Source organism: Haliotis cracherodii, unplaced genomic scaffold (assembly GCF_022045235.1).
Source record: "Haliotis cracherodii isolate W230 unplaced genomic scaffold, xgHalCrac1.p SCAF_7, whole genome shotgun sequence".
In the NCBI taxonomy this organism is placed as follows: Eukaryota; Metazoa; Mollusca; class Gastropoda; order Lepetellida; family Haliotidae; genus Haliotis; species Haliotis cracherodii.
Window position 1 is genome coordinate 16,339,469 of NW_027266330.1, and position 60,948 is coordinate 16,400,416.

Here is a 60,948-nt window from a genome sequence, read left to right on the forward strand (position 1 = left end):
GCATGACAATGAATCGGAGAAGATGAAGGAAGTTTTAGATTGGTTTTGTTGTTGAATATAGGTCAAAGCTGTTAAATATTTTGAACACAAATGGAAATATAATGGTATGGGGGATTTTTATACATATGTTATAATATATTGGCCTATAGCCTAACTACGTTCGATACAAAATGAAAATTAAGAAAAACCTTAATTACCTTAAGATTTACCTTGGTAACTAAGTTCAACCTTAGTAAAGGTCGTTTTGTACAACGGCACCCTGAATATAAATGGATCAAACTAGGCCTTCATCACTCTTGGCTATGCATACTATACAACGAATATAATTAATCTATCTGTTTGTTCCAAAACATGTTCTAGAAATCCACCAAAGTTAGATTTTTTGCTCTAAGTACACTACTGCCTAGAAGTTTATTCCCCTTACACGCACAGGCAACGCGTTACGCAACCCGTGTGCACCCCGTTGGTCACTCGTGTGGACCCCGTCCGCCACGCGTGTGATACCCGTGTGCAACGCGTGACACACTCATAACAAGGGGAACAAACTTTTGACCCAAGGAGGACCCGTGTTTACCTGAACTTGGAGGTGGTAACAAGGAGAACTTTGTTTTATTTCCTTACGAAAAATGTTGATACACATTTTATTATATGTACTTGCTGATGTCTCATTTGTAAATGTGATATGAGTACTGTTGTGGCTTCTACATGATGTTTTGTGATGGTGTTAAGAGAATACATGATCCTGTTAAATGTTATTGCTATTCAAATGTTTTTTTTGTGTGATTTGACTTTAGTACGACTTTCAGTGATCATGTTTATGAGGTTTGGCGGAGCATTGTTTTTTTGGACCCTAATTACTTTATGATGGTTTGGTCTCTTTGTCTCAGCTCCATAGCCGTGACGCTGAGAAAGGGCAGCATTTAATTAATGAGAGTAGGTATTATCATGGAGGATACACTTTGGGGAGAGGGTTCTACTAATTATCGTACCACCGGAAGAGACCTGTGGACGTGAGCGCGGGGTTGTGTATAAGATGGCCGTAGCATAATGGCCACCAGGAGAGGTAAACATTGAGTGTTGTTTTCGAGGGCTTGTTGAATAAAATCCCAGCGCTACTGTCAATATGTCTTCTACTTACGATTTACAATATATCTTTTTTCAACGCACATTAATGGTTTACTAGTCATATCTTTTGGAGTATTTGTCAATTGTGTTGAGCTTACAAGCAACAATTTTGGTGACATGTCAAATTAAAACATAATTAAAAGTAAATAATAATATTCAAATCGCATTAAAATACAATGATACATATGTAACCCTAAAGCCTGTGTTCCACATTCAGTGAGTGAGTGAGTGAGTTTGGTTTTACGCCGACTTTTAGCACTATTCCAGCAATATCACGGCGGGGGACACCGGAAATGGGCTTCACACACTGTGCCCATGTCGGGATTCGAACCCGGGTCTGCGGCGTAACGAGCGAACGCTTTAACCACTAGGCTACCCGACCGCCCCCTTCCACATTCAGAGCCAGGAGGAAAAATGATTAAACAAAGGGAAGAAACTTGCCCTTACTTATATGTGGAGAGATCGTCTGAATGTGACTATATATGTAAATGTTACGATACTGAAGTTATCTTCACGAATTATTAAAAAATGGGCACAAGGTTCAAGGAGACGAAAGCTATAGATACAATGCCATATAAGATTTTTTTAGATGATAAAAATTATTTGATAATAAATTCAGTTATTGATATCTAAAAACCGATTTGCTATATTAATAAGAGAAGATGTACCTAATCAGTGAGGGGTCCTTTATCCCCCTTGATACTGTAAAACTCTGATATCTCACATCACAGATGGTCAATACACATTGTTTGCTGAATATTCGAAACCGAGTGAGTGAGTTGGTTTGTACGACATATGGTCTCCATTTGAAATAGCTACAGCGCTCCAGTTTGAAAAAGTGTGAATCTTGTGTGTTTAACGCCAGTTATATGACAGCGGTCTTTACATAAGGGAGTCCGGATCAAACGATCCAGCTGTCACGCCATTGGGGCACGTTGACACGCAAACGCAAAAAAACCCGATCCATTTAATTGCCTCTTACGACTAGCTTGGGTTACTTGGGACCAATTCTAAGCTGGATTACACGCCGATGTACCGCAATGCATATTAACAAACTGACAATGTTCCTTGTAGTGTATTCGTTGTTTTTCACATGAATGTATCCAGGCATTTACATACCTCTACATAATGTTCACGAATATATCTATGCACATAAACGTACACAGAATAAACGTACATATAGCACATATGATTCACTGCAACATGCGTAGGCTTGTCCAGACAAAACAGATTGTGAATAAATGTCATTTTAGGAGAGGCAGGAGGATAAGTAAAGCACATTTGTCATTAAAATTTCCTGAGTAGATTCCCATTGTTGTTTAGCAACCAAAGACAACTGATCATACCGAACACAAGGAATACCAAAAGCAATAAACAGATAATTATGATAAGATTAGGTTGAACAGCCTATCTTTGATTCGAAAAAACATTGGAGGAAAATAAGTGTTAAGTTAGTGCGTAAACCCAGTTTGAACTGGTAAATGGACCACACTGTTTCAATTGGATTTCGATGGATTTATATTGAAAGTGAAATTCTTTGGATCTATTTTAGGCAGAAGTAAGATTTTACAATTTTTTTGGCTGCCAGAAATATATTGTCCTCAGAGTGTTGTGTGATATCTCTTTGTTGTGGATGACGACTGTGCAGGTGATCCACTCATAACAACTGTATTGTTTTATCAATTTTACATTCAAGTCAATTATTTAAGTGTTACTATCAGTGCCTCTGGTATCGTGCCACTACCAGTGCTAATAAAGATTTTTTTATATATTAATAACACGATACATCTCTGTGTTCATATACTTCACATAATTTAGTAAAAATTATATATATATAAGTTCACCGACTGGTTACATATCCTAAAACTGACCTATCAAAAATCTCGCTGCTCTACGCCGGAAAGATGTGTTCTCTGTCCATCATATTGTTGCAGTATTATCCTTCTGTTGTCTTTACCTTATCTACCCATGTTATCCCACTCATGCATGCAATTGTTGTGACTGTAAATCCTCCACTTACTATATATATTCTGTACCATGTTCTCCATTCAGACCACAGGCATCTTCTTAGACTTCTCTAAAGCTTTCGACATGGTATGGCACGATGGGCTAATACAAAAACTTAAAAAAATAGGACTCAAAGGTCAGATAACAAACTACATCCAGGACTTCCTAAACAATCGTAAAATAACCGTGGGTATAGACCAAACTCTATCGGACCAATGTCCCCTAGAAAATGGTACTCCACAGGGCAGTATCCTCAGCCCCACCCTCTTCAATATAATGATAAACGATCTATTCGAGGGCCTATCCCCTAAAGTAAACACATCAAAATTCGCGGATGATGGAGCCATCTGGATCCGCACTAAAAGCATGAACATGGTCCAACATTTACTCCAAAAATCTCTTAATAAAATACAACAATGGGCTGACAAATGGGGCTTCTCCCTTAACTCAGAAAAAACAACAGGAATAGTATTCAAACATAAAAACATGAAACCCGCCTCCCCAATCCTCCAGCTAAACAATCAAACAATCAAATTTCAAAAACAAACCAAATTCTTAGGACTTATTTTCGATGAACATCTCACCTGGGATGCTCACATTCAAAACCTAACAACTAAATGCAGTAAAGACCTAAACACCATAAGATGCCTAACTGGCTCTAACTGGGGAGCATCCAAAGATACCCTCCTCTCTCTCTACATATCACTAATTAGATCAAAACTAGACTACGGCTGCGCCATATACAACACCCTAAACAACTCTCTATCTAAAAAACTTGACTCAATACAATATCAGGCTCTCAAACTAATTACACGCACCCAACATGGCACCTCCTACACCTCACTTCAGGCCTTAACAGGAGAAATGCCACTAAGTCTACGCAGGGAACAGCTAAGCTTAAATTTCTGGGCCGCGTCCCAATCAAACCCTCTCATCCAAAACTTAATAAACCAAAACATCAGCCCCAAAAACCAAGCTCTAGCTCGTAAACACCCCTTACTTACCCCAATATCCCAAAGAATAACAAACTACCTAAATGAACACCAAATTAAAAATCTTAAACAAAACTGCAAACAATCAAATATCTTCACCCCTAAACTTAAAATACCCAAAATAGACACAACACTAGCTAGCCAAATAAATAAACAAACCGACCCAAACATAGCTAAAACTACCACACTAGCATACATACACGAAAATTGGCCAAATTGGTGTCACATTTACACGGACGGATCCTCAAATCCGACCTCCAAACACACAGGTTTCGGAGTCCATACCACACAACCAACTAAAACCACACAATCCTTCCGACTCCCAAACAACCAATCAATATTCACGGCAGAACTAATGGGCATGGCCTCAGCCCTCCATAATCAAGAATCCAAAAAACACAAAAAAATCCTAATACTTACCGACTCCCTAAGTGGACTGCAAGCCCTCCAAAACAAAAATACCAAAAACCGACCTAAATTAATAAATCAAATACTTAAAAGCTCCAACGACCTAACTAAGGCAGGCAAACAAATAACCTTCTTGTGGATACCCGCCCACGTAGGAATATACGGTAATGAAAACGCCGATAAAGCAGCTAAACTATCCCTCAAAATCCCAGAAATAAGCTTAAACTTACCCATCTCAAAATCAGAAATTAAAAGTGTAAACAAGCAAAAAATCACAAAAAAATGGCATAACCTATATCTAAACTCAAATAGCCAAATCAAAAAAGTGCTCAGCAAACCACTAACCAAACCAAAAATTCTCCATCCATCCAAAAAAATCGACAGAGTAATCACTAAACTCCAAACAGGACACACCAACCTAAATAACCACCTAAAAAAATTTAAAAAACACACTACAGGTAACTGCCCACACTGCAAACAACCAGAAACCCCAGAACACGCACTCATCCACTGCACACACTACCTAACACATCGAACCGCATTACAAACCACCCTTAATCTAAACAAGGCTCTAACTCTAGAAGAAATACTAAACCCACAAAATAAACTAGAAAACTTCAAGGCCTTAGGCGTATTCTTAATAAAAACGGAACTAATAAAACGCATCTAAAAACACAATAACCTACCAAATCAAAATCACATAAACAAACAAACATCCACCATACCCAGCTCCCTTAGTTCTCCTCCCCAATCCCATCGGCATCTATTCCAAATCTCAAAATTCCCAAATTCTATATACGCAACCCCTAAAACCCCCCTCTTGGGTTGCACAGACCACCTTCGCCCCTTTCGGAAACACATTAAATGGCCTGGCCGGGCCCGTGTGCGAAATACGCATCAGTCGGAAAGCGCACGTTAAATCTCCAAAGTAAGTAAGTAAGTAAGTCTCCATTCAGTCGCAGTTTGTACTCCAAGCTAGCAACACCTCTCCAGCCTACCAAGCCACCCAAGCCAACCAGCCACCAAGCCAACCTTACCCAGCAAAGCCTCCCAAGCCAGCACAGTTTCACTGATAGCCAGCAGAGGAGGTAATTATCAAAACACACACCCACATTCTCTCTTAAATCTACTCACACCCAAGCCCGCAAATCCACAAAAACACTAAAAATCCTCATAGGTAAACAATAGGATAATCCACAACCCCTAAATAACAATCTCAAAAACCTAAACACATCTCAACAAACCTGCTCAACCAGTACCCACCACCTACTCCCTAAAAACACACTCTCACTACCAACTCACTCCACACAAACCCACTCACCACATCCACTCACCTCACCCCACTAGCCGCAAAACATGTCCGACTCCCGCAACACTACCCAGGCAGACATCCACCAAACAGAATCACCCACACCTTCGGAAGCCCACAACACTTCCGGGAGGACATCCATCCCACTCATACCTGACGGTTTCGGCTCCAAATCACCAGTAGCTTCACCCACCAAAACAGCCGTATCGCCGATCCCCACAACAAACACCAAAAAAAGGAAGCTGGACAGTTCCAACACACAACCACCACCAAACATGTCGCCCGCATCCATCATCACCACATTCGCCCTTTACTTTTGCGCTACAGGCCCCATAAACGTCCTTTCTAAATGTCTCACAGCCAATAAAGTAGGAATCTGGTTCAAACAGCACAAAATTCACTTCGACAAAATTAAAGAGGCTAACAAAGGTTTCCAAATAATTTTCCCAGACCAGGACTCCCTAAACGCAGCCAAAAAAATCACCCAAATCTTCCAATACACAGTAACTCATCAAACCCCAAACTGGCAGCTATTCACTAGGGGCGTAATCAGAGTAAATCCTAAAGAAAACAACGAAGACTTAGACATGTACGCACAAGACGCTAACGATAACCAAGATATGTACCCCCAACCTAAAATAACTAGCACCCGAAGAATAACTTCAAATAGAAACGGTAAAATCTCAAACACACCAATAGTCATAATCAATTTCCAAAAATCAGCTAAATATCCAGAAGCACCTAAATTTATCTCCTTCGGAGCAACCACTAAATTAGAAGTCAAACCATACATAAAACAAGTTAAACAATGCTCTAACTGTCTCCAATACAACCACACAGCCAATGAATGTAAATTCCAAAAAACTAAATGCAGGAAATGCGCCCAAACTGACTGCCCAGGGACATGCACACCCTGGTGCATACACTGTAAAAGCATACAACATTCCTCACTATCCAACCACTGCCCTCATAGACACACCCTCACACAACAGGCCAACAAACACATCAATATCGACACGGCCAAACTCCAAACAAAAAGACAAGCACAGCATACAAAACAACCTCTGCTACCCACACCACAACCAAACAACACCCCACACTTAAACTCGGCATGGGATGGCATCCTGCAAAGAGTACATCCAGCACCCAAAACACACATCCACCACACGTCCATCCCACAACCCTCCACTAGCACATTTACAACATCCACACCTGCACGCAAAACAAGCAACAATACGCCCGCCACAACCCAACCCGGCACCATATAAACCACAGCCGCTATGGCAACAACAACCGATCCCAAGCAATCACAACCCGAAAACCTAGACAGTAAGGAAACCACATCCAGACCACAAACACAAGCACGCACGCAAACCACCCCCATGGAATGTGAGGAAACTAAACTTAACAACACAGAAGAATATGAATGCACAACCGAGGAAGACATAAACGAAATAACTCTCTCAACCCCCCAAAAAACCAAAACCTTTAAACACAGGCCTCAGCAAATGTCAAACAACAAACTAAACAACTTAACCATCCTTCTCGCATACATGCTAAAGGAAATAAACCCAAACGCTAGCACTAAAGCTTTCTATACCGTAGCAAATAAGCTTAAACTGACAACCCTTACCTTCGAATTCTTCAGCATAGGCCTCGAATTAGTTAGCCCTACCTCAACCAAGTAAAAACCCCTAGCCTAAATCAAAACCTAACCTCCAAACACTAAAAGCCCAAATAATGGAAGGCCTAAACATATTTCAGTGGAATGCCTATGGACTAAATTCCCACGGCCACGAACTAAAAGCAAAATTTAAACAAGATAAGGGTCCGCACATTGCCTGTATCCAAGAAACCAAATTCTCAAAAAAATCTAAATTTACTCTACCAAACTACAACTCAGTTAGAACAGACCGAGCCAAACCTAAAACCGCTAGAGCCGCAGGAGGATTAATAATACTAATCAGAGAAGACATTAACTATGAAGAAATCAAAATAAACACACCAAACCTAGAAGCAAACGGCATCCAAATAACTCTCAAAAACCAAAAAATAAACATCATTAACGTATACCACTGGGCAGAACAAAAAATTCAAGCTGAGGACCTAAACAAATTACTGCAAATAAGCAATAAATCAACTATATTCCTAGGAGACTTTAACGCTCACCACCCCACCTGGAGCATAGATGAAAAAATAGATAATCATGGCAAACTAATCTCTGAATGGATAGAAACAAATAACCTTGTACTCCTAAACAATAACCAACCAACTAGATACGATAAGAAAAACCATAAAATGTCGGCTATCGACCTAACCATATGCACCCCAGATCTGGCCCAAAGTACTCAATGGGAAGTTCACGACGCCCCACTAGGTAGTGACCACTTCCCTATAAACATTACCATAGGCAATACAAACGTTCCTACCCAAACAGAAAACCTAGAACCAAAATTCAACTATAACCAAGCTAACTGGGACAAATTTCAGGATATCTGCAACCAAGCCAACCTAACCAAACTAGAAAATAAGGACCCAGAAATCTACTGCAAAAACCTAACAGACTACATAATTAACGCAGCCAAAGCATCAATACCTTATAAAACAAATAACGTAGGCAAACCCTCGGTACCATGGTGGAACGAGGAAATAGAACAAACTAGACGCAAACGTAAAACAGCCTTCAATAGAGCCAAACGCGACCATAACCATATAACGGTAGCTCACGAACTAAACCACAAGGTCCAAAAACTAGTCAAAATAGCTAAAACCAAAGATTGGAAATTATTTTGTGAAGGAGTAAATAATCGCACAGATGCCAGAACAGTCCGGCGAAAAATCCACGCCATTAGAGGCTTAAAACGTCACAAAAAAACACCCAACATAAACATGGACTGGCCGTCAAGGTCTCCCGACCTCAATCCCATCGAACACGTCTCAGATGCTCTTGGCAGAAGTCCGCGCACTCTCCAGAACTAACCACAGAATTTGCAAGAGCTTTGTCACCATTTTGCAGCAACAATGTCGTCGTCTTCCCAATCATGTGTTCACAAGCATCACAAGGTCCATGCGGAGGCGTTGTGTGGCAGTTGTCAACTCACATGGTGGCCATACACGCTACTGAACATGTGTGCCATCAGATTCTCGTGCTTGGGACTTATGATTTAAACTGTTGATGATATTACCGAATACCGTAGGTGCTTGGAACAAATTATGGTTACCACCGTTAATTAAAATCCTTCTTTGGACATTAATGATTAAAAATTTCCTTCTCTGATACATTTGTCCGTTATATATCATATATGGGATTACTTTTTAAAATGTGAAGTTTTTTATTTGACTCAGTATAGCAATAGATGACACATTGGTTATGCTATTTTTTCCTACCGTCAAATGTTTTGTAATGTATACCTGCCGTCAAAGCTGTTGTAACTAACGAAACGGAACGGAACGGAACAGATGCTGTTAGGAACAAACATTGGAACCATTATGTCGAGAACGATAATGTATGTAGAAATACTTTTGAAGTTTGTGCTGCACATTCCGTTCTTTTATGTACATCTAAGCTACTGCGACGGAGTAAATTATTATTTCCGCGTCGATGAGTTGATATCATATAAACTGTAAATTGGGAACGAATACCAAGTGCAATCCTGTAGCAATTGTATGATCAAAGAATTTGATATAAGTGACATATTAAATAATACCACATGTAAGGCCAGTTGTCAAAACCACGCATCCGTACTATCAACTTTTGACTTGACTCTAACATCTGACATGCCCATTTCACCTTCGTACTGGATTCCAAAGCTCTACAAAAACCGTAAAAAGAGAGCAACAATGCCAGGTCCAGCAAATGTGCAACCTGATCCATGTCTCAGAGTGACAAATCCCTTTCCTAAATAATAAGAAATGTCAGCTGAAAGCAGTTTCCTTTGTACGATTACGACTACAGTAAAGTACGGTTATAACGAGCTCAAAGGGATTACAAATTTTAGTTCGTTTTAACCGTAGTTCGTTATAAGCATATATACAGCATAACTACAGCAAATAGTCGGGACCAAAAAAGTAGTTCGTTATAAGCGTGTTCGTTATAGCCGTAGTTTAATGTATATCATAAGGATCTGGTTTTGAAACACCATCACATAGTGACGATACCAGGTGTATGACCTGGTAGACTGGGTGTCATCATACCAGCCAGCGTTAGTCTTTGACTGATTGTGGCGTAAAACACGCTCACGTACTTGTATGGAGTTTACATTTCACAACTTTTGAGGTACAATCGAGCATGCTCTTTCTACCAAGATTTCCAAGAGCGTCTCGCATTTTCTCCTCAAGACTCATCGAACAAATGGAGTCGAGAAACCTAAACTAAAGATGTAAGTGCCTATAACATTAGGTAAGCATCGCTATCACCTCATACGATTGCTCGAAACAGTCAGTTACACTATCCAGTTCTGATCGGGTCAACTACAAAACACGTCACCTTTACAAGAATATTACAAACGCTGTGTTACAGTGTGTTGAGCCTATGATTGGGGATCGAATCCATGCTTCCAGGTTGGCAGCACCATCACCGTGCACGTTGGTTTCACCAAAGAGGTAAGCGTCTGATGTTGAGGATTGTTGGTAGTTATGTTAGACAGGTAAAAATAAATAGCTGACATACATTTGAACAGTTTAAAATAGTATTAGCTGTGTGAAGCTATTGGCTCTGAAGGTTACACACAACCAAATGTTTTCCCATAGTCTTCTATAGTTATATATTTTTTTAAAATAACTAAGCATTCAACAGCTATTACCTGTACGTGTGTGCACAGTTTGGCCTTAGAGCAGCAATAAAAAAAATAAAAAATAACCAGCTTAGTCAGCTCCTTTTCCAAGTACCGGAAGCTAAACACAACACCCCCAGTTTCGCACCAAATGTCAACCACTTAAAAATAGCTGTGGTCACATTCAGCATAAGTCATCATGTTGAAAAAGACAGTACTAAATATAGAAAAACATGGTCAGTTTTACTAACTGGATGAATGTACATTTGAAAGACATAAAAATCTTACAGAATATCCTCCAATCACAGCCTGCAGATATCTCTCGATCTGTACTGTACTGTCCAAACTGGTACTGATTTGGTGTAGTAGAACCTGAAGGTCCAAATTTAACAACATTATTTGAAATTATCTTATACACATATCGCAGTACCATTCCTATTTGTATTGTTACCAGATATATCAAACAGAAAAAAGACAATTTTGGGCGTTTCTTAAGAGGTTCTTTAATATAACAAAGGAAAGTACCTCACCGACGAGGAACTAAAACTATACAAAACTATACATCAGACGTGACAAAACGTCCTTCCAAATGTAATGTTTGGTTTCATGAAATAAGGCAACTGGCAGCAATGATACAGTTATATTGCACAGGCCCCGAAAATATAGGACCGACGGGACATGTGGGTGTAGTGTCAGTTTGCAGTCACTTTAAACACAATATGGCTTTGATTATAGTCACGCTGCATGGATGGAGCTGAAGCGACCACAATGAACATCGCGTGTGTCCTGTTTTAAGTCACGTCTATTTATAGGAAGGTACACATACGTACCATCGGCTCTGAAGAACTGGAACCTTTTCTCAGCAGGTAACATGACACTCTGCCAGTTCCTGTTCTTCCCTCGTTGTGTACACTGCGCGCCCACCTTCGTCTTAGACGTCTTGTCAACGTGCTACCCGGGAAAGATCTATGGGCCCATCTACCGTGGTAGCAGTCATCTCGTTACAGCGAAGCGGGCGGCAACATCTACGACGGCAGATGCTGATGACGTCACAGTCATGACACTATTAATTAAATGCAGAATACGTAAGTAACGAGTGCAATTAAAGATGTCAAGCGAGGGTGTTTTGACCGGATCCAATCAGTATACCAACTGGTTGGCACTTTCTCTCTGACCTGCCGATAAATAGTCAATGCCGACTTCTGGATTCGTATGCGTTGACGAATATTGTGATGTTTTCCAATTTGCAACATGTGATCCTATTACATGTGCATTTCCTTTGTCGGTGAACAAAGAAAAGGTTGTTTGTATCCACGAATCCACATTCATATAATTTGTGAGTTTGGTAGAGCTTCGTTTGCTTGTCAATCTAAATTTGTGTACACATTCTCAACATACATATTACATGTTGAATACTATAGTCTAAATAATATGATGACGTCAAGTGTATAAGTAAAGTACCGTCTGTGATTATCGTTCGTATAATAGAGGGAGTGGTATAAATCTTGTAATGCTGAGCCCAGAGTATCTCCTGTTGATCCGACACCGTCATGGCACAGTAACAGCTGTCCTGTGTCATCCACCACTCGTTGAGGGTGCATAAAATAGAAATACATTGTGAAATTCATTCATTAGGACTTTAAAACAAGAAATGCGTCGTCCATGGTAGTGAATTATGACATTAAAACAACAATAGCGTCTATGGCAGTGAATTACGGCATTTAAACAACATAAGTGTCGTCCATGGCAGTGAATTATGGCATTTAAACAACAACAGCGTCTATGGCAGTGAATCATGGCATTTAAACAACGAAAGCGTCGTACATGACAGTGAATTATGACATTTAATCAACGAAAGCGTCGTCCATGGCAGTGAATTATAATATTTAAACAACGAAAGCGTCGTCCATGGCAGTGAATTATGGTATTAAAGCAACAATAGCGTCTATGGCAGTGAATCATGGCATTTAAACAACGAAAGCGTCGTACATGACAGTGAATTATGACATTTAATCAACGAAAGCGTCGTCCATGGCAGTGAATTATAATATTTACACAACGAAAGCGTTGTCCATGGCAGTGAATTATGGTATTAAAGCAACAATAGCGTCGTCCAAATTTATTGTCGCATCGGCATTATTCCAGCCATATTGCGACGAGACCAAGTTAATATATTTACAATTTAGTTTTTTATGCAAAGATATATTTAAAAGCAATTTCTGTAACATATTTGAGCATAACAATATCGTGTATATAGTTTTAAAACACGGGCTACAGGCCACCAGTAAACAAAGTTAGGCCACCTCGCTGGGGATCATGGGAACTTACTCTCTTCTTCCTCTGCTTCCTGCATGATGCACCAGCAGGATTTGCGTCATCACTTTAGCTGCTGGTGACTGTGAATAATACTAGCCGATATTAAAAAATACTAAGCAATGAGTTGGCTTAAAAACACTGGTTGATAATAGTTACATCGATTATGATAGGATTACGTGTCACACAGGGGGACAATATTGTTAATGCTTGACGGTGAACCTTTCATCACAAAGGGAAACACTTAGGAGGTTCGTTCTCATCTGTCGTAAGCAGATATTCGTGGGTAAACCGACTGTGGCCAATACGACATCATCATGTCTTGACTGACAACCCAAGTAGGTATGACTAGTACTGTTGGTTTTAATTCGTGAAGTTTATTTCTTCCTACCTGGGTGTCCCACCTGTTTTGCATGAGATCCCGAGTTGACTTTTAATAGTTGGTTTGAAATCACTGTACGGGATAAGTAGAGGATATAAAATAAAATGGTTTGTCAAAAGCTGCTTGAGCTGCTTCACCTGTTTTGCCTCTATGACCTCCAGCAAAAGGCGATGTCACTTTGGCCAGCAGAAAGATCATTGAAATGTCTAGGATTATAGGTTGATTTGAGGAGACACTTTCAAGTGCCCGAAGGCATGACAATGAATCGGAGAAGATGAAGGAAGTTTTAGATTGGTTTTGTTGTTGAATATAGGTCAAAGCTGTTAAATATTTTGAACACAAATAGAAATATAATGGTATGGGGGATTTTTATACATATATTATAATATATTGGCCTATAGCCTAACTACGTTCGATACAAAATGAAAATTAAGAATAACCTTAATTACCTTAAGATTTACCTTGGTAACTAAGTTCAACCTTAGTAAAGGTCGTTTTGTACAACGGCACCCTGAATATAAATGGATCAAACTAGGCCTTCATCACTCTTGGCTATGCATACTTTACAACGAATATAATTAACCTATCTGTTTGTTCCAAAACATGTTCTAGAAATCCACCAAAGTTAGATTTTTTGCTCTAAGTACACTACTGCCTAGAAGTTTATTCCCCTTACACGCATGGGCAACGCGTTACGCAACCCGTGTGCACCCCGTTGGTCACTCGTGTGGACCCCGTCCGCCACGCGTGTGATACCCGTGTGCAACGCGTGACACACTCATAACAAGGGGAACAAACTTTTGACCCAAGGAGGACCCGTGTTTACCTGAACTTGGAGGTGTTAACAAGGAGAACTTTGCTTTATTTCCTTACGAAAAATGTTGATACACATTTTATTATATGTACTTGCTGATGTCTCATTTTTAGATGTGATATGAGTACTGTTGTGGCTTCTACATGATGTTTTGTGATGGTGTTAAGAGAATACATGATCCTGTTAAATGTTATTGCTATTCAAATGTTTTTTTAGTGTGATTTGACTTTAGTACGACTTTCAGTGATCATGTTTATGAGGTTTGGCGGAGCATTGTTTTTTTGGACCCTAATTACTTTATGATGGTTTGGTCTCTTTGTCTCAGCTCCATAGCCGTGACGCTGAGAAAGGGCAGCATTTAATTAATGAGAGTAGGTATTATCATGGAGGATACACTTTGGGGAGAGGGTTCTACTAATTATCGTACCACCGGAAGAGACCTGTGGACGTGAGCGCGGGGTTGTGTATAAGATGGCCGTAGCATAATGGCCACCAGGAGAGGTAAACATTGAGTGTTGTTTTCGAGGGCTTGTTGAATAAAATCCCAGCGCTACTGTCAATATGTCTTCTACTTACGATTTACAATATATCTTTTTTCAACGTACATTAATGGTTTACTAGTCATATCTTTTGGAGTATTTGTCAATTGTGTTGAGCTTACAAGCAAAAATTTTGGTGACGTGTCAAATTAAAACATGAAGTAAGTACGATAGTAAATAATAATATTCAAATCGCATTAAAATACAATGATACGTATGTAACCCTAAAGACTGTGTTCCACATTCAGTGAGTGAGTGAGTGAGTTTGGTTTTACGCCGACTTTTAGCACTGCTCCAGCAATATCACGGCGGGGGACACCGGAAATGGGCTTCACACACTGTGCCCATGTCGGGATTCGAACCCGGGTCTGCGGCGTAACGAGCGAACGCTTTAACCACTAGGCTACCCGACCGCCCCCTTCCACATTCAGAGCCAGGAGGAAAAATGATTAAACAAAGGGAAGAAACTTGCCCTTACTTATATGTGGAGACATCATCTAAATGTGACTATATATGTAAATGTTACGATACTGAAGTTATCTTCACGAATTATTAAAAAATGGGCACAAGGTTCAAGGAGACGAAAGCTATAGATACAATGCCATATAAGATTTTTTTAGATGATAAAAATTATTTGATAATAAATTCAGTTATTGATATCTAAAAACCGATTTGCTATATTAATAAGAGAAGATGTACCTAATCAGTGAGGGGTCCTTTATCCCCCTTGATACTGTAAAACTCTGATATCTCACATCACAGATGGTCAATACACATTGTTTGCTGAATATTCGAAACCGAGTGAGTGAGTTGGTTTGTACGACATATGGTCTCCATTTGAAATAGCTACAGCGCTCCAGTTTGAAAAAGTGTGAATCTTGTGTGTTTAACGCCAGTTATATGACAGCGGTCTTTACATAAGGGAGTCCGGATCAAACGATCTAGCTGTCACGCCATTGGGGCACGTTGACACGCAAACGCAAAAAAACCCGATCCATTTAATTGCCTCTTACGACTAGCTTGGGTTACTTGGGACCAATTCTAAGCTGGATTACACGCCGATGTACCGCAATGCATATTAACAAACTGACAATGTTCCTTGTAGTGTATTCGTTGTTTTTCACATGAATGTATCCAGGCATTTACATACCTCTACATAATGTTCACGAATATATCTATGCACATAAACGTACACAGAATAAACGTACATATAGCACATATGATTCACTGCAACATGCGTAGGCTTGTCCAGACAAAACAGATTGTGAATAAATGTCATTTTAGGAGAGGCAGGAGGATAAGTAAAGCACATTTGTCATTAAAATTTCCTGAGTAGATTCCCATTGTTGTTTAGCAACCAAAGACAACTGATCATACCGAACACAAGGAATACCAAAAGCAATAAACAGATAATTATGATAAGATTAGGTTGAACAGCCTATCTTTGATTCGAAAAAACATTGGAGGAAAATAAGTGTTAAGTTAGTGCGTAAACCCAGTTTGAACTGGTAAATGGACCACACTGTTTCAATTGGATTTCGATGGATTTATATTGAAAGTGAAATTCTTTGGATCTATTTTAGGCAGAAGTAAGATTTTACAATTTTTTTGGCTGCCAGAAATATATTGTCCTCAGAGTGTTGTGTGATATCTCTTTGTTGTGGATGACGACTGTGCAGGTGATCCACTCATAACAACTGTATTGTTTTATCAATTTTACATTCAAGTCAATTATTTAAGTGTTACTATCAGTGCCTCTGGTATCGTGCCACTACCAGTGCTAATAAAGATTTTTTTATATATTAATAACACGATACATCTCTGTGTTCATATACTTCACATAATTTAGTAAAAATTATATATATATAAGTTCACCGACTGGTTACATATCCTAAAACTGACCTATCAAAAATCTCGCTGCTCTACGCCGGAAAGATGTGTTCTCTGTCCATCATATTGTTGCAGTATTATCCTTCTGTTGTCTTTACCTTATCTACCCATGTTATCCCACTCATGCATGCAATTGTTGTGACTGTAAATCCTCCACTTACTATATATATTCTGTACCATGTTCTCAATTCAGTCCTGCTTGACAACGGTATAAGGATCTATACCGAAACGTATACAGCAATTAAAGAAGTTGTTATCCAAAAATTGTGTCTACGTTGTAAGAAGATAAGCTTAAAACAAACCCTGTAATCATCAGTTAATGCCATTGTGCTTTGAGCAGACCTATAGCATCATATTTATTGAGAAAATATGGTTAATATATAAGCTGCTGTTTTAATGTTATATGAGCTTATGCTGAACTGAGATTATTTGGCATAGTTTATGATGTACCAACTTTTGGGATCGCGAATGTACACATAATGTGTTCTGTGTAGAAAAGGTGACAGTATCGTGCCTCACTCTTGGCACCTGTCATGTGCAAAGGCACGTGAAGTTTTCACCCGAGCAAACATGTTAATCTATGGTACAAGTCAAACAAGGAACACGACTTTGGTCACTGATGCATCAATCTTGGAAACAACTTTCGCTCTAGAAAATGATCTATTGTACCTAAAAAGTTGTCAAATGTAGACAGCATACCCATCACCTACACGTTTCCCAATATACTGAAACTGAAACATGGTAATATACAGTATTTACTGTCACGACTTTGGATTGAAACACCAAAAGTCAAACAAATTATCTGGTCACATGTGCACAATGAGTATGAACAACTAATATGTATAGCTGATTACCAGAAACTAAATATTGTCAAATGTTCTGCATGATTGATTCTAGTGAGTTTTAACATATAAATACTATTAAATTTGTAATCAGATTAAAACCACATGACACCACGTGCGGGCATGTTTATTTTCTATGCTAATAATTTGAGAAAGGAAATGTTAAAAATTGGCTGTAGAACCGTTGCAACATGTCATGGGGCGATTATGTTTCTAGGTTTGGCAGCACCATACCCGTGCTCGTGGGTTTCACCGAAGTGGTAAACGTCTGAGACCTGCATCACTTCGGGCTTTCCTCCCATGATATAACTGGAATACTGTTAAAAGCGGCGTTAAACCCAACTCACTGACTCACTCATGGGGAGATGGTCGGTACTTCGTGAATAAATGATGATGCCATTTGGTCATTGTGAATTTTCTGCTACATTAAAATAACGCAAAACAACTGAAAAAAGGACGCTTGACAGGGCATGACATTTGACTGAAAATGCTCCGGGCATGTTAGAGAGGCTATTGTTATGACTTGTTTCTTGTTGATCAAATACCATACGTTTCCCATCCATTTAGACATAACAGTTGATGTTTAATCAATTGTTATGCCTAAATGGATATGAAACGTATGATATTTGATCAACAAGAAACCTGTAGATTTATGTACTACTTTTGAATATAAACAGTTTTATGTTCATGTTAGCATGCAGAATGGGCAATGGGTGAGTGAGTGAGTGAGTGAGTGAGTTAATGCTTTACGTCACATCGGCAATATTTAAGCCATATCGTGACGAGAAAGTAACATATATTTTAACAAAATTAAAACCTGTCATCGATGGACAGTAAAATTAATATAATATCACAGATTAATATTTAAAACTAGCATACAACTATAAAAAAAATGTCATCATAAATAAAGGTACAATATAAAAAAGGGCTATAGATCGCCAGCAGCTGAAAGTAGATCACCATGCTAGGGTCCATGGGGACTTACAGTACTTTTGCTACCTGTATGGACCCCAGCCGGATTTACATCATCCCATCCGCTGTTGTCGATTAATGACAAATTTAGCTAGGTTAAATGAACATATATACTTCGATTAAAATTGTGGTGGAAAAAATTTACTTTGAAAGACGTGGTCTGACATCATTTTACACTACTTCAACCCCCTTTAAGGATAAAGCCAATCTCAGTTAATAAGTTTTCCTCTACCAATTCTAAAATATTTATTTATTTACAAAACATAAATTCAAAATTTATTTAATAATTCCATTTCTTTAAAAAAAAAAAAAAATTATATGAGAACTTACTTGATGAAAAAGATCCTTAAGCGATGAAACTTTGAAATATTTATCCCTTGCGATGGAAAAATCAATGCAGTCAAGCAGGACATGCTTGACCGTGATTCTTTTTCGTCACAAGGAATGCAGAATGGAGGATCCTCACCTTTTAACAAATACTCATGAGTATATCTAGAATGGCCAATACGACATCGCCTTAATACGACCTCTTCAAATCTGGACTGACAACCCAAGTAGGTATAACTGATATTTGCTTTATTTCATGTAATTTATTTATACCCACTTGGGTGTCCCACTTCTTCTGCATTAGATCTCTGATGAAACATCTAATAACAGGTTTATAATCAGTGTATGGGATAAGAAGTGGTGTCAAAGATTTGTTGAGTGCTGCTTTAGCAGCAGCAGCAGCAGCAGCAGCCATTGTATTACCAACGATCCCAACATGGCTGGGTAACCAACAAAAGGCGATGTCTTATTGGCCAGTTGCAAGATTATTGTGTAATTCAATGATTTCAAGTAAATTTAGATGCTGACACGACAAATTTTTTTATTGCTTGAAGACAGGACAATGAGTCTGAAAAAAAGATAAATTCCTTATGTTTGGACAGGCTATTTACTGCGCCGTTAAAATATTGCGAATACCACACCAAGGACAATACTGCGACGAGATATTTTTGCGAGTTGCCATGTTGAAATGACCTCTCGATTACTAAACAATAGACAGCATCTCTCTAAAGTTAGTTAATCTGAGTTGGCCGGAAAGTTTACCGGGTGGGATTGCGACCAATTATCAAATACGATAATTGACTCAACTCAGTGTCATGACTGAGTTTGAATGCAAACAAAATTGTGGACAAAATTGCAAAGGACACTGACGCAATCAAGCGAGGTTGGAAGAAGGCAGGATTACTGTGAGGTAACAGTGACACTAATTGGTCTGTTTACACTGTCATTTGTGATGTTTTGTGTGACCATTCTGCATTCATTTGTGTTTTTAACTTATTGAGTAACTTGTGGTTCTGGTTGATGATTTCAACATTTGATGATGTGTTGCAATGAATAAAGTATGTATAAATTATTTATACTTATTTTAGCGTTTTTAATTTTTGCGACTGAGTCTCGTTCGCAAAACTCGCAATAATAAAACGGTCGCAAAAAAATCCCTGTTTACAGTATATAGTTTAGAGCAGTTAATATGGCCTTTGATTCTGCTGTGAAAAATTGAAGAGTCATCTGGTAATCTGTTTGATATAGTTCTGGATCCAATAATGGTTGCGCTGGCAACAGCACCTCCATCCTTGCATCCGTCTGTAAATATTGATTTGTAAGTGTTATATTCGCTTCTTAACCGATTATATTTTTCTCGTATATTGTAGTTGGTTAGTGTCAGATTTCTTTAGTTCAGATACGGTAAGATCCACCTGTGGGTTTACCAATTGCCAAAGAGGAGAAGAAAGCAGACGGAAAGGAGATATATTTTCAAGTTTGATATCAGCAGCACAAATAAAAGGTTTAATTCTTATTCCGAGAGGCGGAATAAGGAATGACTTTGTACTGTACAGGTCCTCATAAAGGGGATTAAATACACAGCTGTATGCAGGGTTTGACTCATTAGAATATAACTTTGTGATGTACTGTAACGAAAGTTTAATACGGCGCTGTTTAAGAGATGGCTCGTGGGCCTCAGTGTACAAACTGTCACTAGGGGAAGTTCGGAAAGATCCAAGACAGAGTCTTAGACCTTGATGATGGATTGTATCTAGAAGTTTAAGATTGCTTTTACAGGCTCCACCATAGATGATGGAGCCATAATCGAGCTTAGAACGGACAAGTGATCTATATAAGTGAAGGAGGGTCGTTTGATCTCCTCCCCACTTTTAGATTTAGAAAACTTGAATCCGTTCTGCTCTACCCAAACATTGATTTTATTTCGACAAAGTTGCAACTGTCTTTCAATCGTTTGCATACTTTTACCCTCGACATGATATATATTTTTTAAAATCGTAAACAAATAACGATCCATCAACGGAGTCATTCAAAACCTAAGATAAACTATTAATCTTTATCCTAAACAACGTTACTGATAAGATGCAACCTTGGGGAACACCTTGATCTTGATCGTAGAAATCAGACAAAGTGGATCCCACACGTACCTGGAAATTTCTTTCTGTTAAATACTGAGATATTAAAGAAGGCAAACGGCCTCTCAATCCCATCTCGTGATGATCTTTTAAAATCCCATGAAAATCCCTGAAACCGCATTAAATTTTTGTTATAAGATTATTTGTACCATATAAGTCTGTTGTTCACCATTCGTTCCATTGTCTTGCAAACACAGCTAGTAAGTGATATTGGCCTTAATTTGTTGGATCAGTGTGATCACGGCCAGGTTTCGGTATTGGAATTATGAAAGCATTTCGCCACAATGAAGGGAAATTACCTGTTGTCCAGATATGATCAAGTATAATCAACAATGTCTCTAAACATGAATCAGGTAAATGTTTTAGTAACTGATAATGGATATTATCTGCACCGGTAGCAGTATCATGAGCTTGTCCTAAGGCGGTATGCAGCTCATGAATTGAAAATATTTCATTATAATCCTCACCATTATCACTGTTAAAATTAATTTCCTTTTTTCTTGTTGATCTTTAAATTTCTGAAATTTTGGTGTATAATTTGATGAGGATGAATGTTTAGCTAAAGTTTCTCCTAATTTATTGGCTATATCACATTTATCAGTTACTAATGTGTCACTTTCTTTAAGATGGTGAACACCAGATTTTGAGCCTTTACCTTTAATCCTTTGTACCATATTCCAACTTTAGACATTGCTGTTCGGGAATTTATTTTAGATACCTAATTTTTGTTTGTTTGAAAGTACGATGAGCTTTTGCATTTAAAATTTAAAATTTATTTAAATTGTGGACAGTTGGGTGATGGCGAAAATATTTCTCTACATTTTTTCTAGCTTTCCTAGCTTATTTACAATCAGTATTAAATCATGGTTTATGTATATGTGGATTTGTAGAGGACTTTGGTATACATTTATCAGCAATTTCATTTAAAACGTCAGAGAACACTTGAATAGGATCGGTAAGATCACTGAAAAACTCAGGTTTTAGTTTATGTGAACATAACGTCTGAAATATGGTCCAGTTCGCTTTTGTAAAATTCCATCTCGTTGAAGGTGGAATATCAGTTGGATCTATTGGTGAAAGGATAGTTGGGAAATGGTCATTTCCACAAAGGTCGTTGTGTACTGACCTTTCGAATTCGTTGAGTAGAGAGGAATCGGTTAGAGATAAAGCTTAAGAAGAGTACGTGCCAGTTGCAGGATGCAGATAAGTGGGGGAATCATCATTAAAGATGCATAGGTCATTATTAGATACGAAATCCTCAAGAATCTTACTTTTTTGTGTTAGTGTTTGTACCACCCCATAGTGGGTTGTGGCCATTTAAATCACCCATTATTACACAGGGCTTTGGTAGTTGATCATAGAGAGTTTGAAGATCAGACTGCTGGAGAGTTGAAGAAGGCGGAATGTACATGTAAATGCAATGTGCAAAGTGAGACGTACTGCAACTGCTTGCAGATTAGTATTAAGTGTAATAGGGCTATGGATCACATCCTGCTTCACAATGTTTGATGAACCTCCACTGGCTCTATCGCCCGGAGCAGAAAAATAGTGATATGCATTGAACTGACGTAAGTTAAAATTATCTGTGTGTTTTAGATAAGTTTCTTGCAAACAGAATGCTGAAGGTTTCAAATCCTTGACTAATAGCTGCAGTTCATTACAATTACTCCTCAGTCCTCTACAATTCCACCGCACAATATTATTGGAATATACTATCTTTTTGGGGGATTGATTAAGGATCTACCCCACACTTATTTGAGGGCGACAAGCTATGTGCCCTTGGATGAGTGTGTTCTGACACATCCATATCTTCAAGTGATCCAATTTTATTGAATATTTTGATTTCATTTTCTGATCCCTTTGAGGCTCTGCCACGTAGATATTTCTTTGATGATTCTGACCGTGGTTTGCTTTTGCTTTTAACAACTTATTTGACATTTGTTTCCGATTGATGTTTTGAAACCGACTGAGATGTTGATTGTACCTGTGAGATAGATGAGTCCTGATCACAAAATGATTGAATTTGAGACGTGTTGGGAAGTCTCTGGCGTTTGTGTTGATTGTTCAGGTGAAAACAACTGTGGAATATCAGTGTTCACCCATGTAATATCTGTTTGGCAATTTATGGATTGAGTGGTAACTGGTAAAGTAGGACGTTTTGTGATGGTTTCAGATTATGATCTTGTGACAAATGCATACGTTTCTTTTAGTTCAGGATTTTGGATAAGTTTTTAAGCATCAGTAAAACTGATGTTTCTGGTGTACTTAATTTTGTTGACTTCCATCCGATATTTTCATACAGGACAATCCTTTGAGAAAGTCGAATGGCTTCCGGCACAGTTTGCACACTTTTTATGGTTACTGTCACGATCTTCTGTTACATGTGTCTTCTCACCACAGTGAGCACATGTAACAGACAATGTGCAAGTATTACCACCATGACCATACATTTGACATTTAAAGCATCTCAGAGGATTGGGAATGTAGACGTCAACATTAATGATGCAATATCCTGCCTTTAATGATTTTGGAGCAGTAGGACATGGAAAAGTGAACAGGTGCGTATTGGTCGGAGAGCTTACATTGTTTTTTTCGGGTTGTGAAGCGTTTCACGAAAGTAACACCTTGGTTTTTCATTTCTGAGACGATATCATTTTCATCCATGTCAGCAAACAATCGATCTCGGTCTCTCACAATTCCTTTACTGGTGTTGAGTGTTCGGTGTGCAGAACCGGGACGCCGATAAAAGACTCAGTTGACATGAGGTTTGCTGCTTGCTGCCTTTTACTACACTCAATTAACAATGCACCTGAACGCAAGCGTTTATTGTTTTTGACGTCACCTGCAATGCCATGTATACCCTTAGATACTGCGAAAGGGTTCAACTTTAAAGGTGTTTTATCTAAAGTATCAATCACAATGAAACGTGGCCAGTAATCAATCGATTTTGACGGTCGCTGTTCATCATCAACTTCAAGCGGACGTTGTTGTTTATTAGGGTGTTTCGTAATCCATGTTTAATTGTTATTGTTTCGTCACCCGAGCTCCCCACCCACCATGGAGTGTCACAAGGACAATGCTATTAACAAGTGGATCTTCAACTTGCAGCACCAAGGTTTAACTAGAGTCGGATACATATACTATTTAATGGGAATATATCGACCACGGAGATCGTCATTTGACTCACAAATAAACATTATCGTTATAACCCTTTCTACACATGATACAGATTTTTTTATCCCTAGATATTTGTTCATTCAATATTGAGAGCGTAGAAACTGTGGAACAAAGAAACTGTGCTAGTGAAACCCGAAATGTACTTATTGCTATTGCTGAAATAGAAAATTCATTTTCATTTCAATTGGAACACAAATTCTCAAAAAACAATATAATGTAATTTACTTCTTGCTTCTCCTACATATAACCAAAACCATAATTACATAAAGAAGATTTTAATCTTGACATCCTGTTAATCTTACAATTCATCAGTAAATGAAATACCATTTATCATCCAAAACTGGCTCCCACAGGAGATATCGCTTGGATTAGATCAAGTGATATCTACAATGTAGATATCGCTGCAATGAAATTACATCACAATGCTTTGCAGACCATTGTGACGTCATGGTAACCATGACGTCACAATCAATTGACATCACTAATGGCTCTGCTACTGAAGCTGTTAGCAGTACTTTTGACACTGAAGACACTGCTAATTACTGTCTACAAATTGAAAAAGTTGGAAGAATGATGTTGGATGATAAATAAAATTTCACCCTCGTGTCTTTTGATATCCAATATATGAACACTCGTTGATAAAAGTGGCAAAAATCCTCGGCAAGCATCGGAATGTTTCCACTTTTATCAACTCGTGTTGATATATTTGATATCAAAAGACACTCGGGTGAGATTCTCTCTCTATATAAGCTCTTTTTAAGAAACGAGAGCCGGGCATACAAATCAGTTTAAACCAATATCGAATATAATGCTTATAGACTGTAATGTAAAGACGTTATCTCCCACACTCTCCGCGTACAATGCAGTTCAATGTTGATGATGTAACTCTCAAAACACGCATTCAGATAAGCACATGTAATCATTCAATGTACTTACATTACGATACACCCCTAAACATTTTAACTACTATACATTAAGACTGGAAGAACATTTGAGTCAAACGTGTCAAAGAATACCCTTATATGTATGGAGAAAACAAGTGAAAGAGAATCTATAATACCAAATAGCACAACCTTAGCTTGACGAATGGCACTGTCAACATGTTTATTCCAAGTCATTCTTTCGAAAAACATAGCCCCTAAATATTTATTCAATGAAAGACATTGCAGCTGAACGACAATATAGTGCCACTTTCCGTATATTGACCCCTATCGTTTATCCAGATTAATAGACAATTGATAGTTATTAAAAAATGTTGTTCAAAAATGTTTCTCCAAACCGTACACCACGTCGGAAATAGAAAATATAACTACATAAACATCAAATAAAAAAAGATAGCTTGATGAAAATATTAATATGTTTGCATCAGGATCAGATGTATTTTAAGTAGGTGTGATAAGGTATGTTACGTCCCTGAAGACTGACAATTACTCCCGTGGTCAGTGGCACAAAGCGACATTGACAACAGCACAGTGGACGCACGTGATACATGGTTTGGCCATACAGCGTGTGTCCGCCTCGGTAAAAGGGATAATTTCGACATGTGCTTATGGTTATTTGAGTTCCAAAGACACGAACATACATATATATGAGTGGACGATACCGGAAGATTGGTAAGACACCACATGTACAAAACCATGTCATATATACTTTTCATGGCCCCCTTGCACTAAAAATGTATTTTCATGTCATCCATAATGATAATTGATAATGTAGAACCGAACATTTTTAGTTGGTAATCAAGGGTATTCAGTAAAAACGTATTAAAACTGACCACAAAATACATCCCAACAATTCTGGCATGTTGGCACAACGGCTGATACAGCTGCTAAATCATCTCTTAACTCTCCTCTCCATGCAATGGAGTGATTATAAACCTGCAAATAAATCTTATAGTAGTATTCGGGATCGTATTCGACAGAGAAGGGATTCCCTAGTAGGTATTAATAAACCTGAATATATTTATTGAATAAACATGAACATAGCGCATGTATACACTTTTTTAACTCACAATTAAACATGGAACAGTTTTATTACACAATCAAGGTCCTATTAAGAACGCACATCTTACAAGAGATTTCTTTTAAATTATTGATGACTGAGATCTAACAAAACTCCATCAAAGACGATTCATATTCAAGGAGAAAGCATAGATTTATGCTCAGTCGTAGTGTGTTCAATGATGTGTTGTTTATTAAGTCACAATTTGAATATGCGTGTGAAGTTTGGGACTGTTGAACAAAAGAGCAGAGCGACAGATTGGAAGAACTCTAAACTGCACGATTTGTATCTGGCTTAACATGCTATAATTTTGTTATAAAAGTATATTTTGAAACTTCCCGGGAGCCTATAACAGAGTGATAACAATATGACACCTTCACACCTTGAAGCTCTACCTCATTCTGTCAGGACAACAGGCAACCTGAGAACTGCTCATAATCAAAGTGAGTGAGTATGGTTTTACGCCGCCTTTAGCAATATTCCAAAAATATCACGGCGGAGGACACCAGAAATGGGCTTCACACATTGTACCCATCTTGGGGATTTAACGAGGGTCTTCAGCGTGACGAGCGAATAATTTACCACTAGGCTACTCGACCGCCCGCTCATGATATAATCTTGCCGTCATTACAGGAAAATATTTCTGAATATGTGAAAATTCATATCATTTGTTTGAATTTTCAATTTTTACATGAGCTAGAAACAAATTTTATTCACTCAGTATTGTTAATTGTTAAAGATATTAACACTGACTTGATGCTAGATGACAATGAGGCTTTACCTTATCTGTGAACGAAAACATTTTAGGTATTTACATTCATATCAAAATGAAAGCGACAAAACCCTTTCTATATTCATAAAATAATTATATCTAAAAGCAAAGTTGATTGAACGATTCTGGCTATATCATTTGCATATGTGAATCAATGATGATACCAGGTGTTCGCGGAAAGGTGAGCATATCCTGCCCACTGGAATCAATTGTTCTTAGAATGGATGAATAAACACTCATAATCAATTCACAAATATAACGACGTGTCAGCTTTATGTTGGAAGACTCATTGACTTGTAAAGAACACACTCATGCAACACATTCGATTATTAACATAAATGTGTTATCAATAGTCAAGCCATTTAACGGATGCCTGTGAACAAAGCATTCGGGTAATGACAGTTTCGATCATTATACACTTTCTGACAACGCGAACCTGATTAATTAGTATTACATACATTCATTATCTGTGATTAATCAACATGGATATGAATATTTAAATATCAGGTTAGTTGCACTGCTGTGACTAGTGACAGTACTCGCAGACTACTACGTATTGCAGGCTGCATGTATTGGAATCGGTTGTGATCAGGTAGGTTCGGTGAGAACAACATCTAGATATAAAATCATATGACAATGACATCATCGGGGATATGTGTTAATCTAAGATCTACAGTCTCCTGTAAGGCGTGGGAGTGAAAAAGCAATTAGTCTGTAGGTATTACCCACAGTATCCATTCCACTGTGATTTCATTGTTTGACATGAGTGCATGAACTCTATGTGCCTAACAGGTGAATCATACACGTATTTCAGTTGACCATAACATCAGATAGTGTGGAGAAACACAACAAATAGATGTACATTTTGCAATCGCTATTGCCCTCGAAATGATGTATGCGTGTACCATCTGACGTCTGACACTTTGTCACCTGCAGCAAACGTTACTACAAGCGGTATACTGCTGGTTGCTGGCGATTGCAAGTACGACGTTTTGTAAGTTTGGATGCACTGTTTTAACTTCAAAGATCATGTAATGGTCCGGTATTAATATCTTTTGACTTAAGGTATTTATATTATTGATATTTGGCATGTTCCAAGTATTTGTCATTCTTTAACCGCGATATTGTATTGTCGTATGTAATTAAACCTAGTTCACGTGCACATCATTGCCCCAGGGGTAAATGTTCACCATGGGTGTATGAATTGTTCTCCACCTGTCGAGTTGGGGTATTTAATTCCCAGGGGTAAATTAAAAAAACAAACATGTTTATATGATGAAAATTACCTCTCAGGTTACATTTTGTCCCAGGAGGTTAAACATTTCAAGATGTCAGCTAACTTAGACGTGCGTCTCAGCAGGCACTGGATAGGATTTATGTATGCTATATGAGTAGTATATCAACATGGCATATGACAAAGAGTGATTTTTTATATTAGTTGATTATTTCATTGATGATTTTGTTCAGTACCTGCTCGATTGTAGATTGTTTGAAATAATACAACGAACGACAAGGGCGTTTCTCATAATATCCACCAATGCAATGTCCTGCCCAGACTAGATTATTTACAGGCAGCTATGATTATAGCTGATACAGTGATGACGACATGGCAACAGCACACAGAAAAATACCCTCTCGTGACTAAATTGTATTCACGCTAGTAACCATTGTCACTGTTCCTCCATGACTCATCGAGTCAAGGCAGAAGCAGAAAATTTGTGAATTTATGTACACCTGAACGTTGGTGTCACAAACAAAAATGATAGTGTTGAAGCAATCAGACAGGGGACACACCAATACCTGGTAGATAGGAAGTAGATTTGCGTGAGTTTGAACAGGGAGGACGTGTTTTTCTTATTTCCCTCTTTTCCAATGCAGAGGTAAAATAGGACTGTTTGTACAACAAGACAAAGCGAGAAGAAGCATGAAAGGTATTAAAATTAGCAAAAAGTGTTTCTCGATGTGCCTATGGCTTCTGATCTATGAGTTTGCTACTTGTGGCAGATGGTTGTATAGAGACTAACCCAGGCCTACCTCAGTCCGGCCGCGCACACAATAGCCGAAATCAGTCAACTTTGTCCGTGTCTGAAACAGGAGCGATACAGATATCGACAACGGAAAATGAAAACAGCAACTTGATGGCGATTAAGGACATTAAATCTGACACGACGGACATAAACAATATATTTGAGAGGCTCGATGACAAGGAAACAAAAATGGCGCCTGATTTTCACGAGCATCTAGCCGCGCTTCAACACGAAAATAAACAACTTTCGCTTTCTGGTTTGGAAGAAAAACTCGAGGATCTAGAGTTTTGTGAACGGTGAAACAACTTAATATTTAATAGAATATTTGGAGAGAGAGGAGCGAAACATGGGATCAGTCCGAGTCAAATGTGAGAGAGTTTTTGCGTGACGAGTAACACATGGAGAAAGCAAATTACATTGTTTTTATTCATGTCCACCACCTCAACCCTGGCAAAGGTGATTCCCGAATCCTAGCTAAATTCCTACTGACAAAAGTCAAGAGTGATATTTTCAAGAGAGGACGCGCACAACAAGATAGAAGTCACCGATCACGTGTAACAGAGGACTTCCCACAGACAATTCGAGAGGATAGATGCACATTATCTACCTACTTTCCAGAAGCCAGAGAGCGGGAAACGACATGTATATATGTACGACCGACAAGACAAGTGTGTGAAGAAGGTGTCTACAGGTGGGGGTATGCATCGTGATGCAGAGCCCTCTTTTCGCGATCGATCATGGAGTGATTTGTTTGGATCTGGAAGCAACGCAAATCGAGACGCACACCCTTCAGGGGAGGTAACACCCAGTGTTGATGTTGTGAAAGCCTAGTGATGTGGAAAGGTGCTTTCCTTACAGCGTAAGCATGATGATAGGGAGATCGAGTTGGAGTCAGCTTCGGTTGGGTTCGTCCATTCTGTTTGCTGTCCAGTCTCAGTTTGTCACTTGTCACCTGTCACCTGTCAGATTTGCCGGGTATGTTGATCACGTGCCTCGAACACCCCTGGAAACATACGAGCAACATCGGGTGGCCAATCCGATGCAACCTAACATGCGAGTGTGGAAGCACCAATCACAACATTCCTCCCTCTTTTCTGGACGTGCCCCCTACTTTGGTATCAGTTAGTGTAGCTAAGGTAGGATCTAACAGGTGACCTCAACAAAACATCCCTGAAAATCTCACCAGAAAATCCCTGCAGGGTTGGGCAGCAGTGTTGTTCTATCAATCGAGACAGTTCGCGTAACTCATGGTTAATATTAGTCATATATCTTAAATAAGAAAATCCCCAACCAGATTGTTTGGTCGCAACCGAGTTGGTTCACATACCTTAAATAGACAACAAAGCTCCCATGAGAATCCTAGAATCTAGACCAGATCGGTGGACTAAGATCCTGTCCTAACCAAGTCAGATTAGGACAATGCTTCCATGAGAATCCTAGAATCTTGAATGGATTGGTGGACTCAGTTCCAGTCCTGACCAAGTCAGATAAAGGATTCCCATTCATACATGGGTGAATAATCATAGTCTGTAGCCTGGCATTGACGTAGGCACGCTCCAGGATGTTGGCTGTGGTACTTTGTCGGGGCAGCGGCCACCATAGCTGTAACTTCACCCAGTAGTCTTGGGCTGTTGACACCATGGCAACCTGGGCGAGGCCACATATATGGGTCGTTAGGCGTTCAGGAACAGCAGCACTGACAGTTGTTGGCTGTCAAAGCTGGCCACCATTTCGGTTTATCCAAACCACGTCTCAGGGAGGTGCTGGGTCCATAGTGCAACTTCTTTGAATGATCCAGAAAGGCAATGGAAATGAAATCTCTGGTTTGATGGTACTCCAGCAGCTTTTGCAATTCGGAGGCATTCTTGTATGAAGCTTGTTTATATATGTCTGCTGAAGTACCCCTGAGGTGAAGGATAATGGGCTTCATTGATGAAGCCAGCTTGAAGAGCTGCCCTAATACTTGGCCTTGCTGTTCCCAATTCCCCACTGTTAAGTCCAGGCCAATTTCCCCCGAAGGCGATCTCATCTTTGGATGATAGCAAATGTCGCAGCTTGTCGAGTTGGGTTGGGGTTCATGCCCTTCACATTCTTTGGGTGGAATCCTACGGCTATCTTCCAACAGGAATGAAAGGTTGGTTCTTGGAGCCAGGTTGGGGGATTGCAAAAGATCTGTAGTGCCCTTTGAAGGTTGCACATCCTATCAGAATGGAAGTGGGTATCAAAACCTCTGTGAAGTCTCTCTGGTTTGGGCGGCTCTGTGGATGGAGTTGGTGGAGTCGAAGTTCCAGGAAGCTCTGATGTTTGAGTGGCTTGCACAGATGGGGATGAACCTGACAGTGGCAGAGGGTTCCCGAAGTTCAAAACATGATTTCGGACTCCATCCAAGGTGACGTCCGGAAAGGCGACCAGGATCCTCCAATGGAGACAGGCAGGGCTATCCAGACAGGTTGACGAATCCAGGGGTAGCGGCCATTCTTTGATCCGACACAGCTCTTTAATGTGCCAAAAGCAGCTTCTTCTTAGGGTTATGTCTTTGGGAACAAGGCTACTCCTTAGGACGAACTAATGTAACTCTTTCCAGGTAGTTCTGCCAGGCTAGGTCTTCCATGGCCGATATCATGTGGGCTGCCGCTTCTTCCGACGCTGGTACAGAGTCACACAGACACGCTGGAAGGTGAGCTCCGTAAGCATGGAGGCGTAGTGTCCTTGTTCATTTTCTGCACGTCCGTATTAAACAACTCGATCCCAATCCTTGAGGATGATTGCTCTGGAAACGAGCTGCTAGTTTCGGGCAGCCTTGTTAATGACAGACCCTCAGTCCTTTGTTGTCAGTCATGACCTGTCGTGAGGGAGAAGTCATTATGGAAGCCTGGTGTCGTGACTCTGAGGCTTGCTTCCTTGGCATAAGACGTCGATCCCGTCTTCGGGAGACATGTCGCTCCTGCCTTGGAACCTGTCTCCTGGGTGAAAGATGTCGCTACCGTCTTGGGAATTGTCTTCTGGGTGAAGAACGTCGTTCCCGACTTGGAGAGACTCGTCTTACGGGTGAGGAGTGATGCATGTGCCTTGAGGTGTTATAATAGACATCTGTCGCTGGGGTGATCGTCGGTTCTGGGTCTCGACAGGCATACTTGAAGACGGGCGTTGCTGGACATTTTGCTCCCAGGCGACAGGAAGATAGACGACAGAGGCCACCTGCCGTCGATGCGGGCTCTAACAGGATTGCTTCCTTGAAGGCTTGATGGTTTCATCAGTGCTTCTTTTCCTGGAGTGGGAGGCCTGGAGCTGTTATCTACTATCAGATATCTGGGATAGGTGATGCCCTGAGACATGTTCCGGGGATAACATGTGGCTGATCTGAGATCTGAGAGGCAGGAAATGTCTCCCTGGAAATGGTAGAGCTCCTCAGCTGATCTGGGAACCAGAAGACGTTGACGATTTGTATCCAGACCAGTAAGACGTGGAAGCGTCTCTGCTTCTAGCTCCCTGGCGTTCACTGGAGTGTCCTCGTCGTTGGAATACCATATTTCTGAAACATTAAAGTTTTTCCTCTATGATACCCTGTCTTTTCCTGTGATGCAGTGAGGACAGATGTACTCATCTAGATTGTTTGCTATTTTCTTGGGTATTCCAATGCAGGCTCCGTGAAAACATTGGTCACATCGGTCACATGCAATCATTAATCGTCCATCATCAGGCTTATTACAGACACAATAATTCGTTTGATTCTTGAAGTGCCACTCCAAGTTGAGATCCTCTTGAGTATCAGCAGCACTCTTAGTCTTAGTCTTAGTCTTAGACAAGGCTTGAGGCAATCATGATGATGTACTGATGTTGTCTGGACTTAATACAGTGTATTGGAAATCCTAGTAGTGATTATCCCGGATGGAGACAACTTCTTGCACTTCCCCTGTATGGAGGCAGTGTCCAGTATATCTCAAGTGGTGTTCTTCGCATACGCTGTTTAACTGGTTTAGCGTTTCCGGTATCAATGGAATGTTCAACTGCAGTATAGTTCCCAAAATCCAAGTCAGCTTTTGTAAATACATCTTGATCATCTGTAAGTAGTTGTGCCGATTGATGCACTTTGTGACCTTGCAGTAACTCTGATGACCTTTCAAACAGACGTGTCACGTGAGCAGGTATTTTGGGTTGATTACCATGGCAAACACTAAGACTTGATGATGCTGTAGCACCACTTGATGATCCGAAGGATTGACAAGGCACACAATGGGAACACTTCCTTCAGTTTGGTAAGTCCTGGGCATCAGAAGATCATTTTTTGTCAGGCGTGGCTCTTTAATGAAATCTGAGAGTTGCTTTGATATTGGACATTCAAGTTGCTATACCAAGTTCGGCGGAATGATAGTTTTCTTAAATACCAAGATTCTGGATACTTGCGATACCTTTTGAGAATGGCATAGAGTCATTTCAATGGTATCTGATCCAATCTGTAGTAACTGTTCAGTCAGGTCCACATGTGCCCCGTGGGGAACTAAGAAGTCCAGTCCCAGAAGAACATCATCTTGGATTGGGCCCACTACTATAGGAATCGAATTGGTTTCAGACCCTAGTAGTAACTGGAGTGGTTGTGTTACAAATGAGGACATATGTCCCTGTTGGCAGGTCTCAACTTGATGTCCTGCTTCTTCTCAGGCTTCTGTGAGAGTTTATTGTAAAATATGTCCGAAGTAATAGTAACCCCACCCGCCGTATCCACCATTGCAGTGGTGGTCTTGTATTTGGACTGGTACCAGCAACATGGATCCACTTTTTAACTGCCTAACAGTGATTTCTGGATATGACAGACTGTCATCATTCTAGGTACCAAGAGCTGTAGGCTGAGAGTGGGCTGTCGGGAAAGATGGATGATGTCCAGTGGGTGGCGGAAGTACAGGTTGAAGTGATGGGGGATGGCCTTCTTCAGTTTGGATCGAGGTTAGGCCTCTGTGCTCGATCCGGAAGTGTTTAAAGCTTCCTTAGGATCTTGTCTGGCTTTGCTTTCTCTCCCCTACTTTTTTTTAGCACTGCACGTGACTTTCTTTTCTCCACATCAACCTTCATTGTAATTGTTTGGACAATACTTCCGGAAATGACCTGTTTTCACACATTTGAAGCACTCCCCAGATCTAGTTGATGATGATGAGGGGCTTCTAAATTGTCATCAGCTTTTTGATATCTTCTGACATCTCCTCAACCCGAGCTTCCAGGCGGGTCAATTGTTCCACCACACTCGACCTTACAGGTTGTGATGGAGTTATAATTCCTGTGAAGAGGTATAATTTGGCAAATTGGGCATTTGGGCAATCAAGTATTCTTCCTCCGAATCATTGGCCAAGTGCGATTGCCTCATATCACGTCAAATGGTCTACCATAGACTGCCTGGGTATTCTGGAAGTACTTTTGGACAGCACCCATAGCTGCTTCCAGTGTTCTGAGTCCAAGGTTGGAAACATAGTGGGCAGCTTCTTTGTTCGCGCATCCTTGGCAGAATCTCCGCACCACTTGTTGTTCCACAAAGTCCTCTGGTAGATCTGTAAAGGCAGCCATCGCTGCTTGTTGTACACACTCCGCCCATTCTTCCAATGACTCGTCTGAGCCCTCACAAAGATTTGGAAACTGCAGTTGGGTAGTCTCAGCTGGAGACCGTTTCCCAAACCACGTTTCAAGTTCCCTTACCATTCCTTGGAAGGAGATGAATTCATCTCTCTCTAGTAATAAGGCAAAAAAGTCGGCTGCAAGGCAGTAGCACAGCTTTTCTAGTTTCTCCTCCTCATTCCAGACCTGAGATCGAGTGAAGTGTTGAAATTTCATGTAGATGGAGGACTATCTTGCACTTCCATCATATGATAACATCCGGGTAGTGGAGCTGTTGGTTTTTCAACAACTGCTTTACATCTTCTCTGAATCAACTGTGGACGTACCTCATCTGAGTTGCTATCCGAAGAGTTATCTAATGTTCTCTCCAGGCGACATGTTGATGATAAGGAGTCCTCCTGATCCTTTCTGTCATCTCCTTACACATCCTTTGCCTATCTCTGTGGGCATGTGCCGGATCTTCTTTACAAAAACCCAGATTGATCCCATAGTGGCTGGAGTTCCCCGCAATTGGCTGGTATGCGGGTCCCAGGATGCGTAGCATCCACCCAGCATTGGTTAGGGCCTCTTACAGAATAATAATTCGAAGGGCCTTGTTCTTCATACATCGGGGACCAACGAGGACGGGAACATTGACGGCTACCAAAAGAATGGCCATACGTATCACCATATTCTGGGTAATCCCTTTGGGCATGATTAACCCTAGGGTACCCCTCGGCATATGTGGACAAAGAATGGTCTGTCTAATCTTTCTGACTTATGTCCTCTCTTGGTGCTTGAGGATGGAGGCCAAATGGAGTCACTCCCATTCTGCTTGAGTAGAAGTGTATCCTCCTCCTCTGAGTCTAAGTCTTCCCCGTTAGCACTATGACTTGGTGGAGAAAGTCCTTTATGCCTGGCCGGTAAGTTGGTCTACGCTTGTTCCAGATGTTTTGGGTTGGCGTTGATAGCATCCATATCAGGGCTAGGAACTGCTTGATGGAACATTTTAGCTTGTGACAACCCACACGAGGTACTTTCAGTAGCTGGAGTAAATTTTCCAAAGGCGGATTAAGGTGATTTATTTTATGATGGTACAGCTTGCCCAGAAGCAGGTTTCCCCACCAAGAGCCTGCAGTTGGAATACCAGTGGCGAAGGAGATGGTGCTTAGAGCCTGTTCATGGTTTCTGATAGAGGGGAGATTATGAAAATCCTCCTCATTAAGTGCGCCTAAGGTTTCTTGAAAACTATTTGAACATTATTGTTGGAGAACACCCACACAAGTATATATTTCTTGCTGGTGATCTTAATGCAATGACAAAGGACTTACCAGATGACAACATTGACTTTATTCAGAGAGATGTAATTGATTATCCCTCAGATATGCCAAGAAGAAACAGAGACTCAGAGACACATAATAATTTTGGCAAAAGACTTGGTGAATTGTGTAAGACTTTTTGTATCCACTCATTGAATGGTAGATTGTTTAACGATGCAAATGGTGAATTCACATGTTTCCCTCATAATGGATCAAGTGCTGTAGACTACATGATTGGCTCCGCTTCCCTCCTTCCATATTACTCTAACTTTGGGGTTGGTATACAGGATCACTCCAAGCATTTCCCCTTCTACTGCTCACTTTATGTTTAGGGTAACTCATCTGGTAAATATAGTAAAACCCTCAGCCCCAGGTAATACAAGGAGTAACTCAATCTGGAAAAGGAAGGTGGAAGCAGTTGGGAGAAATATGTGTGGAATGGAGGTGATACCTTCTTGCACAAGCTTGAGGGTATATAGCTTGAGCATTATGATTATATCTTATAGCTAGCTAACAATAATTGTGATACAGCAGTATCTTGTATAGTCAGTTATTATCAAGAACACACCAAAAAAGTATATGGTTTAAATTATAATTTCAGGAGAAATCAGCAGCCTTCCTGGTGGGATGATGAACTAGAATTAATTAAACATGACAAATACAAAGCTCTGAGAGCTCACAGAGATCATGGGGAAGACAGAAGAAGTCTTCAGAAAAAACAAATTTCACCAATTTTAGTTATTATACTTAACAAAATCTTTTAGAGTGGTAACTGTCCAGATGTGTAGGTAAAAAGGTATCATCGGTCCTCTGTTCCAGTCTTGTAATATGAATTATGCCAACAATTATAGAGGTATATCACTCATTGATACCATATACAAAGTGTTTACATCTATTCTTATTGCTAGACTAAAGAGGTGGTGTGATGATAACAATATCAATGATGAATCTCAAGCTTGATTTCGACCCAACCATTCCATATATTTTCATCACAGGCCATTATCCAAAAGTATGCATGTAAAAAGAAAGGAAGGTTTTATTGTTTATTTGTAGATTTCTCAAAAGCGTTTGATACGTTGATCACAATATACTGTAACAGAGTTTGTCTGATATTGGTGTCTGGAATTTATTTTTACCTATTATTACATCAATGTATGATAAACTGTGTGCCTGTGTTAGAACACCTGCTGGGTTATCCAAATACTTTTAGTGTAATATAGGTACCTATGATTGTTCCTATTGTCTATTATGGTGCAGAAGTATGTGACATGTCATATTATAAAATTATTGAACATGTACAGAACAAAATGTGTAAATGGTTTCTAAATACAGTAAACTACGGTTATAACGAACTCGAAGGGACTACTGAATTTAGTTCGTAGTAACTGTAGTTCGTTATAAGCAAATAAACAGCATTTATACAACAAATGGTCGGGACCAAAAAATAAGATTGTTATATTGGTCAGTTCATTATAAGCGTGTTTGTTATAACCGTAGTTTACTGTACAACAAACAATGCTACGGTTTAAGGAGAGTGCGGCAGAGCCCCTCTCCAACTTGTGTATACCACAAGAGCCATCAAGTATTGGTGCAGGCTACTGTGTTTGGACGAGCACAGACTGCCTCGCCAATGCTATTAAATGCTCAAATCACTGGATCATTATGGCTGCACGACATGGACTACTCACATTAAGAATATTTGTTTAAATTAGGATTTGGATGTGTATGGTTAACACAAGATGTTGGCAATGTGAAGATATTTATTCATCTTTTTAAACAAAGACTCTGATAACCTTCAACAATCATGGTGTAGTTCTATCAGTAGTATAGAATATGATACCTTATATAAGCATTTCAAATCCCTGTTAAATGTAGAAAAATATTTTACACTCCCATTACCAGTACATCTGAGAATATGTATGACTCGTTTCAGATGTTGCAGGTTTAAACTTGCAGTTGGTTTGGATAGATACACATATGTCTCATACGCTGAACGATTATGTAAATGTTGTATAGACAATGGTAGATCTTTTATTGAAGATGATGTACAATGGCTAAGAGAAACTTAAATCGAATCCTTCATTGGCATGTGTAGTTTATGCAATCAAACATTGTCTGTATTATGGGCCTATGGCCTTTCTAATGAATAATATGTCTCTTTGTCTGATTACAACCAATCCACCTCAGCCCTCCGGCGCTGATGACTAACTGGCACTATCAGACATAAATTGTACACCCATTGTTTGGGAGTCGATTGCAACCCATCCACGTCAACACTGGCAACAACTATCAGTTGACTCAGCTAATTATACGGAACGGGATATGAGCCTCCCAGACAATGAACACAGATTATTCAGCTCAAACTTTACAGTCAGTCACATATTGAAGAGTCACCTGGTAACTCAATTGAGAAGGTAAATGTGCTTGAAGTTCCAACCAAATTTACATCGTTTTACGTGACCGATGACTTTGGGACAACATATTTAGCTATGGAGACATTCCTGATAAATTGTCATTGTTCTCGAATTAATTAACCTGAAAATAAAGTACGGATTCGATACCAAACTGCTACATTAACAATTCGGATAATTTATAGGTTGAGACCAATGAGAAGCAGAACCGTATGCAAACGGTTAAGGAAGTACGTGATGCCCGACGTGATGCCCAATTTTGCCTCCATGTCACCGTCAGGCATGCATAGCTTGGTGTGGACAGCTTCTGCGATTCAGAAGACAAGGCTGGGACTGTATACTGTTCACAGATGAGTCAAGGTTTCATCGTGCAAAGATCCACAGGAGTTCAGAAGTACGTTTTAGCGACGCTTGCGTTACTTAACGTTGTGAGTTTAGAGACTCAAGTGTAATGGTATTGGGTGGCATCACAACTCAAGGGAGAACACAAATAGTCTTTGTTAATGGGAAGTGATTGGCGGACGCCACTGGGGCGACATCGCTCGAGATCATGCTCTACCCTTAGTGCAACTCTGGGGATGTAAAGTCACCTTGCAGCAGGAAAATGCATGCCCACATGTTGCAAGTGTTGTAGACCTCTCCCCCATAGATAATCTGCGATGAGATAGAACGACACCAACGACAGGACCAGAACCAGTCGGTGGCACTAGCTCAGTTGCACTAATCTTTGGTTGACATGGGTAACAACGTCGACCAGGCTGTTTTCAAACAATATGGTTCAGACACGGGTCTGCCACTTGTAATCATAATTTCTCAGCTCCTTACTTCATGTTGGGGCCAAAGTGCTTTTGCAACAAGTTATCGCACATTTTGGTTTTACATCCATGGCAATATCCGTCATGATATTAGTTGATACGTTTTTTCTTTAACATGTTCTGGTTATATATCCTGGGATGTGGGACGTCATCATCACTTGAAATTGCAGTAGGTTAACCATAACTGGGGAATTGTTCGTGCTCGGTTTTGGGTCAATCTCTCTTCAAACTGTGCATGATATCACAGAGGTTTTTGTCCTTCTATAGCTCAAGAACCTTATCATAAGCTACAACTTTCTTTTTAAAATGCTTCTTTAAAATTGTCCTTACAGCTAGCATAGACATTAAACTGGTTTGAATTAAAGGCATTTATCGCAACAATTATTGTCAATATTTAAAGATCACAATCTCAGGCATCGGCTTCACCGTCCACTTGCACAAGAGGATTGTATGCCAAGATCAATTGTTAGCTACAATGAAAATTTACTACTGATACAGACACATATATAAGACTTTGACGTTTCATTTTGTTAAACTGTTCAATTCAAATCAACATTTCGAAAACACAAAGACCGCATCACAGATTTCAGGTTAGAAACGTCAATAGCCAAAGCTATTTTTGCCATCCGAGTATTCTATATTTGCGTAAACACTCATGAGTGGGTGTATCACCAGCAACTGTGTACAACATGTATCGGTAAATAGAAGTGACAAAACCCTTTCCCTTTCCATTACAATAACAAATGTCTGCTAAAATCCATATCTATATCATAACGTGTTCCGAAAAAGTGGGCATATCCTGCACCCATGACTTTGAAATCTTCGTAGAAAGCGCATGTTCGATTGCTTCTCAAATGCTGTGTAATTTAGACTCCAAAGACTCGAGTTCCTGGAAAATTGATAGATGTGACTGGATTGATTACTACTGGGAAATTGACATCTTCCCCCTTGTCAATGAGCCTTGAGGAGATCTTTTGGCACTCTGAATCTTTATGCATAGATCTAAATATGAAACTGACTAGGCGGTCTTAGTGATCTGTCTAATTTCAAGTTTAGGTCGTTAAATCAGTGGTTATTTGGACGATATCAGAACATCGTGAAACCTGTAGCTTAAGTTAAACTTCTTGGCCAAGTTATATTGCTTTGACTGTGCCAATCCGACCGAAAAAATAACACATTGGTTAAATGTATTGGCGGTCAGAATTTGACTACACATCCCTGTCGTCTTCCTAGGTTGTTTGCACGCTTACAATTCACCGGCAACATGTTGTTATGTTGATTATCATGTTACACCTAGTCCTAAATCAACAGTAATAACACCACTGACGCAACGATATCTACCAAATTCTATGTGCAAGTACATATTCATGTAGATTTGTAAAAGGCAAGGAACACAATGCAAGGTTATCAAAATTCAAATATTCATGTCACAAAGAGTAATAACAGACAAAGTTATTATGGCTGGAATAGTTTACAAACAGGTGTTTATTTATAACATAAGATTCACAGCGCAGCTTCATATGTAGAGTTTTGCCTCATGTTTTCTTGCCACGCCTTGGCGGTGCGGTAGTTCAACAAAAAAACAACATTTTGTGCTATAAAACAATTAAATATATCCGCAGAAATAGGCAATTATTCGCAACGTCCCAGGGGATCATTCGCTTTATTACTGCAGAAAAAGATAACAAATGTTTTTGTTATAATGTACTAGGAAATCAACTGATATCGGCTAATTACAAATGGGTACACAGTGAATTTGAAAGGTAAAGGGCTTATTGGAAAGTTTTTTTACCTCACTACACATTCTTCTCTGAACTACTTCCTTCTTTTAGTTTATCCATGTTTGCATACAATGATTCCATGTAATTTTAATGTAATGCAAAGAACTATACAATGAAGAACTTTTACCAAAATATTAATGAGCACTTTGATTTAACATGCTCTGTTCCATCTCTGAATCTCAGAAAATGTTGTGTTCAAAAGAACAGGTATATCCTGATTGGGGCCAAATATATAGCACCTGTAGACATTTTGGTAATCCCTATTGGCAAAATATCATTGAAGCAAACAAACATTAACCAATATAACTATTCAAATAACTCAACATTCGCCTTCGAAATAACAATGTTAATAATTGAATAGGGGTAAAAAAATGATATTTGTATTGTATATATATATCAGAATGAATTATGTGAATTATAACAATTCAGTGTGCCAAAATGTAAACAGGGAAATTGTGGAACTTATGAATATATAGTTGAAAATTCAAGGCCACAAGTTAGACAACTTGTTTTGGAAATCGCAAAAAATATTCCTTGTGATATAGTACAAGGAACAGGAAATGCATTACAATCTCGTCGCGTCAAAATGATCAGGAAGAACATTTGCCCATCAGACAGAAATAGCCATGAAAATTTTCCTTTAGTTTATATACTTGGATATATTGCCAGTGTTTCAAGCTTTGATAGCATGATCACATAAAGAGTGACATTTGGATCTGATGTGTGTGGATCTGAGAGTGTGCATTGTATTGAGTTCATTTACAATTCTAGAAAATAGCTAGATGTTAACTCTAGACAAATAGCTCTGCTATATAGGTAACCGCCAAATTGACAAACGAAATCACTCTTTAACTATCAAGGCTTCGGCTCAGATGAGATAAATCACGTGTTGGAGTGGAAAACTCAGATATTACAGCTTACTTGAGTCCCAATTACAGCCAGAATGGTACCAAACATATACCACAGACAGAAATTTGAGAGTGGATCTCACACGTTTCAGAAACCGGAAGATGGATGCAAATTGAGAAATTAGGGCGTTATTTTTGTAAACATTGCTTTCTCCAACATTATATCAGAAATGTATAAGATTGAGTTGAAGAGAGTTAACTATTTGCTTGAAGAAAATGAAGCTCTCACAAATCACCCGTCTTTTCACTATTTGTGAGCATTGTATGCATGCAAAGTGTTTTGTTCATGTATATCTGTTCGTGTAAACCTTCTCAGTCTCTACTGAATATTTGTTGTAGTAATTCTATATTTATTATATTTTATTATATTCACACGTCCTTTAAGCTGGAGGCCTGTACTTCTGAAAAAAGACCTTGAATCTGCACGTTTTATAGTTCTGCAATTGAAAATAATGTCTATATTCCCCCATATGTCTGTGTGAGAGTCGTGTTGTCATAAATGGAACATTTGGTTAATAGATACTCACTCAAACCATATATTTGGATGACAGAATAATTTAATTTGGATATCTGTTTCCATTCTTTGACCATATTACACCAATGCGAGACATATCTTTCAAGAATTCATCAGAACATCAGTGTGCTATACTAAATGAAGCGCCTTTAAAAGTCCTGCTATTCCCAGGGCCACAAAAGAAAGAAGCGACTTTGATGGCTCAAAACTTTGTAAACTCTGTTTCATTTAACTGACTTTAATGGTTTAATTAACTACATAAGGAACATGTACAATAGCATTCACTCACCACCAAAATGAATTGTACATGTCTGTATTTCAAACACAACGTTTTAAGGCTACTTTTGGTCCCTTCCTCATTCGTAGACACTTGCAAACATAAAGGTACATGTTGGCAAGGCAGTACAGAGCGGACAGATAACAAACGAATTACAGTGTTTACGAATAACAGACGATTGTTATTACAGTGGCAGTGATTAATTATGTGTAATCACATAAGGCACATAACACCATGATTTTGATGTTATTAACAGGCCTTGTTCCCGTGTGGATGGTTCAATCATCCACACGATGGTTGAAGCATATCTGGCTGCATCTAGATCTAGTATTAGCCTATCAATGACCAAATTAGAAACAAATCTGAAAAATTTTATACGTTATTTGTGAAATGAGTGAGTGAATTTGGTTTTACGCCTCTTTTAGCAATATTCCAGCAATATCACGGCGGGGGACACCAGAAATGGGCTTCACACATTGTACTCATGTCGGGATTCGAACCGGGGTCTTCGGCGTGACGAGACAACGCTTTAACCACAAGGCTACCCGACCGCCCCAATTTGTGCAATGGGTGGAATACCTAATAATAATGGTCACTGAGTACGAACGCCAAAGCGCCAAGGACAATGTAGCTGAGCTTGCGTACAAAACTACTTGTCCATCTAGTGTTCAAGTGCTAGGAACAGCCTCATAACAGATCGTCTTGCTCGGTAACCTTTATTCCATCTAGTGTTACCGTCTGTCAAGAGATGCAGACGTTGATGAGGCTCCCTTTCGTCGAGGTGAGGTGAGGTGAAATTGGGTTTAACGTCGCGTCCAAGATTATTGCACTTATATAGCGACGTGCATGCACGTGTATGTGTGTGTGTGGCTGCTTGTACTAGTCCGGACTGATGCCGATTTATAGTGCTAGCTCACTGAGATACCATGCCGCAGTTTAACATGAATACCCCACTCAGACACAGTATACTGACTCCGAGCCGACCAGTCCTTGTTTTAGCCCCTTAATGCCGAGCGCCAGACAGGGTAACAACAAGTACAATCTTTTAACGTCTTTTTGTATGACGCGGCCCGGGATCGAACCCTGGACCTTCCGCTCTCCGGGCGGACGCTCTACCACAGGACCCTTTCGTCGAGGAAAACGCTGATAAACGTAATTGTTAGCGTACCAATGAAGTCAGATGGATGATTTCCATTTCAAATGTAGCCAAAAATGTTGTATTGATGATATGGCAGTCAGGTTTTGTTGAGATTTTAAAAAATGGTGGGTACACCTTTTAGCGGACACCTGACACATCGACTGATTCATAAAAACATGCTTTACTCTGCTGGAATTGGTTTGGTTTGGTATCTTTTGTTGAACTATGGAATTGTGTGGCGTTATAATGGAAAGGAATTATGTGTTTTCTTTGCTACATTTAGTTTCTATTGCAATCTTGCCTGTCACTCCCTGTCAGTGACATGTATGTATTCTTATCTAGTTGTAGAAACATACAATGCCTCGTGAACACTGGAGCCATCAGTTGGACTACTTCGTCAGCCTACTTGGGTTGAGTGTTGGATCTGGAACATTCATCAAGTTTCCGTTCTACTGTATGCGCAATGGAGGAGGTAGGTTGTGTGTGGCAGCAACTTGCTTTGAACGTAACAATAACTTTTCTAATCATTACAGTGATTATTCCACATGAACTATTAACATTATGAATGGGAATGATTGCAACTATTGTACATTGCATTAATACGAAAGATGTTAACATCAGCATTTGTTAAACCAAAAAGAGTATATGTTAGAATGTGTTTAAAGTACGCCAATTGGGATTTTAAAGGAGGGGGTACTTTGTGTGAGATTGAAGTACATGTTGGTTGTGGAGGATGGGGCACGGTTTACTCCTCAGTTCCTAAAGGGAACACAACTGACAATTTTTTACTTTCACAAAGGAGCATTTCTGATACCTTTCCTCTTCTTCACAATGATCGGAGCCATTCCGTGTGTTTTCCTGGAGATGACTATTGGCCAGTACTCTCAAAGTGGACCTATTAACGTCTGGAACTTGTGTCCTTCTTTCAAAGGTATATATCAAAACCTGACTGTATTGTACAAGTGAGTGGTTTTCGCCGCGACGAGCGAATAATTTAACCAATAGGCTACCCCACAGTCTCTTTATTGTACAAACATTTACATAACGAAGTTTAAGTACATTCATAAATCTTAGATGAGGAGATTCGGCATGGAGGGGGAAAAATCATTTTCAACCATATGATTGCCTGAATGATCAATTACATCATTTGATTGCCAAATAAATTATCGATGCACTTCTATTCACCTATTTACAAATCAACAACTAACCAGTACTCGTTATCATGTATATATATTCATGAGCTCTGATTATCTATGAACCAGAAACATTGCTTTTGTATTCAATTTGTTATTTAAAATCTAGTAGATCTTAACCAAGTCAGTGTTGGCAGAATATGACAAGAAACAACCAAAAGTATTCTTGAGGATGATTGAATGACAGCAGATAAATGTTGTTTTAAATATGAAAAGCTTCTGCTCGGCACATCCAGGTATATTGGAGCGGGTCGTGCCTTGCATTAATGAAAAAAGTGTCAAAACCCTTTCCACGTGCGATAGAAGTCTCTCCATAAAGCAGAGTCGATTGTACAATTCTAACTATATCATGAGCATGTGTTTATGAATCACTATCAAATAGTAATGATACCAGGAGTACGCGAAAAGGTGAGCGTATCCTGCCCCACCAAAGACACCCGTCACAAAGACATGCAAAGGCAAGGCAATTGTTCACCTGAAAAAACAAAACAATGACAAACCATGTCTACCGTAAAACTTCTTGAAAGCTTTATAGGTGATTGCATCCGACATCATTTTTGTCACTGATGCGTAAAATTTTGAAGTGTCATCCACATGTCTACCATAAAACGTTTTGAAAGCTTTACTTAGGTCTTGAATGATGTAACCTTGATCAAACAACTTCTGAGCAAGAGTCGTATGACGCTCTTTGAAATCTTGGTAGAAAGAGTATGCTCGATTGTATCTCAAAAGTTGCGAAAAGTAAACACCAAAGGCTGCAGCTGATGGAATATTGCTAGACATGAATTGAAAGTTGAAGTCATCCCTCTTGTCATACACTCTTGTTGAGAGTGTTTTGTCACTCTGGATCTTTATGCATAGATCTAAATATGAAACAGATGAGGCGGTCTCACTGGTCTCCTCTATTTTTAGTTCAGGAGGTTAAATCAGTGGACGGGAATTGGCTATTTGATTGTTATTGACGATATCAGATCATCGATAAACCTGAAGCTTAAGTTAAACGTCTTGGCCAAATTACCTTGTTTTGACTTTAACAATCCGAACAGAAATTCCGACTCAAATGCATAAAGGAACATATATGCAAGAAGAGAAGCACAGTTGATGCCCGTGAGGATGACTACTTCTTGCCTTAATGTCTTACCCAAATTTTACATAGATATTATCAATGAGGAAGTCCAGCAATTCACATATTGTTTTCTCAGTAAATATTTGACGTTAATATTCACAAATCAATGAAGACCAATAAAAATATGATTACATGATATAGATTAGAATCTAGTACATCTCAACCTACTGCGTTGGTCAATTTAAAATGGAACACTGATTTAATAATTTAGAAAGAGAATGCTCATCAATACAAACTATTCTGTAGTCTCTCCGCCGAACCTCGATCATTGTCAAATCAATGTGACTGCTAATTTGATAATTACTTATTCGTCTCTCCCCTCTCCCCTCCCCCCGTTGAATCTTGAACATAGCAATATCTTAAATGATAGAATCATCAACACATGACTGACTACTGCCTCAATATTTGTAACACCACATGAACCTGCTACTCTTGTGTCGGCTTATAGTTTCAATGATAGGCATCGTACGTAAATCAGGCGTGATATTGTAATGGGCATGTACATCCTGAAAGCACAAATATTGGTATCGTATAAGTGATTTATTTTAGTATGCAATGATTTCTGGAAATGGGGTGAAGGGACGGTTTCATCTACAACTTGTAGAACTTGTAAGAAACTATGATGGTGTTGGTGTTACCATTCAAACTTTTATAGTAGATTCTAACTCAAAACATCACCAATAGTTAACGGTACTGTAGTCCACTCAAATATGTAGGCAACAGTTTAAGTTGTCAACAAAGAAAGCCACTTTACATTGACAACATTCCTATTCAAAGAAATAATATTGCATAAATACTCTGGACAAAAGTATTAACATTAACACAAAAGAACAATGTTTCTAAATATTCAAGGAAGAATGTACAATGTACTTCTGTATAACACTGTTGCTATACAAAACAAATACATTCTTTACATCAAGTTTCAACTTTGGGCCTTTAATACCTCCAAATAGATTTAGTCTTAGGCCATTTATGCTAATTTTTTCAACTTATTTCACAAATAAACACAAAATCCTGAAAGTCCACATGAGTAGACACTTTCTCAGTTTGGCAATTTCATAAAGTATAGACATTGGTGTTCTCGTTGGTGTGAACAAGTATGTGACGTTTCACCATAAGATTTCTGAGAAGTGCCCATTGCCCATTTTAAGGGAATACAGAGAACGGTCTAAACACAGGATGTGAAATTAAGGTTATTATTTACAATATGGCAGAAAATGAAATGTCTTGATGCCCACTACCACCTTAACATATACACCCATTCCATGTTGAACAAAACTGACTATATATTACAGATGTCGCGAAAAACGGATCACTGGCAACTATATACCAAATTTAAAGTAAAGAATAATGTTCATAACACGGAAACAAGAATGTTGAGCCTACCTACTAACTGCACACTCACTACCAAATTTCATAATTGTGATCACACTTATGTTTCATCCCTTTCTATTACAGGTCTTGGCGTGGGAGCAGTAATATGTGTCTGGTTTTTCCATAGCTACTATAATGTCATATTCTCCTGGTTCATGTATTACCTCTTCTATTCCTTCTCTGAAATACTTCCTTGGGACAACTGTAACAACACTTGGAACACACCTACATGTATATCTAACAAGGATCTTCGATCTTTTACAAATGTCACTATTCCGTCGTATAATGCAAGTGCGACTGGAATTACTGCCAACATTACTGGGGTGACTGCTGCTGAAGAATTCTGGAGGTAAGGTTAACATGTTTTATAAGTACTACCATTTTGAATTCTAGCAAGTACATAACTTCGTACACTGGTCTACCCCAACATATCAATTACCAATAAGCATAGTTCCTGACTAAATGTAAAAGTACATTATTGAAACTTCTTACCGAGCGCTTGTTATGCCACTGTGGTTATTTGTCTTAAAAGACTATCCGTTTTATTTAAGAAACAAGGTACTCGAAATGAGTGATGGTCTGGATAATCTCGGTGGCGTGAGATGGCATCTTGTTGGATGCCTGGTGATCACACATGTGATATTATTCTTGTGGATTTTCAACGGAATAAAAGTATCAGGGAAGGTAAGGAAACCAACAATGTCCTCAAAATTACAAATGTTTGCAGCGAAAAATTAACATTTGCTACGCGTATGATGAAAACATGTATGCAATAAGTTTTGATGAAATGTTAACTGATTATAAAACTATACCCATTAGGGAAGAATAGGTCCATCTGTGTCCTGTTCTTATTTTAAGGATTGACTGAACTGTATAGGTGGATGAGGCTGTGTTACTTAACTGATTGCATGTCATCGTACCCTGATGGCGGCATGTGTAAATGACCCATGTTAGGTCAACACACTGGTATCGTAATTGCATGAGCAACAATCAAAACCATCATTGGATGATGATGCAAATTTGGTCACGCAATGTCAGAAGCCAATCCTATCTGGTGTAAATGTTAATACCAAGTATTAGAACAAAGTGAAGACGACAAAAATCCCATGCAAGAATGTTTATGTCGTAAAACTGGTAGCCATCAGCATGCAGTGGCCATTACGTTCAATGTTTCAGTCTATGATTAGCAGACTATCGAACAGGTGCCATCAAATCCAAAATGTTGACGATCGATCCGATTCAGGGCATCTCAGGTCAACCACAAGAGTAGATCGATTGATCCGAAACCGGGGTCTGTGACATAGAGCTCATCTTACAAATCAAATTGCTTCAAACCTCCAGCAGGCTACTTGGGTACCAGTTACGGGTCAGACGATTAGAAATTGTCTACTGCAGCCCACCTCTATGCTCGACAGCCACATGCTGTGCCGCCCCTTACAAATCGACGTATTGCCATACGTCATACGTCAATGGTGTACATAAAGTTGAAACTGGGCTAATCGTCATTGGACAAGTGACCTGTTTTCAGATGATTCTCGATGCACTTTGCTCTGCTCTAATTGCCGTGGTCGTTTCTGGCGACGTCAAAATGAACGTGAAGCAAATGTCAACCTGAAACCTTATGACAGATTTCCCGGTTAATCTGTTATGGTGTTCGGTGGCATCACTATAGCTGAACGAACGAAGGAAGGGTCACTGGACAATACTGTCGGAATACCACACTGACACCCTTTGTCGTCCCGTTTGCAGGCATGTGGGTATTGTCAGTCGTCAATGCTCACCTCCAGCAGCACAATATGCACAGAATGCCATGGCCAGCAAATAGCTCAGATCTTCCCCAATTGAACATGTCTGGGACATGATAGGGAGACATGTGCATTAACGTTATAGGCTGCCGACCACATTGGCTGAACTTGGCCAGGCTCTGCAAGAGGAGTTCCCTCAAATAACAATTGGGAGACTCATACGCAGTATGCCTCGTCGAGTGATTACATGTCTGACAAATCGTGACGTCATTATGCACTATTGATCCACAAATGCCAACTTTGAAATTTTCCATCCTACCCCAATAGTCTTTCAGGGTCGTTGGTGGTCATAACATTTGCTGTCATACTTCACTACTGGTTGAACTGGTGTTCCCAATTCGTTCATTATAATCATAAATCTATATATACCTAGAAACTTGTATCACTTACAATTTTTAAATTGTAACCTATTTCCGAGTATCCCTGACTTTTCTTAAGAGTATATGTTTTAATATTGCAAAATTGTATGATATGTAATTATTCTATTTGTTCTTCTATATGAACGAAAAACGAAAACTAAGCAAAATACGACATACAGCCTGGCTTCAGTATCATGTGTAAATTGTATTAAGTGGTTACCTTTACGCCATTAAAGCGAAAGTATATCATGTGACATTTAACCCCTGATTTGGACACAGTATTTTCTTCAACCAGCTTGCCTACGTCACCGTAGCTCTTCCCTACATCCTCATCACAGTGTTTCTCATACGAGGTTGCCTACTTCCGGGATCAGCTGATGGAATATACTACTACATTTATCCAAAGTTTGAGAGGCTTACGGAGCCCAAAGTGAGTTTTTAAGCATCGTCATGTTCAATTTGAATCATAAAACAGTAAATATGTTTACATCAATAAAAGCAACACACACTCTTCCATGTTCATAAGAAATCACTGGCAAAAGCAGAGTCAATTGGACGATTCCGACTATATCATGATGAGCATGTGTTTATAAATCAAATATTGATCTTAACAAAAGGGGCTGAGCGTATCCTGCCCCACCGTTGGAACCCGTCACAAATGCATGAACATTTTGACATCAACCGATGCAGTGAGTTACTATGATCAGCTGTTAACGACTTAATGATGAAGTGAGATGAAATTATCTTGTCAACATATAAATTCAGGTCTTCTATATTGTTCAATAAAAGAATCTTAATTCAAGTCTGCTCCAAACTGCCTGTGAGTTAAATAATAAATATGCACTCGCAATTAAATCCACCACCTAATTGAGAGGGTTAAAGACAACGGAAGGCACCACTTAGCCATTCGACCAGGCTCTTGGGTGATGACCCCAAAAGCCAAGGCAAATCCGAAACATGGTCGTTGAAGCGTCAATTCAAGGGCAATTACACAGAGGCACTGGTTTGTTCCCACAGTCACAACTTTGAGAAAGGATCGGTACTGCTCTGCACTGCACTGCCCTGGAGTAATAAGTTCTCTTGATCTTGATTAGGTGCCACGGGGAAGGTTTTCTTTGCAAAAATATCAATAAAGACTGCAGTCCAGAAGGTCTGCACTCCAGAAGGACGGTTCCATGCATTCAACTATTTTTACTTTTCGCCAGTTCACCAGCGGGTTACAACACATGTCTACATTGAGTCTTGACAAACAATACCACCAATATCACAGATATCGACAGACCTGTGAGGTCGTCTAACCGAGATCCAATTGAGCATAATGGGGATCTAGAGATAACAATGGCAGAAATTCTCCAGCAACTTTATCACCCAATTTGTTAGATTAGATGAAGAAGAGAAGCTTGCATTCACGCAAATAGTGAATTATTTCTAAATTTTGAAGAAATGAGCAAATTTTGATCCCATTCAGTTACTGCCATAAAGTTTTGTAAGTTAAGATAAACATACCAAAACACCTATAATGTAATCGCTAAATGTCTTACTGTCATTGCTTCCTGTTTTATTTCCACATTTTCTTTGAGGAAATTCAAAAGTGTTTTTTAACTGGATAACAAACATTGATTCTGATTCTTCTGTGTGCTTGTAGATATGGATCCAGGCCTGTAGCTATGCACTGCATTCAATGGCCATAGCGTCTGGATGTATTACCTCCATGTCTGGACACAACAAAATGAAGAACAACTGCTTTTCGTATGTTTACTCAGGCTGATGTTAATATCCCGTATGTAATTAACCATGTTAAAATCATTGAAAAAGTCGTTATCATTTATTTCTGAGTTATATCATGATGTGTCATTTTGATGTGAAAGGGAAACAGGTACGAAAGGTAAACCCAGAAATCTAATTAGGGCGATTCTAGGATTCGAACCTACGAGTATAGCTTTCTGACACGCCCAAGGGATGCGATAAGCGAATTTAGATGCCATATATTAATTTACCAATGCTCGAGGGTTTAATCAAACGTCTAATACCTGCATCACTTCGGCTTTCCTCGACCATCAAGCTGACACGGCATGATATACCGAATATTGTTCAAAGTGGCGTTTAACTAAACTAACTCACTCATATGTTAATTAGTGCAAACTATGTGTACAAAGTGAATCCATAAATGTTCCAGACCCGTATAGATCTGGGGTAGAATAGGTCTTCAGCAACCAATACTATGCTTGCGTAAGAGGCGATCGGGTGGTCAGGCGCGCTGACTTGGTTGTCGCATGTCATCGATCCCGATTGCGTGGATCAATGCTCATGATATCAATCCCTGGATTGTCTGGTCCAGGCTCGAATATTTACAGACCGCCGTCATATAGCTGGAAAATTGCTGAGTGCAGCATTAAACAACAAACAAATAAATAAACAGAAATGTTACGTGTGATCTACACGCCAACTGCGTCTTCAACCTCCTTTCCTTCCTTTCTGTTGTGCTGTGAACTTTTGGGAGTTCACCGACCAACCTCTTAGTGTCATGGTAAAACCACAGTTGAATCTTTGTGACTTGAAGGATTGTTCGTTTCAGACATGCCGTATGGCTTTGCTTGGCTGATTCTCTCTCAAGTATTTTAACCGGATTTGCTTTCTTCACAATCGTCGGTCACGTCGCCTACATGCGTGGTGTAAACGTTGATGCGTTTGAGTCATCAGGTCAGTGACCAATAAATACGTAGTTACATTTGTGCTATAGATTTTATGGATAAATAGGACCTATTTCATAATAATTTCTATAAGTCGTCGAAACTGTGGTAAGTAATTCAGGTTACCTTGTCTACTTTTAATGGCAAGTGCATATACTGTGATGCCCAAAGGTTGCTCAATGTTGGAACAACCGGGGCTAATTACTGGCCTGGGTAATCTGGTGATGCCCTGCTGGACACTATGACAATCTGACGAGGTGGACATGTGAATTGTTGCCTTGAAGACAAAATAACGCCATGCATCGTTAACATAACGTAGATAGCTAGGCTCCATAATTTGTTCTGTGACTCATCCATAGGACGTCGTGTTCTATCTGTCATATTCCCACATCATAACATCACTGAACCACCACTACACACGTCATGTTCGCATTGGCGTTGACAATACATTCATAGGCTCCAAACACGTCTGGGAACACTGAGTGTATTGGCTTCAGTAAACAGATTTTTACCTATCTGAAGCAGGACCATAGCCCTAGACGTTAATCGTGTCGCTTACGTTGCAATGTTAAGTTCAGTGTTAATTTTACTATTTCAACAGGACATGCAATTACAACTGATCCATCTGTATTGAATGTTTTTTGTATGCCTAATGTTAATGCATTTCATGATGCCTCCAACAAATTAACAACAATTAGAACTATAGAGAAAGACTCCAGCATATTTTAGAATTTGTCAATTATTTCAAAAATATAGCACCATATTGACGATCAATTTGAAAGGAACAGATGATAAAAAGGGGGCCCATTTTGAAACTTTGGATGATATTTGTTTTTTTGACAAAATGTTCTGTACCTTTGAAGATTGACATGTAACTATACAGCAAGAGTCACCACGTTTCATGACAAATGCCCCAAGGATCACGTTTTACTTCAAGTTTGTCGTGTGATAACACACACTTATTGACGCAAACTGTGTTTCAGGTTACAACCTTGCCTTCATCGTTTACCCTGAGATGCTGGCCTCTCTCCCGTTTCCCCAGTCATGGTCGGTCTTGACATTTGTTACACTGATGATGTTGGGAATAGATTCTATGGTAGGGGAGATGCCCAGGTTAAGTTAGTTGTATACATTTAGAAACATCCTTCTGATTAGTCAGTTTGGGACCAGGAACTGAAAATAAATAAAAAAAATATTTCAAAGATTTTTCCTCTCTAAACATCGACAGGTAACTCCAAGTAACCATTCATCAATAATCGATAGTACTATACAACATAAGTGTGGGTAAGTGATTATTGCTCAACGTGTCATCAGCAATCAAGCATCTATTCACGGTGAGAAATGTATTTATATTCTTACCATATGACAACAGTAAAAGAGATGCTTAAGCTCTCTAAAATATCAGTAAAATTTCACATCCAAGGGTAAAACATAACTGTGCGAATGAAGATACGTATGGTGGATATATACCATACAGATTGATTTCTGTCCATTATGGCAAAATACGTTTGTTCAGACGGAGACGGAGACGGAGACGGAGGATCCCACTCTAACTTCAAAAAGCCCATTTTCTACAAACGTGAAATAAAATCAGAACAAAATAGCTATTCAATACTGCTGGCTCATAAAAGAATGTGGATAAATTAGTCTAATCCGACTATTTGATCAATGGTATGTATAGTGCCCAAAACAACACTGAATATCAGTGATAAGGTTCTTTTGTTACCATGTCAGGATCCCATGGACCAAAGGACTATATAAATGCACTTCTGTTTGAAGATGTCTCTTGCTGTTTAGCAAAATATTTGGAGGAGCAAATAGAATGTTTTTAGTTAAGTTAATAGGAATGTCATTCTGGTCCTATCATGACATCCGTGTACACTGCTGGAAACGAATGAGGGAACAATTAAAACTACATGTATAGACATATAAACTTTACTGTCAGTACATTTGAAATGGTGCGCATGCTTGCCGAAACCAGCAACTGGGCTTGTCGTAAAAGGCGACTACCGGGATCGGGTGGTCAGGCTGGCTGACTTGGTTAATTACATGTCATCGTATCCCAATTGCGTAGATCGATCCCCATGATGGCAATCACTGGATTGTCGATTATTTACAGACCGCCGTCGTATAGCTGAAATATTCCTGGGTGCCGCGTTAAACACCAAACAAACAAAATATACAAATTCAATACATGTCAGAACCAAATGTTGAGATGTGTTTGTGTGCATTGTTTCCAACGCGTATATTGTAGACAAGGCTGGTAACCCGTGATAGCATATCATTTCACTGTGTCTACAACTAAGTGTTCCCTCATTCATTTCCATCAGTACATCTATTTGAACAGACGTCAATTAGGTTTATTTCATAGTTAGTGGCATTTATCTTAAAAAATATGCCAGAACATTCTTACGGCGAACTTATGGTGACCCTTGGTGTCTACATTTTACAACTTTTGAGGTATAGTCACCCCTCTTGTCATACAGGAATGTGGCAAATGTTTTCTGTTTCTTTATGTAGACGGTGTCATTGGTCTCCTTTATTTCTAGGTGGGCAAATCAGTGCAAGGAACTAGACTTTTTGATGGTTATTGAACGGCAACAGATCATCGATACACCTGAAGTTTAAGTCAAACTTCTTGGCCAAACTACCTTGTTCCTAGGGAAAGAGTTCCTTTGGATACCGCATTTGCATGTATAAATAATAATACGACTGAAATTTGATTTATCAAATAAATGTATATAACAACTATATTGAAACTATGTATATCCAATTATATTAATGCAATTGATAATACAAAACGTATTTTTAAACAAATGTCATATACATCTGTCTCCACAGGTACCAGGCATTGAAGCTATCACGGCAGCTTTGGAAGACGTGTTTACGCAATTGTTTAAGAAGCGCCTCTTCTTCACATGTGCAGTGCTTCTTAGCACTTTTCTATTTGCTCTTTTATATGTATCACAGGTAAAACCAATACACATCTCAATGTCAATTACAAGTATCGTCCAAATCGGTTACGTTTTGCCTATTAAATGGTTGTTAAACGAAAATTTGAAAACTCATAGGTTGTAATTATAAAGTTCTTTCATTTATGTTTATTTGTGGATGCGATATTGTACAATAAAGACATATATGAACCATGTGATGATACTGAGGTAAACGTTGTGTACATTTAAGGGTGGGATATATGTGGTGACGCTGGTGGACTGGTTTGCCTACTTTCCCTCTTCAGCCGTGATTGCGGTTCTGGAATGCATGGTAGTTGGTTGGTTCTATGGTAAGTGTTGAAGAGATGAGTTGTAAAAAAAGTAAAGCTTTAAAGAAGTTTTATGGTAGACATGTTCCCGTGTGTTTTTCAGGTGAAGAATTGACATGCCTTTGCATGTGTTTGTGGTAGGTGCCATCGGTGGAACAGGATACGTTCACCTTTTCTCGAACACCTGCTCTGCTATCATTACTATTTGCTGTGATTCATACGAACATGCTCATGATATAGTCGGAAGTATACAACCGACTCGAACCTTAACAACTACCGAAGACAGTTCCAGCAATTTAGATTCAAATTGGCAAATCAAAACCTGAAATATGAAAAACAAGTTTTTTCTTGCAAAAAAATGTATGAAATAACTTTTTGTAGACTAGTCTTTGTGTTTGTCTATCAATGACGCCTCGTCTGGATGCTGCTGTATGATTTGGTTTCCATGTAAATGTCCCCGCCACCGAGCTCAGTTCCTACGCCCCATAGATGTTGTTAGGGAGGTATTTTAAAAAACACCTGTATGGATTTGGTTCAAATATGGTGACAATGTGCTTTAAGGTTGTTTGGAGACCCCTGTTGATAACAGTGATACCTTGACCTCATATGCACAATCATTAGAAGCTTTTGACCTATGTGCTGTCAGCAAGATACCTGAAAATGCATTGCATTCAAAATGTATCAAACCTTTTATTTGGAAGTCCGCAGACGATGGGTGAATGTGGTGATATTTACGTCATGTTCCATGGTCACTGAATGATTATCCCCGCTAGACATACACCGTAGTTTATTGTTATATCACATTTACAAGGTGGGAAGGTTATTTGGGAGAGTCAGCAGTCCCCACTTAATTATTGTGTCATTGACTTATATCAAATTATAGCAGACTGATTCGGATTTTGAACATGGGTAACACTATTTATGAAACTTTGATGTTGATGTTCCAAGTATGCATATCATTCAAGTCTATTGTAAGTAGGAAATAAGGAACACGGACGAAATCAAATCCATTGTCATATATTATCCTGTCCTGTTTGCGGCGAGAGACTTGTCTACGTCAGTGGCAAATACCTGTTTGACAAATTTTAATGCTGTAAAAAGAGGTAAAGTTTGATAATCAGCCAAATCCGGGATAGATCACGTTGGCTTTGTAACTGGTTTTGTGCGACAATTCGTGCGACAATAATCCTTTAAAATAATTTACATGCCAATTCTTTTTCAGGGACAGAGAGGCTTCAGGAGAATATCAGGATGATGTGGGGAAAGAAGATGCCTCGAGTCATGGTCATTGGTCTAAAGTTCGTCTGTCCACCACTTCTGCTCGTAAGCTCCATGATATATTGCTCTTTTGTGTAACAGTAAAAATAACATGCTATTTATAAATCTGACTGAAAATGGTCTGTGACTAGGAAGGATAGAGTTCACATTTTGAACTTACTTAAGACATCTTATAAAAGAAACTAAATTGTTAAATTGTAGAATATGAGAGGTTTTTGGTCAGAGGTGCATACTGCACCTCCAAGGTACAAAAGGAAATTTGAAGAAGTGTGATTTTTTGGAGGATCAAACATAAAGAATTTAGAGTAATACACAATTCACGCATATCTGCGTATAACAGATTTTATAGGACGTAAAAATGTAGACGTCCCAATTGTTAGACAGCTTATAACAACACTTTAAATGGTTGAGTGCACACTAATCCTTATGCTTGTTACCTCAGACTTTAAAATGGAATAGTCCAGATAAGATCTGACAAACAAAGCAAAGTAGCTTTAAATAGATACTTTAATATTATACTTAACATTGAATGACACTTTACATTTGATAAATTTTATACAGTTTGTAACAACACTTTGTGACAGATTTTGGTAATGAACACTTTACATTTGATAACTGTTACAGTTTATTTATCACCGACAGTCGTACATTTCTCATTGCACGTCTTGACGACACATCTCCAATGTGTGCAGGTTTGCCTCTCGGGGTTTCTGTTGTAAATATATCCATCTAATATCAACTGCTTACTTCCATGCCGAGAGGTGATTTACTCTACTTTCCTTAAACCAGCCATATCGATACTGATAATGATACGTACCCCAATATCATATTTATTTGTTTGATAAGTAGATAATATAAACTCAACTCCTTCAACTGATCATACAGTAAGACAATTAAGCTACTCAATAGTTTACATAGTTAATCTGCCTATTGAACCTGTGCTGACAGTAAGGTAATTTAGGTTAATTAAACGAAATTGTAATTTATATACTCCCTAAACTGCGAGTCCCCTATCCCTACGCAGTACTTTAATCTAATTAAGACTGATCCATTACACCTATAGGTATATTCCCTCTTTGCCTAAATAAAAATGTCTAACAATTGGGACGTCTAACTAATGGGATATAACCTAAAAAGCAACATTGTAATGATAATTATATAAACGGATCACTGAAAATCTATGTGTTCGCGATGATAAGCAAGACCAAGAGGTACCACCCGCCATCCACACAATTTTCATTAAACAAGTAAATGCCAGTGCGTAAGGAGGTGTGTCACCTCATGGAAACGTCAATGGATGAGATAGCATCGCACATCATGTTGGTAAGAGATGTGTCATATTTAATTAATTCCTCCGAATGTCTACCTTAAAATGTCTGAAGTACTTAACCAGGGGGAGTATGATGATGAATCCTTGTTTGATTCTTATGTTGTAAGCAAAATGTTCCTTTCCATGAAACTTGAATTAACTGCGATGCTCTAAGGTACCTCAGCGATTGAGAAATGTTCTTGAGCTGATGATAGATTGCCCGACATGAAGAGAAAATTAAAATCGAAATCATCCCTCTTGTCGTACAGCTTGTTACAGAGGCTGCCATCCACTTCAATGCCAGTGCACATATCCGATAAGATATATATCAAGTTCACGTAGCAACCGATGAGATAACAGTAGAGATGTGGGTTTCATAACGTCTTCTGCTTTGAAGTATGTATCTAGAATTATGTGGTGATAGGACTATTGCAATACAGGATAACGGGAAAGGAAAATGTTCAGGAAATATTCTTGGACAACAAAGCTTGTGTCGATTAGTATCTTAGACGTACGGAACACGTTAACCACGTTTACCATGTACTACCTGGGTATTTTCTTCTTTTCTATATTTAGACATGAATATAAGATAATTCATTCATCTCATGTTGGTACTAATCGTCAAATAATCTCTTGTCCCGGGAGCAATGTCTTCCCTTGTTTAACTGCTGATAAACCTTATTGTGTCGTATCAGGTTACATTCTGCTACTCTCTGTACTCCTACCGACCTCCGAAGTATGGGGACTACATATACCCTGCCTGGGCTACAGGTGTTGGGTGGATGATATCACTCGCATCAATCCTGCCGATTCCTATCATTTGGCTGTGGACGGTTATCAACAGAAATGAAACTTCACTGAAAGAGGTTCACTTCATGTTTTTCGTTTCAAACTACGTTAGATTACATATGTGTTGTAATTTGTCTTATTAAGACCTTTCTTTATCTATTGCTGATTTTTCACATATTGTGTTAGTTGGTCACGGTATAAACACTTTATTATGCACAAAAGCATCAATATAGCAACCAATTACACATGAAACTGCATAAAAGAAACATGTAATTGATTATATGTATATGATTTTAATATAACAGTGGGCTGCAACATGTTCCAGAAAATTAAAAGATCAATGGAACCCAATGAATACTGGTCTGGTGCTACTGGAACGGAAGGCGTCTTACATCCTATGGCAGGACATGAACTGACATCGTTCTAATACGAATATGCATACATTTTATACGTCTGAGTAAATGTTTTAAACAGGCTTGTGTATGAAACCTGAGATGACGTACTATCAATATATTCACATGTATTGGAATCATATTCAGGATCCTTGTAATCACATGTAAACAGATTGTATATTTTACAATATTTTACTGACAGTTCTTCGGATGTTTCAATGGATACATATAGCTTGTATATTTGTCTTACTTAGTTTTAGCTGAAAATGACATTTAGTTCACTCTCAAAATGTCTGATGCTTCCAAACTTGCTGTATTCTCCGCTACACTTAATTTACTAGCTATGGTAAACACTGTCACCAGATTCCAGCAAGTAAAATATACCACTTATCGGAACTCTTTCTACATCTGACATGCAGCCAAGTATATACAAACAAGAAACAAATGTTACAGCTCCATGGGGAGCAATGCCAGTAAGACACTTAAACGAATTTTCAGTCTCTTAATGTGATTAGTTTTAGAGTTCTAGTTTCATTGATGAAGGAAACGGCACTTTTTATTTCTGTCCAATCAAGGGTTACTCTGGTTGATGGATAGGTTATTTTAAAACATTTTGGTATGCACGTATCAACCAAATGACCAGATGGTCATATAGGCTTACTTCAAATATAAAATAATGTACAAAACGTTTGTCCAAGTTATTACTTTTCTACTCACAATACTTAGATGTGACAGTTGAAACAAACAGAAAGATGTAACTCATGGAGCTGTCAATCTGCACAGAAACATAAACAACTCAATTAATAACAATGTCCCCAGTCAACCTGCACGAGAAACTGAATCACTTCGTAAATAATATGCACTCATATTTACACCCTATATGTAGTCTAAACAACCAGCATGTTGACTTTGGTAACTTATATCATGCTGGTTTTTCATGAAACACCATTGAAAGTTAAACATCAGACAGGAAACAGGATATATTTAGAAGATAACGCTTTCGGGTCTCTAGATGAATTTCCAAGATACAAATACTCGATAAAATCCCGGAAATAGACACACACATAGTATTTATCGATATTGTAAACCTATTGTTTTATTTAGCACTCTTTAACACCTCGTACTTACTCGGTTGTGAGGCCTCAACATCGAACGTTCTGTTGTTGCTGTGGTGATTGTGAATTTGGTAATGATGACGGACTACTTTCCTGAGTGTAAGGCATCCATGTTCACCGTATAATTAATTATAAAAATAAACAAACTCGAAATCGTCTGCGAGTTTGTTTGTTATCATTATCAGTTACATTATCTGTTGTTATGTCAACATAATCGTTTTTTCAGAGCGTAAACCCCTTGGATGCCACAGCGACACATATGTCCCTCCTCTTCAACCCTCACTTCGAAATCGAATAAAATTCAAAATACATCACGCAGATTAATACACTTCACAGTTTTGAATTCCCCTTTCTGTTTATCATTTACTGTCATTTTAGGCAATTCAAAATTACTGAAAGTGACTTCTGAAAACATTGTAAATCTCGCCAAATCACAATTCACGGCGTTACATAAATATTTACTGAGTGTTTAGAAATCTAAATATCGGATATTTACTCCAATAATCAAAGTAGAAAATTAGCACATTAGCGATCATGGGTATCAAATCACTACTGATAATTCTGAAACGTCGCTGAGAAGCCTAGAATCGTTTAGAATATTTTGGAAAATACGCATACACGAACGCCGTTCCTCCACATTGGATTGTGTTTACAAAATGCCGGTTATGAGACGCCTATGCGATCAGGTATATTTCAATATTTAATGCTA

At 39.0% G+C, this 60,948-nt stretch overlaps 1 protein-coding gene and 2 pseudogenes across 1 annotated transcript; 1 reads left to right on the forward strand and 2 right to left on the reverse strand.

Annotated features, from left to right (window-relative positions):
• Positions 1-30,163: 30,163 nt before the first annotated feature.
• Positions 30,164-32,332, reverse strand: LOC139448699 (uncharacterized; annotated as a pseudogene).
• Positions 32,333-33,746: 1,414 nt separating this feature from the next.
• On the reverse strand, positions 33,747-38,944 carry LOC139448700 (uncharacterized; annotated as a pseudogene).
• Positions 38,945-43,904: 4,960 nt separating this feature from the next.
• LOC139448701 (sodium-dependent dopamine transporter-like) lies at positions 43,905-59,159 on the forward strand. The gene is made up of 13 exons (XM_071230251.1): positions 43,905-44,019; positions 44,347-44,478; positions 47,325-47,589; positions 47,792-47,924; positions 49,700-49,834; positions 51,050-51,153; positions 51,980-52,104; positions 53,078-53,190; positions 54,936-55,064; positions 55,278-55,377; positions 56,579-56,679; positions 58,639-58,809; positions 59,058-59,159. Exons 1-13 carry the CDS (start codon positions 43,905-43,907, stop codon positions 59,157-59,159), a joined length of 1,725 nt encoding a protein of 574 aa, XP_071086352.1.
• Positions 59,160-60,948: the final 1,789 nt, after the last annotated feature.

Bases quoted from the DNA above. Each gene is read 5' to 3' on its own strand.
- LOC139448701 (XM_071230251.1), top strand. From the start codon at position 43,905: ATGCCTCGTGAACACTGGAGCCATCAGTTGGACTACTTCGTCAGCCTA. The intron at 47,925-49,699 runs GTAAGGAAACCA...TTCTTCAACCAG, and splicing joins GAATAAAAGTATCAGGGAAG to CTTGCCTACGTCACCGTAGC. The intron at 55,065-55,277 runs GTAAAACCAATA...TGTACATTTAAG, and splicing joins CTCTTTTATATGTATCACAG to GGTGGGATATATGTGGTGAC.